Source organism: Dendrobates tinctorius, unplaced genomic scaffold (assembly GCF_039654945.1).
Source record: "Dendrobates tinctorius isolate UK_male_01 unplaced genomic scaffold, ASM3965494v1 ptg000395l, whole genome shotgun sequence".
NCBI lineage: Eukaryota > Metazoa > Chordata > Amphibia > Anura > Dendrobatidae > Dendrobates > Dendrobates tinctorius.
This window is the reverse complement of record NW_027362061.1, coordinates 31488-103576: the sequence shown is the minus strand read 5'-3', so window position 1 is coordinate 103576 and position 72089 is coordinate 31488. Positions and strand designations below refer to the sequence as shown.

The following is a 72089-nucleotide window of genomic DNA, read 5'->3' as shown; positions in this document are numbered from 1 at the left end:
AAATCACCCAGATAAGTCATTCTCTGAAAGACAGGCAGATCAGAAATAAAACCCATTGAAATATGGGTCCATGGCCTCCTGGGCAAAGGCATCAACAACCCACTAAAGCGAGAGCAAGGTTTAGACCGGAAGCAAGTCCCACAGGACTGCACAAAATTCCTGACATCACGAGATAAGGCGGGCCACCAAAAAGATCGACTCACCAAATCTCTAGTACCAAAAATACCTGGATGACCAGCCAATGCGGTGCAATGAACTTCAGACATTACTCTCTTCCTCCACTGGTCAGGAACATACAATTTTCCAATGGGACAACGCTCAGGTTTGTCCTCCTGAAACTCTTCCAGAGCACGTCTCAAATCGGGCGAGATGGCAGAAAGAACTACCCCCTCACCTAAGATGGTAGCAGACTTGGTCTCAATAGGAGAATCAGTAAAGAAACTCCTAGAGAGGGCGTCTGCCTTGACATTCTTAGTGCCCGGAAGAAAAGAGACCACAAAATCAAAACGTGTGAAAAACAAGGCCCACCTAGCCTGTCTAGGATTCAAGCGTTTGGCCGACTCAAGGTAAATCAAATTCTTGTGGTCAGTGAGGACCACGACTTGATGTCTAGCTCCCTCCAACCAATGTCTCCACTCCTCAAATGCCCATTTCATGGCTAACAGTTCCCGAATACACACATCATAGTTGCGTTCAGATGGGGAGAACTTTTGGGAAAAGAAAGCACAGGGATTCATTTTAGATGTTACCGGATCTTTTTGGGACAAAACAGCTCCTGCACCAATCTCTGAAGCGTCCACCTCTACCTGAAACGGGAGTGAGACATTAGGTTGCCGCAAAACTGGAGCAGAAGTGAACCTCCGCTTCAGCTCCTGAAAAGAAGAAACAGCCTCTGGAGACCAATTCAGCACATCAGCACCCTTCTTAGTCAAATCAGTCAATGGTTTGGCAATACCAGAAAAATTAGCTATAAATTTATGATAAAAATTAGCAAAACCCAAAAACTTCTAGACAGCCTTCAAAGAAGTGGGCTGAACCCAATCATAAATGGCCTGTACCTTGGCCGGGTCCATTTCAATAGTTGACGGAGACAAAATAAATCCCAAAAATGAAATCCTCTGTACACCAAAAAGGCATTTCGATCCCTTGACATACAGGGAATTCTCCCTCAAAATCCGGAACACAGTCCGAACATGTTCCACATGAGAGTCCCAATCCTTGGAAAAGATCAAAATATCATCCAGATAGATGATCAAAAATTTATCCACAAAGTCTCGGAAAATATAATTCATGAAGCACTGGAAGACAGAAGGGGCATTAGTGAGCCCAAAAGGCATCACCAGGTACTCAAAATATCCCTCCGGAGTATTAAACGCCGTCTTCCATTCATCCCCATGCTTAATGCGAATAAGATTATACGCCCCCCTGAGGTCAAGCTTGGTAAACCAGCAAGCACCTTTAACTCTGGAGAATAGATCAGAAATCAGGGGTAACGGATACTGATATTTAACAGTAATTTTGTTGAGGGAACGATAGTCAATACAAGGCCTTAATGAACCATCTTTCTTGGCCACGAAAAAAAAACCAGCACCAAAGGGAGAAGAGGATGGTCTAATATGACCCTTCTCCAACGACTCCTTAATATAAGATCGCATATCCTCATGCTCGGGTACAGATAAATTGAAAAGTCGACCCTTGTGAAATTTACACCCAGGGCTCAGCTCAATTGCACAGTCATAACTCCTATGAGGAGGCAAAGACGCAGACTTATTCTCACTAAATACATCATAAAAATCAGCCAAATAGTCAGGAACATCATGCGACTGTGGAGAGGTGGAGAAAACAGGAGTGTCACTAAGAGCACACTGACAACCCCAACTCACCACAGACACAGATTTCCAATCCACAACTGGATTATGGATTTGCAAACAGGGAAACCCCAGAACAATGGTATCATGCAAATTATGCCACACCAAAAATCTGCAATTTTCTTGATGGTCTTGGGCGACCCGCATTACCACCTGGGTCCAAAACTGAGGTTTTTCTTCGCCAAAGGAGTAGCATCAATACTCCTCAAAGGGATAGGAGTCCGCAGAGGTGCCATAGGAAACCCACAAAGTTTAGCAAAATCCAAGTCCATCAGGTTCAGAGCCGCTCCTGAATCCACAAAAGTCTTAGCGGAAAATGTGGACAGGGAGCAGATCAGAGTAATTGCCAGAAGAAACTTAGTTGTGCACACCCACAGCAAATGTGTGTGCAAAATGTTTCTCTCGTTTAAGGCAGACAGAAATATTATGAGAGGCATCTCCACAGAAAAAACACAGTTTATTATGCCTTCTGAACTCCTGACGTTGCGCCCTAGACAAAACTCTATCACACTGCATAGGTTCAGACATTTGTTCAACAGGTGGCAACATTTCTCGTGTAATTTTACGTTCACGTAAACGCCGATCAACCTGAATGGCTAATGACATAGAATCATCAAGACCGGAGGGAACAGGAAATCCCACCATAGTATCTTTTACGGTTTCTGACAAACCCTTCCGAAAGAGAGCTGCCAAGGCACCATCATTCCAGGTAGTAAGGACCGCCCACTTTCAGAATTTTTGACAGTACAACTCTGCAGAATCCTGACCCTGGCTCAATGCCAACAGGGCTTTTTCAGCTCGATCAATAGCATTAAGTTCATCATACAACAACCCCAAGGCTTGAAAATATGCGTCCACATTAGTTAGAATAGGATCATCAGGTGTCAAAGAAAACGGGGATCGCCGTGCAGCAAAGAGATGACAATTTTAACCTGCTGCGCAGAGCTCCCCAATGAGCTAGGTTTCAAGACAAGAAATAATTTACAATTATTCTTAAAATTCAAAAATTTAGACCGATCCCCAAAAAACACATCAGGAGTAGGGATCTTTGGTTCAGCAAAACGTGAATGAGCAAGATAGGCAGAAATTCCCCACACTTCAGCAGCGAGCTGCTCCACACGATCAGAAAAAATTCCTCCTACGGCCCCAGAGAAAAAGAGGAAAAAAATATACATTAAAAAAAAAAAAAATTCTGACACTTTTTTTTTTTACAATTCTTTCCTGCTATTGAGTACCCTAGAATCTGCGGTATGGCTGGTGATTCTGTTATGAATGAGTCACCGGAGGAGGAAAAAACAAAAATGCAAGCTAAGTCCAGAAAACAGGAGAGGTTGGTAGCTAGCGGATTGCAGACCCCTGATCCTATTCACAACAACTAACAGTAGCCATGGAGCATTCCTACGGTGGTCCTAGATGGCTCTTCACAGCCGGAGAACTAAATAAGCCTAAAGAAAGAAAGGGGAAATCTAAACTGCCCCAGAGCAGACACCAAAGCAATAGACAGCCCCCAACATGTATTGTCGGTGAAAACAGATGAAAACACAAACGTAGACAGAAAGACTGGCAGAGCAAACGATGGGGCCCAACTAACTAGATAGGAAGGACAGAAAAGATGCTGGCTGCAATCCGCAAAAACCCTACCAAAAATGTCCCAACACGTCTGATAGGAAAAAACGGCCCTGAAGTCACTAGACTTCAAAATCCCTATATCAGCACTCAGGTATATTCTGAAAACAGAGCAAAGAGATTTAACCAATCAGGGACAAAAATGGAAATTCAGCAGAGCCCCAGCCGGGGCTGGCAGAACACAAAACTAAGCAAATCAGACAAAATCTCATGGAACAATAACAGAGCAAAACTTAGCTTTAGAAGACAGGAACTGAACTGGAGGCCAGAGCTCAGAGCAGAGAAATCACCAGCAAACCTACAGGGCGTCGGTTGCCTTATATCCACTCAGAGATTCCGGATTTCCAATCGCAATCCCCCTGTTCAGGTGACAGGTTTCTCCCATCCAAATCAGTTTCACCACCTCCTTTCACCAGCAGAGGGAGTTAATCGGACATCAAAGGTGAACGAGAAAATGAGCTCACAACAACCAGGGTTACTAGTGGGGTACCACAGGGTTCTGTATTGGGCCCCCTACTATTTAATATATTTATTAATGATCTAGTGGATGGCTTACACAGTAAAATATCAGTATTTGCAGATGATACAAAACTATGTAAGGTAGTTAACACAAAGGACAGTTTGCAACTACAGACAGATTTGAGTAAATTGGAGAATTGGGCTGAAAAATGGCAAATGAGGTTTAACACAGATAAGTGTAAGGTTATGCACATGGGAAGGAGAAACAGATGCTATAATTACTTACTAAATGGGAAACTGCTGGGGAAATCAGGCATGGAAAAAGACTTAGGCATCTTAGTCAATAAGAAGCTAAATTGGAGTGCCCAGTGTCAGGCAGCTGCCACCAAAGCAAATAGGGTCATGGTATGCATTAGAAGAGGTCTGGGGACACGAGATGAAAACATAATTCTCCCTCTGTACAAATCACTCGTCAGACCACACTAGGAGTATTGTGTGTAATTTTGGACGCCGATGCTCAAGAAAGACATTACTGAACTTGAAAGGGTTCAAAGGCGGGCTACTAAAATGATAAATGGAGTTGGTTCACTACAATACCCAGAAAGGTTATCAAAATTAGGTCTATTTACTCTAGAAAAGAGAAGACTTAGGGGAGAACTAATAAATATGTTCAAGTATATCAGAGGGCAATACAGAGATCTCTCCAATGAACTGTTTGTACCAAGGACTGTGACAAGAACAAGGGGGCATTCTCTTCGTTTGGAGGAAAGACAATTTCTGCACCAGCATAGAAGAGGGTTCTTCACGGTAAGAGCAGTGAGGCTCTGGAGTTCTCTTCCTGAGGAAGTGGTGATGGCCAACTCACTGAATGAATTTAAGAAAGGAATGGATGCTTTTCTTGTGAGTAACAGTATAGAAGGTTACGAATAACAGAATATTATAGGTAGATGGTTGACCCAGCTTAGGGGAAGGAATTTTTTTCCCTATGGAGAAAATTGGCTTCTACTCTGTGGGTTTTTTGCCTTCCCCAGGATCAACAATGCAGAACAGCTGCACTAAAAATAGGCTGAACTAGATGGACATAAGGTCTTCCTTCAGCCTTCAAAACTATGTTACTATGTTACTATGACTAAGAAGAGATGATTTCCTCACAAAACATTTCCCACATTCTGAAGAGGAGAAAGGATTCTCCCCCGTGTGAGTTCTTTGATGCTTAAACAAATCTGATTTCCAGTTAAAATACTTCTCACATTCTGAACAGGAAAAAGGCTTCTCCCCTGTGTGTGTTCTTTGGTGCTTAATCAAATTTGATTTCTGGGTAAAACATTTCCCGCATTCTGAACAGGAAAAAGGCTTCTCGCCTGTGTGGGTTCTATGGTGACTAACCAAATCTGATTTCTGGTTAAAACATTTCCCACATTCTGAACAGGAAAAAGGTTTCTCGCCTGTGTGAGTTTTATGGTGAGTAACAAAATGTGATTTATGTGCAAAACATTTCCCTCATTCTGAACAGGAAAAAGGCTTCTCCCCTGTGTGAGTTCTTTGGTGCTTAAACAAATCTGATTTCTGGATAAAACATTTCCCACATTCTGAGCAGGAAAAAGGCTTCTCCCCTGTGTGAGTTCTTTGGTGCTTAAACAAATCTGATTTCTGGATAAAACATTTCCCACATTCTGAGCAGGAAAAAGGCTTCTCCCCTGTGTGAGTTCTTTGGTGCTTAAACAAATCTGATTTCTGGCTAAAACATTTCCAACATTCTGAACAGGAAAAAAGCTTCTCCCCTGTGTGAGTTTTCTGGTGTGTAACAAAATTAGATTTCTTGTTAAAACATTTCCCACATTCTGAACATGAAAAAGGCTTCTCCCCTGTGTGAGTTATTTGGTGTGTAACAAGATTCCCTTTATGGTTAAAACATTTCCCACATTCTGAACATGAAAAAGGCTTCTCTCCTGTGTGAGTTTTCTGGTGTGTAACAAAATTAGATTTCTGGTTAAAACATTTCCCACATTCTGAACATGAAAAAGGCTTCTCCCCTGTGTGAGTTTTTTGGTGACTAAGAAGAGATGATTTCCTCACAAAACATTTCCCACATTCTAAACAGGAAAAAGGCTTCTCCCCTGTGTGAGTTCTTTGGTGCCTAACCAAATCTGATTTCTGGTTAAAAAATTTCCCACATTCTGAACAGCAAAAAGGTTTCTCCCTTGTGTGAGTTCTTTGGTGCTTATCCAAATGTGATTTCTTTGTACAGCATTTCCCACATTGTGAACAGGAAAATCTATTGTCTGTTATGTGAATTTTTTCATGTGTAAGACAAGTCTTTTCAAGAAAACTATTTCCATATTCTGAATATGAAAATAGCTCCTTTCCTTTAGAATCAATTAATTTTTTAATGCTTATATCGTGACTTTGATTTTTCTTAGTAGTTGGTAATGAACCAAAAGATGGGACCTGTTTCAAAGTATTAGATGACAGATCTTGGCTATGAAGGGATGATGGTATATCTGGAGTAATGGCATTAACTTCAATTGGGTCCTGTGATATCTCAAGATCATCAGATTTAAAAATTGAAGATGTCAGCGTTCCCTCTGATCTCCTGGTACAGTCATCTGCTAAAAATAAAACCAATTAATAATTTTGAATAAAATATCTTCACATTTTATACTTTTGAACATTTCTACTTAAGCTGTCCATAAAAAATACAAGCTTTTTAAAAATACTGAATTATTCTCCAAGACAATGACAGTTCACAGTCTAATCGAAAGCCTCATAGCATGAACCAGCGCATCATGGTGTTCAATGGTTTGTTCATTCTGCTTCCCAAACATGGAATAAAAAGCCAACAAACAATGTTATATAGGTAAAAATTATACCAATAACATATCTACTCATCTCACGGAAACACAAGACACCACTAAGGTCCATCATCTGTCAGAGGAAAACCAAAAGGTTTCCACAATATTTGTGGCTCAAAAGCTCTTGAAAAGCAACATGGCTTCCATAAACCAATCCAGCAATATCCGCTCTCTAAAGTCAAATATCCACTCTCTTCTGAGCCTTGTAGTGCACCCAAACCATATTTCGCATCCATATATTTGGCATTACTATAGTGAGAAGAACCCACTTAATTTACGGTGTGTGTTTCCTGGAGCACAATCTGGGCATTATGTGTTGGATAATAAAATGGCAAATGTGCAATTTTCATGTTGCAACATCCAGTGCGAGCTAATTTCCGTAAAGTGTCACTACTCCCATAGAATAATTCACTGAGGGTTATAATTTCCATAATGGAGTCACTTTATGGGGATTTCTACTGCTTTAGTTTCCTGTAATTTTGTTATATTAGGGCATCTGCAGATGGTGTGTCCCCTCTCCACTGGAATCTGCTCCTGCGATGTTTGGTTCCATCACCAAGCAGCGCCTTATTTATTGTGCAGGCGTTGCTGGTAATAGAAGAGACGTCGAAACCAGAAGCTCTGGGTGGCGCTGGCTCTGTCCAGCCACTAAGATTAGGGTGCCTGAGACCAGTAGTTTCATCCAGCCTGGCAGTATGGGTTTATGTGCTGTCCAGCAATCTGGTAGCAATCTACTACCCGCTTAAGCCAATTAGAAAGCACCAAACCCTCCTAAAGCTTGAAGCATATTCCCGGAATCTGCCAGATACAGCCTTGTTCTCCTCTGGTTCAGTCCTCTGTGCTCAGCTGGTGTATTTGTTTCCTGGTGTAATCCCAGCCCGCTTACTGACTACACTTGTGTCTTCTGATTTTGTATTTTCTCTGCCCTCCTGGTTATGGCCAACTACCTGACTATTCTTCTTGCCATCTCACTCCACAGAATAGCAGGTAACACCTTGGCCCAAGCCTAGGGGTCTCTGTGTAAGTCCAGATCCATGAAGAGGGGTTAAAGGATGATGAGCAAGGCAATCACTGGGATCTAGGAAAATAGAGTAGATAGAGCCAAGCCTTCTCGTGGTGGCCATCTTTTCATCTGCCAGGTGATCACTAACAGTGCTCCCAATACAATGTGTCTGCAAAGTATTCCATCAAGATCTGGGTACGAATAGCTAAATGGCGCTCCTTCCTTTCTTACCCTACCATGTGCCCAGAGAGTAGTGTACAAACATATATAGGGGATTGTTGGATTCAAGAGACATTGGGAAATCATTTGTAAGGTCCATTTGTTTCCTATTATCCTGGTGAACACTCTCTGGGTAATTAGAGTATGGGGCTCAGTGGCTCTTGGCAATCTAAACCATCGTAAGGGCCAATATTTTCTGTCAGATGAGTTTCAAGAAATATTAGACATTTACGGATAACTTCTTATAATAGTGCAGAGCTGATGTGTCTTAAATTTAGATCTCAGGCATTTGGCAGAGGTAATGGAGACCTTATTTTAAAGGCTACCAGGTAGTTGCAGACTCACATAAGTGAGGCAGGCCGATCCCACCATCATCAGACTACCATACAAAATGAACCTGTACAAAAAGAACTAGAATAAAAAAACATGTTACCGTATTTTTTGGATTATAAGACGCTCCGAATTATAAGACACACCCCAAATTGTGAGGAGAAAAATAGGAAAAATTATTTTTAATAACACGGTGGTGCTTCTTATAATCCATGCGTCTTATTGCTGTGGTGAAGTGGGGTCCCATAGTTGCTGCTGGAGGAGGCAGGAGTGGGGTGATGCTGCAGGCCACAGGGTGGGATGAGGGGGTGTCCGATGAGTAGTGCGCCACTGAGAGAGTTTGGTGCTGCTGGAGTGCCTGGCACTGCTGCCCAGGGTGTCCGCTGCTGCTGCCTGGTGTGTCCGCCGCTGCTGGGGGCTCTGCTGACATTTTGTGAAAGGCCAGAGCCCCCCGCATATCCGTGGTTTCCTCCTGTGCGGAAGACTCCGTGAACATGGCAGCCTGGGGGCGACGCATGCGCAGATGGAGATCTCGGTATCAAGATCTCGGGAGATGAGATTTCAGCTCTGAAATTAGATCTTGGGATTCTAGGAAGACAACAGCATCATTACCCTCCGCTTTCTCTTAGAGGCCCATCATAATATTTTTCTTCAAGTGATTTTCTATCTTGTCAGCACATTCTACGTACGCTGTCATTTGGCTTTATAGTTACAGAACTGGGCAGGTAACGGTCAGCATTTTGAGGTGGATGGATCCTCCAGGTTCTAAGTTCTATAGAAAAGGGCTTTCAATGCCCAAAGTCATTTGAACAGTTTTGGGTGGAGGAGAATGTTGTGGTCTAGAGGCAAAATGGTGACCATGGTAATACGGCCGGACTACACCACCGATAAAACAGCCACAGCCGGTGACTGAGAGGAATCTGTGACTTCTCTGCATTCAGTGGTTACTACTCACCTGGGTAGTCATATGTGGGAATCTCCTCTTTACACCGCTCATCACCCCTCACATATGTCTCTGTAGTATTAATATGGGTCAGATCTTCACCCTGAAACAAATATTGTAAAAGTCACCGACAGATGGAGAAGTCCCATCTATGATCAGCTCTAATCCTACCATCTCCACCGTTCTCATTACACAAGTTGTTGAAATATGTTTAGTGCAACAACTCCATTCCTGTCAATGAGTGTTTTGTTTCTAGATTTGTATGCTGTCTATAAAGTTTAAAAAAAAACCTCCCAGAGGCTCACACGGGAAGAGCATGTGACTGTATTTCCTGTTTACCTGCTGGATGTAGAAGGACATAGATCTGGGGATTTATTCTGACGGAATATAGGCTGAACTGGATGGACACATGGCTTTTTTCGGCCTTGCTAACTATGTTATTATGTTTAAGAGCACCTTGTTTGTAAAATGCAAAAATCTCTCTATGGACTTAAGCAGTCGGCAAGAGCTTGGAACTCGAAAATGAACAAGGATTTGAGGGATGAAGGATTTAAGAGATCTCAAGCTGATCCATGTTTGTACACGAAAAATGTAGCGGCGAAGGAGTGGATGTATGTTCTCCTATATGTAGACGATGTAATCATGTCTCATCAAGATGAAAAAGAAATTGCAAAGCTAGGAGAAATTCTCAACCAGCACTTTTGAGACTAAGGACCTTAGAAATATGACGTATTATTTGGGAATCCAAATCCATAGAGATGAAGATGGGAGTTTTCTTCTTGACCAAAGTTCTAAAATTTCCGCAATCCTAAACCAGTTTGGAATGTCAGAAAGCAAAGGTGCGTCAACACCAATGGATCCATCCTACTTAAAGTTAGAAGGAGATCTGCTACCCAGCAATGAGAGATAAAGACAAGCAGTGGGGGCGCTTCTGTACATAGCAACCGCAACTCGTTCGGATATCACAACCACAGACTGTCGTCGTGTAAGCAAGCCACGCCAAAGAGAGTGGAATGCAATTAGGAGAATTCTTTGAGAAACTCTAAGGCTAAATCTTAGGATTTCTGCATCAGGAGATCTCACTCTCAGAGGTTATGTGGATGCAGATTGGGCTGGAGATTCAAGCGATCGGAAATCAACAAGTGGTTACTTGTTCTAATTAGGAGAAAATTTAATTTCTTGGTCCAACAGAAAACAAGTGCCAGTCGCATTATCTTCTACAGAAGCAGAATATATGTCTGCTGCTTATGCAAGTCAAGAAATAATTTGGTTGAAACAACTTTTGGAAGATTTTGGCAAGCCATTAGCTCAACCAACAGTTACCTTGCCAGCAGTAAGATTAGTGCAAGGACTAAGCACATTGATGTAAAACATCACCACTTACGTGACTTAGTAGAACGTGGTTTACTCGAGTTTGTTTATTGCGAGTCTGACAAGATGATAGCTGATGGTATGACAAAGCCATTATCAAGAGCCAAGTTTGTGGACTTCAGAACCGCAATGGGACTAACAGGGTAAGTCGTTGTTGAGTGGGGTGTATGAGTGTTTAGTTGACAGTTTTGTATGATGTTTTAAAAGTTAAAAAAAACCTCCCAGAGGCTCACACAGGGAAAGCATGTGATTGTATTTCTTGTTTTCCTGTCTGTGTATGAGAGAAGCAACCTTCTGTAGATGCTGCATAGATAGAGACACAGAAATGATTTATTCCTGATCTATTAAGCTGATCATATATTGTTCCTGATTGTTCTCGAATAAACAAGTTCTGTTGTCACACGCTTGGAGAGAATCATGAGTAATCCGCTGCCAACATAAGTTCTGTGACGTATTTAGAGAAGTATAGAGTCTAAATCACGTCAAATAATTATTCTCGTCTACTCCTTCTTGGTCAGATCTCTTCTGAAACACTGTGTCCAGTTCTGGGCACCACATTTTAAAAAAGCATTGAAAAGCGAGATCAAGTTCAGAGAAGAGCTACCAGGATGGTGAGATAAAACAAGACTGAGCACAAGACCTTCACAGCCGTCTACACATCATAGGGGGGGATCTCCTGACACCTTATCTCCACCTACCTGATGATCCTGAGGGACATTGGGATCTTCTTGGTTACAGTCCTGTGGAAGAAGAGGACGGGGACATCTCTCTGGTGTTGTCCTCTTACTGGATAGATCTGGAGGAAACACATACAGGGACTGAATTCATTCTCTACATACAGATAACTATAGGCCGTGTGTATTTAGGCTGAGTTCACATGTGGCTTTTTTTCGCGTTTCCGCAGCGGTTTTAACCGCGCGATTTTGCCGCGAAAAATAAGCATCCCATGCATTCCGCAATGCTGTGGTTTTCACCGCGGCGGAATCGCTTCACGGTAAAAAACGCAGCATGCTCATTAATTTCGCGGAATCGCGGCGATCCCGCACCCATAGGGATGCATTGTTCTGCTTACTTTCTGCATGTGGCTGTGCACACCATGCGAAATGAACATTTGCGGATGGTACCCACGGTCCGGAGGAGAGGAGACTGTCCTCCGGGCTTTGGGCACCACATCACTGTAAAAAATAGAATTTAAAATAAAAAATATTGTTATTCTCACCTTCCGACATCCCGCACAGCCTTCCCGCCTCTCTCCACGCTCCCGGTCCCAGTAAGCCTTTGCGAGCGATGATGTCCGTTCTCGCGGGATCGCGAAGTCTCGCGGTCATTCGCGTGACGTCATCGCAAAGGACCGCGAGATGTCGCGATCCCACGAGAACAGACGTCATCGCGGTAATTGTCGCAAAGGATTACTGGGACCGGGAGCGTGGAGAGAGGCGAGAAGGCTGCGCGGGACATCGGAAGGTGAGAATAACAATATTTTTTTTTTTATTACTATTTTTTACATTCCATCTTTTACTATTGATGCCGCATAGGTGGCCTCAATAGTAAAAAGTTGGTCACACTCGTCAAACTCTATGTTTGATGTGTGTGACCAACCTGTCAATCAGTTCTCCAAGCGATGCTCCAGATCACTTGGATAACGCTAGCAATTCTGCAAGCTAATTACGCTTGCAAAATGCTAGTTTTTCCGTGGGAAAATCGCGAGAATTTAAAATGCAATTTTCCCGCGGAATGGAATTCCGAAATTTTCGCGGGAATTTCCGCGAGAGTTCCGCTACGTGTGAACCCAGTCTTAGTCCTATTACCTGGAGATGTGAGGGGCTGGGGAACCTCCATTATGACATTCTTGTACAGATCTCTGTGTCCTTCTAAATACTCCCACTGCTCCATGGAGAAATAGACAGCGACATCCTGACACCTTATAGGAACCTGACACATACAATGATACCATCATCCCCCCGATCTCTTCATAGCGTTACTGTATAATGTCCCAGCATTCCCAGCAGTGTCACCTCTCCAGTCAGCAGCTCAATCATCTTGTGGATGAGTTCTAAGACCTTCTGGTCATTCATGTCCTCATGGATCAGGGGGTGAGGTGGAGGCCCCGTGATTGGGCTCAGGGGTCTTCCCCATCCCTCAGACACAGGGTCCTGACAGCGATCACTAGAGGTCTTCTTCACCACGGTGTAATCCTGGTTATGGAGAGACACATTAATAAATCTCACTACAGACATTTCCAGAGTCCTCACCTCTCCAGTTCTGTCCATCTGTTATTCCCATAGATAAGAATGATGTAATGTGACGTCATCAGAATCTCTCACCTCTCCAGTGAGATGGAAGAGGATCTCTAGGGTGAGGTGTAACATCCTCTCCGCCATCTTGTCTCTGTCCATATCCATCCTTGATGGGTAAATTAGGAAAACTCTCTTTTGTAGAAGATCTTCACTGAGAGGATCCAATATTGTAGAGACCTGAATGAGAAGATGATCCGATGTAACATCATAAGAATCCTGTGTAATAATACAATTACTGGAGATAATGAGGGAAACATAGGAGGAGATTTATTATCTTACAGGGCTTAGTTTTCTCCCCTGACATCTACTAATAAAACCTATATATTTAGGCCCCAGACAACAAGCAGTTTCCTCCTCGGAGTCGGCAGCTGAACACGTTCCTCATAGACTCATCTTCCATAACGCTAATTCTCCTCTCATTACCGACACTGGAATCGGAATTAGCAATACTGCAGGAGATATTCATTACACGCGACATGAGAAATAACTCCTTCATGATGGTGACGACATCTTCATCTTCTACTGCGGCTCTAGAGACAGATGTGGCCAGAGTCCCCACCGGCCGTCTATATGAAGGTTTCCCGTCTTCCCCGCACTGGAATCTTCTCTCACGTTAGATCTCAGCTCTGAGTCACACACAGAAGTTTGAGGCTTTTCTGGAAGAACAGGACAGGAGAGATCTGAGGCCGATGTCTCCATGTACAGGGTTTCCCCTCGGGATAAGAGGCTTTTCTATCCCTTTCCCCCAATTAGAGGGGACACCTGTGGATATCGGGGTCTTTACCGGCTGCAGTCCTGGGGGGATTTCCTCGGTAACGTGGACGTTGGACAATCGTCACCATCAATTCCCATCAGAGTGAAGGAACATCGCTCCTCTATTCAGCTCTATGGATCCAGGATGAAATCCACTGCGGCCCCTGCAAGAAAAGAGCGAAGTCTGGTGAGACCCCCGAGGCCGGAGATTTCTACAGCTGCTCTGTGCGCACAGGACCTGTGATGAGGTCACAGGAGGGGAGGAGTCAGGAGTCACATGATCAGGGGCCTCAGTGTGTGCAGGACTCTGCTGTGCTGGTTGTCATGGTGCTGGATGAGGGGAAGTTTCTGTGTGGAGTCAGGAGAGGTTTATAGGGTGGATGTAGCAGAGGCGCGTGTGTACGAGGTGTACGGAGCGGAGCCGTGTATGTACGAGGTGTACGGAGCGGAGCCGTGTGTGTGAGGTGTACGGAGCGGAGCCATGTGTGTACGGGGTATACGGAGCGGGGCCGTGTGTGTACGAGGTGTACGGAGCAGAGCCGCGTGTGTACAAGGTGTACGGAGCGGAGCCGTGTGTGTACAAGGTGTACGGAGCGGAGCCGTGTGTGTACGAGGTGTACGGAGCGGGGCCACATGTGTATGGAGCAGAGCCGCATGTGTACGAGGTGTACGGGGTGTACAGAGCGGGGCCGTGTGTTTACAAGGTGTACAGAGCGGAGCCGTGTGTGTACGAGGTGTACGGAGCGGAGCCGTGTGTGTACGAGGTGTACGGAGCGGAGCCGTGTGTGTATGAGGTGTACGGAACGGAGCCGTGTGTGTACAAGGTGTACAGAGCGGAGCCACGTGTACGAGGTGTACGGAGTGGGGCCACGTGTACGGAGCAGAGCCGCATGTGTACGAGGTGTACGGAGTGGAGCCGCGTGTGTACGAGGTGTACGGAGCGGAGCCGTGTTTGTACGAGGTGTACGGAGCAGAGCTGTGTGTGTACGAGGTGTACGGAGCGGAGCCCTGTGTTTACGAGGTGTACGGAGCAGAGCCACATGTGTACGAGGTGTACGGAGTGGAGAAGTGTGTGTACGAGGTGTACGGAGCAGAGCCCTGTGTGTACGAGGTGTACGGAGCGGAGCTGTGTGTGTACGAGGTGTACGGAGTGGAGCCCTGTGTTTACGAGGTGTACAGAGCAGAATCGCTTGTGTACGAGGTGTACGGAGCAGAACAGTGTGTATGAGGTGTACGGAGTGGAGAAGTGTGTGTGCGAGGTGTACAGAGCGGAGCTGCGTGTGTACGAGGTATACGGAGCGGAGCCCTGTGTGTATGAGGTGTACAGAGCAGAATCGCTTGTGTACGAGGTGTACGGAGCAGAACCGTGTGTATGAGGTGTGCGGAGCAGGGCCGTGCGTACAAGGTGTATGGAGCGGAGCCGTGTGTACGAGGTGTACAGAGTGGAGTCCTGTTTATACAGGGTATATGGAGCAGACCCGTGTGTACGAGGTGTACGGAGCGGAGCCGCGTGTGTAGGAGGTGTACGGTGCGGAGCCGCATGTGTGTGAGATGTACAGAGCGGAGCCTCATCTGTACGAAGTGTACGGAGCGGAGCCCTGTGTACAGGGTGTTTGGAGCGGAGCCGCATTTGTGCCGACCCATCTGTGTACTCTGTATACCCCATCTTCAGTCACAGACCCATCTGTGTATGCTGTATACACCCGTATACCCCAAGCTTTGGTCACAGACCCCTCTGTGTATGCTGTATACACCCAAATACCCCAGCTTTGGTTGAGGACCCCCCTGTGTACGCTGTATACACCCGTATATCCCCAGCTTCAGTTGGAGACCCTTCTGTGTATGCTGTATACACCTGTATTCCCCCAGCTTCAGTTGCAGACCCCTCTGTGTACTCTGTATACACCCACATACCCCCAGGTTCGGTTCCAGACCCCTGTGTGTAAGCTGTTGTGAATTCGCTTTCTGGCCTACCTCTGGTTACTACTGAACATAGTGGAGCTGGTCAAATTGACAGAGGGGTTGTGAGTTCTCTTTCTGGGCTCCCTCTGGTGGTTACTGGAGGTAATGGAGCTGATCTGATTAACAGAGGCTTGCCACCTGATAATGAGGACGACGATTGGAGATCTGGGGTTTCAGACTGAATTTAAGACAGCCAACTCCCTCTATCCCTGCTGGTGATTTTTTCCTGCCTCCTGAGGTCTTAGTTTCCAGCTCAGTCCCTGCATGTTCAGCTAAGTGTTCTTTTGCTATTCTGTTCACATTTGATCTGGTTTTGTCTATTTCAGTCTTGTGCGGGTCAGCCAGCTCCGGCTGGGGCTGTGCTGAATCTCCATCCATATGTTACTGCTTGTGCCAGTTTGTTTTCATCCCTTATTAGATTGGCCTCTTTTTGCTCTGCTTTCAGAATATACCAGAGTGCTGATATAGTGGGTGAAGTCATGCAACTTCAGTATTTTTTGCATCAGACGTGTTGGACTTTTTGGCAGGGTTTTTTGCGTGATTGCAGACAGTGTCTTTCCTTTCCTCTCCTGTCTAGTTAGTGTGGGCCCCATCATTTGGTCAGTCTATTTTCCTGCCTATGTTTGCGTTTTCATCTTGTCTCACTGACAATATGTTTGGGGGCTATCTTCCTTTGGGGTCTACTTCGGGGCAGTTTAGATTTCCCCTTTCTTCCTTTAGGCTTAGTTAGCTCTCCGGCTGTGCCAAGGCGTCTAGGATCATCGCAGGCACCCTCCACGGCTACTGATAGTTGTGTGGATAGGATCAGAGGTCTGCAATCTGTCTAGTTACCAACTTCTCTGGTTTTCTGTGGCTTAGCTTGGGCTTGCTCTCCTCCTCGGTGACCCAATCATAACAGTATGCTGTATACAACCATATACCCCCAGGTTTGGTTGCAGACCCCTGTGTGTATGCTGTATACATCTGTATGCCCCCAGCTTCGGTCGCAGACCCCTGTGTACACTGTATACACACGTATACCCACAGCTTCTGTCGCAGACCCCTGTGTACACTGTATACACCCATATACCCCCAGCTTCGGTCACAGACCCCTGTGTGTAGGCTGTACACACCCGTATATCCCCAGCTTCAGTCGCAGACTCCTGTGTACACTGTATACACATGTAGACCCCTAGCTTTGGTTGCAAACCCCGGTGTACACTGTATACACCTGTAAACCCCCAGCTTCGGTCATAGACCCCTCTGTGTATGCTGTATACACCTGTATACCCCCAGCTTTGGACGCAGACACCTGTGTACGCTGTATACACCCGTATACCCCCAGCTTCGGTAGCAGACCCCACAGTGTACACTGTTTACACCTGTATATCCCCAGCTTCGGTCACAGACCCTGCATCTCTCACACTGTAGAACTGAACCCGGACACACACGGTAAAACTGCGGTCGTTGGTCTCTCGCACTTATCCCGATAACATAAGATGGAGTCAGACGAACCCTCCTACAAAACTTGAGAACAAAGTCATTACTACAGGACTGTGTGAGAAAGGGATTTATTCTACAAGAAATGCTGGGGCCACAAATGAGAGAATCCGGGCCCCGTGGCTGGATACTCCGGGCCCCCAGCGTGTTAGGACCAGACGGGGTCTTTGTCTCTGGAGCTTCTCTACTAGGGATAATGAGACTCTGATCTTGGTCATCCATATGGATAATGGAATTACAAAGCTTCTCATATAATTTCCGTGTTAAACACGAATGGCACATCTACAGCACACGGACGGCTCATGTACAGCACACGTACGGCACATGTACAGCACACGGACGACACATGTACAGCACACAGACGGCACGTTTACACGGACTCATAGACTTGTATTGGCCCTTTGTCATCTGTGCTGCTGGGAAAACATGGACATGAGAGCAGCACCATAGGTCAAATAGGGGACACGTGGCATCTGTGAAAAACATGACAGGTCGTGTGAAGGTGCCGTACAATCACATAATAGAAAACATTAGCAGAATTACCATCTTTTTGTACATCCTACCTCACAAACAGCAGAATAAAAAGTGATAAATAACAAGTCCTACATGTCCCCCAAACTACTCTGCTAAATCCCCTCTGGCTCTGTGGATGATGGTTGGAAAAATAAGAATTGAGGGTGAAAAGATCATTTTTGAGGAAAAAATTTCATTTTTTAATTGTACGACTGTACGTTATAAACTTCTGTGAAGCCCATGGGGGTTCAAAGTTCTCACCACACATCTACAGTTGTGGCCAAAAATATTGACACCCCTGCAATTCTGTCAGATAATACTCAGTTTCTTCCTGAAAATGATTGCAAACACAAATTCTTTGGTATTATCTTCATTTAATTTGTCTTAAATGAAAAAACACAAAAGAGAATGAAGCAAAAAGCAAAACATTGATCATTTCACACAAAACTCCAAAAATGGGCCAGACAAAAGTATTGGCACCCTCAGCCTAATACTTGGTTGCACAACCTTTAGCCAAAATAACTGCGACCAACCGCTTCTGGTAACCATCAATGAGTTTCTTACAATGCTCTGCTGGAATTTTAGACCATTCTTCTTTGGCAAACTACTCCAGGTCCCTGATATTTGAAGGGTGCCTTCTCCAAACTGCCATTTTTAGATCTCTCCACAGGTGTTCTATGGGATTCAGGTCTGGACTCATTGCTGGCCACCTTAGAAGTCTCCAGTGCTTTCTCTCAAACCATTTTCTAGTGCTTTTTGAAGTGTGTTTTGGGTCATTGTCCTGCTGGAAGACCCATGACCTCTGAGGGAGACCCAGCTTTCTCACACTGGGCCCTACATTATGCTGCAAAATTTGTTGGTAGTCTTCTGACTTCATAATGCCATGCACACGGTCAAGCAGTCCAGTGCCAGAGGCAGCAAAGCAACCCCAAAGCATCAGGGAACCTCTGCCATGTTTGACTGTAGGGACCGTGTTCTTTTCTTTGAATGCCTTTTTTTTCTCCTGTAAAGTCTATGTTGATGCCTTTGCCCAAAAAGCTCTACTTTTGACTCATCTGACCAGAGAACATTCTTCCAAAACGTTTTAGGCTTTTTCAGGTAAGTTTTTGCAAACTCCAGCCTGGCTTTTTTATGTCTCGGGGTAAGAAGTGGGGTCTTCCTGGGTCTCCTACCATACAGTAACTTTTCATTCAGACACCGATGGATAGTACGGGTTGACACTGTTGTACCCTCGGACTGCAGGGCAGCTTGAACTTGTTTGGATGTTAGTCGAGGTTCTTTATCCAACATCCGCACAATCTTGCGTTGAAATCTCTTGTCAATTTTTCTTTTCCGTCCACATCTAGGGAGGTTAGCCACAGTGCCATGGGCTTTAAACTTCTTGATGACACTGTGCACGGTAGACACAGGAACATTCAGGTCTTTGGAGATGGACTTGTAGCCTTGAGATTGCTCATGCTTCCTCACAATTTGGTTTCTCAAGTCCTCAGACAGTTCTTTGGTCTTTTTTTTCTCCATGCTCAATGTGGTACACACAAGGACACAGGACAGAGGTTGAGTCAACTTTAATCCATGCCAACTGGCTGCAAGTGTGATTTAGTTATTGCCAACACCTGTTAGGTGCCACAGGTAAGTTACAGGTGCTGTTAATTACACAAATTAGAGAAGCATCACATGATTTTTCAAACAGTGCCAATACTTTTGTCCACCCTCTTTTTTATGTTTGGTGTGGAATTATATCCAATTTGGCTTTAGGACAATTCTTTTTGTGTTTTTTCATTTAAGACAAATTAAATGAAGATAATAATACCAAAGAATTTGTGTTTGCAATCATTTTTAGGAAGAAACGGAGTATTATCTGACAGAATTGCAGGGGTGTCAATACTTTTGGCCACAAGTTCCTTGGGGGGTCTAGTTTCCAAAATGAGGTCACTTGTAGGGGGTTTCCACTGTTTAGGTACATCAGGGGCTCTCCAAACGTGACATGGCATCCAATCTGAATTCCAGCCAATTTTGCATTGAAATAGTCAAACGGCACTTCTTCCCTTCTGAGCTCTGCCATGAGTCGAAACAGTGGTTCCCCCCACATATCAGGTATCAGCGTACTCAGGACAAATAGCACAATAACTTTTGCAGTCTAATTTCTCCTTTCACACTTGGTAAAATAAAAAAAATTGAACCTGAAGGTTTTTTTTGTGAAAAAGTTAAATGTTCATTTTTTTTAAATATTCAAAAAGTTCCTGTGAAGCACCTGAAGGGTTAATAAACTTATTGAATGTGGTTTTGAGCACCTTAATGGGTGCAGTTTTTAGAATGGAATCATAGAATCGTAGAGTTGGAAGGGACCTCCTGGGCCATCTGGTCCAACCCCCTGCTCAAAGCAGGATTCGCTAAATCATCCCAGTCAGATGTCTGTCCAGCCTCTGTTTGAAGACTTCCATTGAAGGAGAACTCACCACTTCTCGTGGCAGCCTGTTCCACTCATTGATCACTCTAACTGTCAAAAAGTTTTTTCTAATATCTAATCTGTGTCTCCTCCGCTTCAGTTTCATCCCATTGCTTCTAGTCTTTCCTTGTGCAAATGAGAATAAAGTTGATCCTTCTACAATGTGACAGCTCTTTAGATATGGTGTCACTTTTGGGTATTTTCTATCATATAGACCCCTCAAAGTGACTTCAAATGTGATGTGGTCCGTAAAAATAAAATGGTGTAAAAATAAGAAATCGCTGGTCAACTTTTAACCCTTATAACTTCCTAACAAAAAAAAATTTGGTTCCAAAATTGTGCTGATGTAAACATGTGGGAAATGTTACTTATTAAGTTTTTTGTGTGACATATCTGTGATTTAAGGGCATAAAAATTCAAAGTTGGAAAATTGCGAAATTTTCAAAATTTTCGCCAAATTTCCATTTTTTTCACAAATAAACGCAAGTTATATGAATGAAATTTTAACACTAGCATGAAGTACAATATGTCACGAGAAAACAGTGTCAGAATCACCGGGATCCATGGAAGCGTTTCAGAGTTATTACCTCATAAAGGGACAGTGGTCAGAATTGTAAAAATTGGCCCGGGCATGAACGACGTACAAACCGCCTTTGGGGGTTAAGGGGTTAAAACATTTGCTTTTCCCACATCGCGCTCTATGATTTCACCCTCATTGTTCTTTAAAGGGCCGACACCATCAATTTTAATCTTTTTACTGTTTATATAATTAAAGAATAGTTTGGGGTTTGTTTTACTTTCCTTAGCAATGAGTCTCTCAGTTTCCACTTTTGCTAAATGTATTTGTTTTTTACACATTTTATTTTTCTCTATAACTTTTTAATGCTTCTTCATTGCCTTCTTGTTTTAGCTTCCTAAATGCCTTGTTCTTGTTATTTATTGCCCTTTTTACATCCTTATTTAGCCACATTAGTGTTCTCCTGTTCCTAGCCCTTTTATTTCTGTACGGTATGGCTAGCTCGCAGTGGGGGTGTAAAACTGATTTAAATATTTCCCATTTATTTTCTGTGCTCCTATTTTTGAGGACATTGTCCCAATCAATTCGGCGAAGGTCCTCTCTAAGCTGATCAAACTTTGCTTTCCTGAAATTCAGCGTTTTGGTAACCCCCTTCCAGGGCACCTTACTGAAGGACAAGTGGAATTGTGTTATATTGTGGTCACTGTTCCCTCGGTGCCATCGACTCGGACTTCTGTTATTCTATTTGGCCTGTTGCTTAACATTAAGTCCAGAAGGGCTGTCCCTCTAGTTGGGCCCTGCACAAGTTATGACAGAGAATTATCCTTGGTCACTGACAGAAATTGGTTTCCTTTCTGAGATCCGCAGGTTTCACTTTCCCAGTCTATGTCGGGGTAGTTGAAGTCTCCCATAATAATCACCTCATTGGGATTTGCTGCTTTGTCTCTTTGTTTCAATAATACATTCTCAGTGGTTTCTGTTATATTTGGTGGCTTATAATAAACCCCTATGAGGATTTTATAACTTTTCTCTCCTTGTATCTCCACCCATAGAGACTCCACCTCTTCATTTCCCTCTTGTATATCTTCTCTTAGTGTGGGCTTTAAAGTGGACTTTATATATAGACAGACTCCGCCCCCTTTCCTTTTTTACGATCCCTCCTAAACAAATCAAATCCTTGCAAGTTAGCCGCCCAGTCATAGCTGTCGTCTAACCATGTCTCAGTTATTCCTACTATGTCGTATTTTTCCTCATACATTACCAACTCCCGATCTTCAATCTTATTGGTCAGGCTTCTTGCGTTGGTCAGCATGCAGGAAACAAGTTTTCCTTCCTTTTTCTTAGCTTCCTTCTGAGTACCCTGTCTTGGGTCCTCGGTACCACATCTAGTATCCTTGATTAGTTTGTCTATATTCAAGCGGGACTAGACGAAGAAAACCCTAAAATCATGAATCATGTTATCCGAAACAGTCAGAAAACTAGCCACATATTGGGCGACCCCAGACCTCAGACTATATACTGTGTAAGTTTATAAGCCCCTCCAGTGTCAGGAATAGATAGTATGTGAGAATACAGTATATACCACTCAGGGAACACTTACCTTTCAGAGATAATTTCCATATTCATACTAAATAATGGCACAGATCTCCCAGACATTATGACTGCACATATCCCTAGTCTGTATAACGATATTGCACTCATTCCCTGACAGACTGCAGCATGGCCATTAGTTAGAAGCTGCTAATGATCTTTGGAGCAGGTAAGTTTTCCCTGAGTGGTACATATTGGGCCGTCTGAAGACTGAGTTTAGTCTGGACAATTTGTCTGCACTACTAATTAACAGCAGTTACATTACCAAACTAGGGCAGTCCCTATAGGAGAAAACACAAGAATTATACTGTATTGTCACATACTATCTATTCCTGACACTGGAGGGGCTTATAAACTTACACAGTATATAGTCTGAGGTCTGGGATCTGCCAATATGTGGCTAGTTCTCTGACTGTTTCGGATAACATGATACATGATTTTAGGTTTATTTGTCTAGTCTCGCTTGAATATAGGTCAATATTAAATAGTCTCCTGAAGACGCCTTTGGTGAGGACGATGAAGCCTGCAGAAATAAGAGGCTTGGACAGTGACTGTCTATACGTCACCTCACACTATATACTGAACTGTGGGGCACATGTTTTTTCTATTAGTCACCTATTGACTAACCTTCAAGGGGTGAATTATGGGTATAGTTTTACATTTGGAATTAATAAAGTTTAGTTTTATCTTTTTGTCAGCAAACATGAGGAATGACAAGAGTCAACCCATTTAAAAAGATTCAGTTTTGGTTAAAACTATTCCAACACTATGAACATAAAAAGGCTTCCCACTATGTGACATCGCTGATGTTTATTAACAGTTGATTTCCAAGTAAAATATTTCCCACATTAAGAAAATGAAAACGGCTTCTCTCCTGTGTGAGTTCTTTGGTGTCTAACAAGAAGCGCTTTCCGGTTAAAACATTTCCCACATTCTGAACATGAAAAAGGCTTCTCCCCTGTGTGAGTTCTTTGGTGAGTTACAAAATTCCCTTTATGGTTAAAACATTTCCCACATTCTGAACAGGAAAAAAGCTTCCCTGTGTGGGTTATTTGATGGTGATCAAGATCTATTTTCCATTTAAAACATTTCCCACATTTTGAACATGAATATGGCCTCTCTCCTGGGTGAATTCTCTCATGTCTAACAAGATGTGAATTCTGAGTAAAACATTTGCCACATTCTGAACATGAAAAAGGCTTCTCCCCTGTGTGAGTTCTATGATGTTCATTAAGACACCCTTTCTGGTTAAAACATTTCCCACATTCTGAACAGGAAAAAGGCTTCTCTCCTGTGTGAGTTCTCTGGTGTGTTACAAAATGTGATTTCTTGTTAAAACATTTCCCACATTCTGAACATGAAAATGACTTCTTTCCTGTGTGAGTTCTTTGGTGTATATCAAGATGTGAATTCTGAGTAAAACATTTGCCACATTCTGAACATGAAAAAGGCTTCACTCCTGTGTGAGTTCTTTGGTGTATATCAAGATTACATTTCTGTTTAAAACATTTCCCACATTCTGAACAGGAAAATGACTTCTTTGCTTTAGGAGCAGTTTGTTTTATAATGCCTCTTTTGTGACTTTGATTTTTCTTAGTAGTCAGTAATGAATCAGAAGGTGGGACCTGTTTCATATAATCAGATGACAGATCTTTGCTGTGAATGGATGATGATATATCTGGAGTAATGGCAATCACTTCTGTTGTATCTTGTAGGATCTCAAGATCATCAGATTTAAAAATTGAAGATGTCAGCTGTCCCTCTGATCTCCTGTTACGGTCATCTGCTAAGATAAAAAACAATTATTTATTAATAAAATATCCTTGAGTTTTATATTTTTGAACATTTCTACTTAAACTGTCCATAAAAATGGCAAGTTATGTAAAAAACTTTATTTACCAAAACAATGACAGTTCACAGTCTAATAGAAAACCTTGTTGGATGAGCCAGTAGTGTGTGGTGTTCAACTGTTTGTTCATTCTGCCTCCCAAATATCGAATAAAAAGAAACCAATCAATGTTATGTAGGCGAAAATAATACCAATTCTCATCTCACAAAAAACAAGTCCCCACTCAGGTCCATCATCTGTCAATGGAAAAACAGATAAGGCAGGTTACAGTTAATGCTATAGTTAGGGTTAGTGTTAGGCTAAAGAATTAGGCTTTTCTCAATTGTCTCCCCAATAATTGGGTCCCGTCAGTCACGTCAGAGTTTTCTTTTTCCGAAAAAAAAACAAAAAACGAATAAAATGGCCCTTAAGTTTTATAGTACAGAGGAGGCTTATGCGCTTTTATGTTCTGACAGTGAAGAAAGTGCAGTGTCAGATGGCGATGAGGATTTCGAGGGCTTTAGTAGCAGCGACAGTGATAGCTCAGAAATGAGCAGTGATTCCGGTCCATCCTCACACACAAGGACCAGTACAACAAGAAGGACAAATAGCGCTTCTGGAGAAATGTCTCCAACTCAGGGAACAATGCCCAGTACTAGCGCTGTCCCTAGTGCTCGGGAATTGGCGCACACCAATGTCCAAGGGGCTTTGCCTCTTGATGTAGCATTTCCCAGATGGGAGGCTTCGGATTCGGCTACTCCATTCATCCCTAATTTTAATGCCATTCCTGGTATAAATGTGGAGGTGGAACATTTTGCACCAATTAATTTTTTTAATTTGTTTCTGACAGATAGCTTGCTAGAGCATATTGTCCTACAAATTTATATGTGTCCCAATTCATCAGCCAGAATCCACGATCCTATTATGCTAGGTCAAATTTATCAACACCAACTAATGTCCTAGAAATGAAAACATTTTTAGGACTTACATTCATTATGAGGCTTGTTAAAAAAAATGAGCATTTGGTCTTATTGGTCCAACCGCCTGTTCAAGCCACCACTATGATTTCTGCCGTTCTTCCTAGCACCTGTTATGAGATGCTCATGAGATTTTGGCATTTTAACGACAATAGTCAATGCCTGCCCAGAAATGTCCCAGAACATGACAGACTATTCAAAATCAGACCCATCATCGAAGACTTGACAGAAAAGTTCTTAAAGCTTTACACCCCAACAGAAAACATTTCCATTGATGAGCCCCTTGTAAAATTCAAAGGAAGACTGCACCTCAAGCCATTTATTCCTTCTAAGAGGGCAAGGTTCGGAATAAAGCTCTACAAAATGTGCGAGCGTTCAATCAGATACACATCAGCTTTACACATTTATGAGGGGAAAGACAACAAACTAAACCCACCAGGATGCCCTACTTATCTGGGGACATCTGGAAAAGTCGTTTGGGAGCCGATAACTCCATTTTTACAAAAAGGCTGCAATCTGTATGTTGACAACTACTACACCAGCATCCCTCTATTTAAAAGTCTGTTTGAACATTAGGGGCTTCTGGGACCATTCGAAAAAAACATCAGGGGTTTCCAGAATCATTGGTCAGCAAAAAGTTCCGAAAGGGGCAGTCAGGGGCTTTACGCAATGGAGAGCTGCTTGTCCTTAAGTATAAGGATAAAAAAGATATTTTTATCCTGAGCTCAATCCACCCAGATGCCACAAGGGCCACTGCAGACCAACAGGGATCCACTACTCCAAAACCTGTTTTTAGTCATTGACTACAACAAATATATGGGGGTGTGGACCTTGCAGATCAGGTTCTACAGCCATACCAGGTATCAAGAAAATCATATATCTGGTATAAAAAGTTAGTCATGTATTTGTTTCAGGTGGCCACATATAATTCTTTTGTGTTATACAAAAAAGCCGGAAATGCAGATACTTTCCTTGATTATCAGGAAAAGGTCACTGAAAATCTTGTTTTTGAAAATTTTGTCCCCACCAATCCTTTATAATGTGAAGATGTTAGAAGACTCACTGAGCGACATTTTATTGCACTCATCCCAGTAACTGAAACAAGAAAGAACCCCCAGAGAAGATGTCGTATATGCTCCTAGAGAGGAATGAGGCATGATCCCCACTATTATTACCCACAATGCCCATCACTGCCAGCCTTATGCCTCCATGACGGCTTTACAATCTTCCATACAGAACCACGTTTTTGAACTGTTTTGACATTCAAGCATTTGGTTTATTTAGTGACAGACACATTTGAGTAGAGCTGACTTAACAATTTCCGGGGGTAGGTGGGGGGAGGTCTCCAGAGACACAAGCTGGACACAATATATTGGACATTACAATGACATTTTTGCAATTTTTGCTCTAAAACTTCCACTACGTGTTTCTGGAAATCATCCATGCAGTGAAAATGGTCACTATACCCATAGATGAATTCCCAGAGGGGTGTCATTTCCAAAATGGGGTCACTTCAGGGGGGATTCTGTAGTTCTGGCACTTAGCGGCTCTCCAAAGTGCCACAACAGCAGAATCCCCCCCTGAAGTGACCCCATTTTGGAAATGACACCCCTCTGAGAATTCATCTATGGGTGTAGGGACCATTTACCTATCTACCTATTTTCCAATGTAAATGTAAAATCTGGGGATAAAACAACATTTTAGTGGTAAAAATGTAATTATTTCTTCTTCACTGCCCAATGGTATAATTTTCTATGGAACAGCTGTGGGGTCAGTATGCTCACTGCACCACTGGAAGAATTCATTCAGGGAAGTATTTGGTAAAATGCAGTCACTTTTGGAGCTCATGCAGTTCTAGCACCTCAGGGGCTCTGACAACGTGACATGTCACCCACAAACAATTCCAGCAAAATCTGCTCTCCAATACGACACTCCTTCCCTTTGGAGCTCTGCCATGCGCCCAAACAGTCGATTACCCCCACATATGGGGTGTCAGAATACTCAGGACAAATTGCAAAACAACTTTTGGGGTCCAATTTCTCCTGTTAGCCGTTGGAAAAAACAATTGAGGGCGAAAAGTTCATTTTTTTGTGGAAAAAATGTTTTTTTATTTTCACGGCTCTATGTAATTAGCTTCTGTGAAGCACTTGGGGGTTCAAAGTGCCCACCTCATGTCTAGATAAGTTCCTTGGGGAGGGGTTTAGTTTCCAAAATGGGGTCGGATTTCCACTGTTTAGACACGTCAGTGTCTCTGACAATGTGACATGTCAGCCACAAACAATTCCAGCAAAATCTGCTCTCCAATATGGCGCTCCTTCCCCTCTAAGCTCTGCCATGCGCCCAAACAGTAGTATTCTCCCACATATGGGGTATCGGCGAGCTCAGGAGAAATTGCATGGAGCAATCTCTCCTGTTACCCTTATGAAAATGCAAAATATGGAGCTAAAAAGATTTGTGAAAAATTGTATTTTTTTTTATTTCCACGGCTCTACATTATAAACTTCTGTGAAACATCTGTGGGTTCAAGGTGCTCAATACACATCTGGATAAGTTCCCTAAGGGGTCTAGTTTCCAAAATGGTGTCACTTGTTGGTGGTTTACACTGTTTAGGCAGATGAGGGGCTCTCGAAACGTGACATGGCAACCGCTAATTATTCCAGCATATTTTACATTCAAAAAGTCAAATGGCGCTCCTTCCCTTCCGAACCCTGCTGTGTGCCCAAACAGTAGATTTCCCCCACATATGGGGTATCGGCATGCTCAGGAGAAATTGCAAAACAAAATGTATAGTCCATTTTCTCCTATTACCCTTGCGAAAGTAAAAAAAAATTAGGTCTAAAGGAAAATTTTTGTGATGGTGGGATCTGACACTGATGTTCCTTGAGCTTGAAGTTCCCCTTTTGTTTAGAAGTTTTTCTGGGCTCTTTTGTTACCATTCGTATTATCCATCTCTTTGATTTGCCATGAATTTTCCTCCTGTGGCCACGTCCAGGGAGGTTGGCTACAGTCTTATGGATCTTACATTCCTGAATAATATGTGCAACTGTAGTCACAGGAACATCAAGCTGCTTGGAGATGGTCTTATAACTTTTACCTGTAACATGTTTGTCTATAATTTTCTTTCTAATCTCCTGGGACATCTCTCTTCTTCGCTTCCTCTGGTCCTTGTTGAGTGTGATTCACACTATGTCACCAAACAGTACAGTGAGGATCTGTAGCCTCTATACAGGCCACTCACTGATTCCAGGATTGTAGACACCTGTGATGATAATTAGTGGACACATCGCGATTTAACATGTCCCTTTTGTTACATTATTTTCAGGGGTTCCATCATTTCTGTCCAGGCCTATTTCATGAGTTTTATTTATTTTTTAATTCTGTGGAAGCATGGTTGGAAAGCAATGTCTGACTTTCATTGTTCATTTTCACAGATTTATTATTTATTATTACTTTTGTCAGATTCAAGTTATTTCTGTGACCATTGTGGGTTTTTCTGTCATTAAACGAGGGGTAGCAACAATTTTGACCCCGTGTGTATAGATTATAACCCTCAGTGAATTAATTTATAACATGGAATCACTTTATGGGGATTTCTACTATTCTGGTTTTCTGTCATTTAGTTATGTTAGGGCTTCAGCAAATGGTGTGTCCAATCTCATCTGGGATCTGTTCCTGCTGTCCAGCTGGAGTAATCTGCTCCCTACTTCAACCAATTGGAAAGTACCACACCCTACTAAAGCGCAAAGCACATGGCCGGAATCTGCCAGATACAGTGCTGTTCTCCTCTGGTTCAGACCTCTGTGCTCAGCTTGCGGCTTGTGTATTTGTTTCCTGCTGTGACCGTGGCCCGTTTACTGACTACTCTTGTGTCTTCTGATTCTGTATTCTGTTCTTCTGGTTCTGACCCAGCTACCTGACTATTCTTCTTACCATCTAACACCACAGAATAGCAGGTAACACCATGGTCCAAGCCTTGGGGACCGTGTATAAGTCCAGATTCCATGTGAGGGTGTTATAGGGCGATGAGCAAGGCAATCCTTGGGATATGGAAAGCAGAGAAGATAGTGCCAATCAGCAAAATGTCACCGGTGATGGCGGCGCCTGCGCAGTAGCATCTATAAGTAAGAGACAGAGGCTACTGGACAGGCGCCGCTGGTGTCATTTTGCTGGATGTAATTTTTTTTCTAAGCCTCACAATAGCCACAATATTATAGGCATTATCAACAATAATATCAATGTTATTATATGCATTATGTAATAATGGGGGCAGGTCAGTGAGGGATCAGCGACCTGTCATAAGCCAATACAGATGAATATGTAATCAGCGCAACACATAAAGCCCCGCCCACAGCCATGCCTCAGAGCACGAGAATCTCATTACTGAAAACTACAAATACAGATTACACAACAGTAAACCAGAGTTGCCCTCATTTATGGTGGACCATTGGAGCTACTATGAATCCTGAGCAGAAGATTAGAGAAAATAATATTGCTCCCCATTTCAGGAGAGATTGTGCAGTAATCTGAATTCCTTAGGATCAGAAACAATGTAATTTATGATGTGGAGTGAATCCATGACACCAGAACTGGAGCCAACACATCTCCTGCAGGCAGGAATAAATGTACACTCACTGGCCACTTTATTAGGTACACCATGCTAGTAACGGGTTGGACCCCCTTTTGCCTTCAGAACTGCCTCAATTCTTCGTGGCAGAGATTCAACAAGGTGCTGGAAGCATTCCTCAGAGATTTTGGACCATATTGACATGATGGCATCACACAGTTGGCGCAGATTTGTCGGCTGCACATCCCTGATGCGAATCTCCCGTTCCACCACATCCCAAAGATGCTCTATTGGATTGAGATCTGGTGACTGAGGAGGCCATTTGAGTACAGTAAACTCATTGTCATGTTCAAGAAACCAATCTGAGATGATTCGAGCTTTATGACATGGCGCATTATCCTGCTGAAAGTAGCCATCAGATGTTGGGTACATTGTGGTCATAAAGGGATGGACATGGTCAGCAACAATACTCAGGTAGGCTGTGGCGTTGCAACGATGCTCAATTGGTACCAAGGGGCCCAAAGAGTGCCCAGAAAAAATTCCCCACACCATGACACCACCACCACCAGCCTGAACCGTTGATACAAGGCAGGATGGATCCATGCTTTCATGTTGTTTACGCCAAATTCTGACCCTACCATCCGAATGTCGCAGCAGAAATCGAGACTCATCAGACCAGGCAACGTTTTTCCAATCTTCTACTTTCCAATTTCGATGAGCTTGTGCAAATTGTAGCCTCAGTTTCCTGTTCTTAGCTGAGAGGAGTGGTACCCAGTGTGGCCTTCTGCTGTAGCCCATCTGCCTCAAAGTTCGACGCACTGTGCGTTCAGAGATGCTCTTCTGCCTACCTTGGTTGTAACGGGTGGCAATTTGAGTCACTGTTGCCTTTCTATCAGCTCGAACCAGTCTGCCCATTCTCCTCTGACCTCTGGCATCAACATGGCATTTCCGGCCACAGAACTGCCGCTCACTGGATTTTTTTTCTTTTTCGGACCATTCTCTGTAAACCCTAGAGATGGTTGTGCGTGAAAATCCCAGTAGATCAGCAGTTTCTGAAATACTCAGACCAGCCCTTCTGGCACCAACAATCATGCCACGTTCAAAGGCACTCAAATCACCTTTCTTCCCCATACTGATGCTCGGTTTGAACTGCAGGAGATTGTCTTGACCATGTCTACATGCCTAAATGCACTGAGTTGCCGCCATGTGATTGGCTGATTAGAAATTAAGTCTTAACACACAGTTGGACAGGTGTACCTAATAAAGTGGCCAGTGAGTGTATATTACAGCCATCAGCCACGCACAGCTTAGAGAGGAGAGTTGTGAAATACTCGCCAGGATTCGAGTACCGCATTACTCGCCGAGTATAATGAGTATACTCGCTCATCCCTAGGAACCATGAGACATTCAGCAGCACAGAAGGGAGAGAAGATTCATCCGATAAGATCTCAGGGATCTAGGAAGCCAACAGCATCATTACCCTCCGCTTTCTCTTACAGGTCCAGCATAAGATTTTTCATCTTGTCAGCACATTCTACGTACGCTGTCATTTGGCTTTATAGTTTAGAAGGCTCTGGCCATTACCTGTCTAATTCCTGTCTCTTTGTCTGGAGAATAAACTTTAGGATTTCTATGCAGCCGCAGCTCCAATCTCGATGAGCGGCAGCAGTGACGGGTGTTGATGCGAGAGACTCGTGCAAGTTTCTTGCATCACAACAGTAGTGTGATCCCGGCCTAACTTTGCGTTCAGTGTGACCCTTTAAGCGCGCACTCGGCCTTTATTGGGTCAGGTACAAGCAATCATATAGATCTCGCTTTAAGGGATCACCCTCACACTAATCCCAGGGGGTAGGTGGATCCTCCAGGTTGTAAGTTCTATAGAAAAGGGCTTTCAATGCCCAAAGAAATTTGAAGAGTTTTGGGTGGAGGAGAATGTTGTGGTCTAGAGGGAAAATGGTGAACATGGTAATACGGCCGGACTACACCACCGATAAAGCAGCCACAGCCGGTGACTGAGAGGAATCTGTGACTTCTCTGCATTCAGTGGTTACTACTCACCTGGGTAGTCATATGTGGGAATCTCCTCTTTACACCACTCATCATCTCTCACATATGTCTCTGTAGTATTAATATGGGTCAGATCTTCACCCTGAAACAAATATTGTAAAAGTCACTGACAGATGGAGAAGTCCCATCTATGACCAGCTCTAATCCTGCCATCTCCACCGTTCTCATTACACAAGTATAAAACATATAATACTGGTGGATAAAACAAGACTGAGCACAAGACTTTCACAGCCGTCTACACATCATAGGGGAGATCTCCTGACACCTTCTCTCCATCTACCTGATGATCCTGAGGAGCACTGGGATCTTCTTGGTTACAGTCCTGTGGAAGAAGAGGACAGGGACATCTCTCTGGTGTTGTCCTCTTACTGGATAGATCTGGAGGAAACACATACAGGGACTGAATTCATTCTCTACTTACAGATAACTATAGGCCGTGTGTATTTAGTCCTGTCTATTACCTGGAGATGTGAGGGGCTGGGGAACCTCCATTATGACGTTCTTGTACAGATCTCTGTGTCCTTCTAAATACTCCCACTCCTCCATGGAGAAATAGACAGCGACATCCTGACACCTTATAGGAACCTGACACATACAATGATACCATCATCCCCCCCGATCCCTTCATAGCGTTACTGTATAATGTCCCAGCATTCCCAGCAGTGTCACCTCTCCAGTCAGCAGCTCAATCATCTTGTAGATGAGTTCTGGGATCTTCTGGTCATTGATGTCCTCATGGATCAGGGGGTGAGGTGGAGGCCCCGTGATTGGGCTCAGGGGTCTTCCCCATCCCTCAGACACAGGGTCCTGACAGCGATCACTAGAGGTCTTCTTCACCACTGTGTAATCCTGGTTATGGAGAGACACATTAATAAATCTCACTACAGACATTTCCAGAGTCCTCACCTCTCCAGTTCTGTCCATCTGTTATTCCCATAGATAAGAATGATGTAATGTGACGTCATCAGAATCTCTCACCTCTCCAGTGAGACGGAAGAGGATCTCTAGGGTGAGGTGTAACATCCTCTCCGCCATCTTGTCTCTGTCCATATCCATCCTTGATGGGTAAATCAGGAAAATTCTCTTTTGTAGAAGATCTTCACTGAGAGGATCCGATATTGTAGAGACCTGAATGAGAAGAAGATGATCCGATGTAACATCATAAGAATCCTGTGTAATAATACACTTACTGGAGATAATAAGGGAAACATATGAGGAGATTTATTATCTTACAGGGTTTAGTTTTCTCCCCTGACATCTACTAATAAAACCTATATATTTAGGCCACAGACAACAAGCAGTTTCCTCCTCGGAGTCGGCAGCTGAACACGTTCCTCATAGACTCATCAACGTCACCATCAATTCCCATCAGAGTGAAGGAACATCGCTCCTCTATTCAGCTCTATGGATCCAGGATGAAATCCACTGCGGCCTCTGCAAGAAAAGAGCGAAATCTGGTGAGACCCCCGAGGCCGGAGATTTCTACAGCTGCTCTGTGCGCACAGGACCTGTGATGAGGTCACAGGAGGGGAGGAGTCAGGGGTCACATGATCAGGGGCCTCAGTGTGCACAGGACTCTGCTGTACTGGTTGTCATGGTGCTGGATGAGGGGAAGTTTCTGTGTGGGGTCAGGAGGGGTTTACAGGGTGGATGTAGCAGAGCCGTGTGTCTACGAGGTGTACGGAGCGGAGCCGTGTGTGTACAAGGTGTACGGAGCGGAGCCGTGTGTGTATGAGGTGTACGGAGAGGAGCCGTGTGTGTACGAGGTGTACGGAGCGGAGCCGCGTGTGTACGAGGTGTACGGAGCGGAGCCGCGTGTGTACGAGGTGTACGGAGCGGAGCCGTGTGTGTACGAGGTGTACGGAGCGGAGCCGTGTGTGTACGAGGTGTACGGAGCGGAGCCGTGTGTGTATGAGGTGTACGGAGCGGAGCCGCGTGTGTACGAGGTGTACGGAGCGGAGCCGTGTGTGTACGAGGTGTACGGAGAGGAGCCGTGTGTATACGAGGTGTACGGAGCGGAGCCCTGTGTGTACGAGGTGTACGGAGCGGAGCCGCGTGGGTACGAGCTGTACGGAGCTGAGCCGTGTGTGTACGAGGTGTACGGAGTGGAGCCGTGTGTGTACGAGGTGTACGGAGAGGAGCCGTGTGTGTACGAGGTGTACGGAGAGGAGCCGTGTGTGTGCGAGGTGTACAGAGCGGAGCCGTGTGTGTACGAGGTGTACGGAGCGGAGCCGTGTGTGTACGAGGTGTACGGAGAGGAGCCGTGTGTGTACGAGGTGTACGGAGCGGAGCCGTGTGTGTACGAGGTGTACGGAGAGGAGCCGTGTGTGTACGAGGTGTACGGAGCGGAGCCGTGTGTGTACGGAGCGGAGCCGTGTGTGTACGAGGTGTTCGGAGAGGAGCCGTGTGTGTACGAGGTGTACGGAGCGGAGCCGCGTGTGTACGAGGTGTACGGAGCGGAGCCGTGTGTGTATGAGGTGTACGGAGAGGAGCCGTGTGTGTACGAGGTGTACGGAGCGGAGCCGTGTGTGTACGGAGCGGAGCCGTGTGTGTACGAGGTGTTCGGAGAGGAGCCGTGTGTGTACGAGGTGTACGGAGCGGAGCCGCGTGTGTACGAGATGTACGGAGCGGAGCCGCGTGTGTGCGAGGTGTACGGAGAGGAGCCGTGTGTGTGCGAGGTGTACGGAGCGGAGCCGTGTGTGTACGAGGTGTACGGAGTGGAGCCATGTGTGTACGAGGTGTACGGAGAGGAGCCGTGTGTGTACGAGGTGTACGGAGAGGAGCTGTGTGTGTACGAGGTGTACGGAGCGGAGCCGCGTGTGTACGAGGTGTACGGAGCGGAGCCCTGTGTGTACGAGGTGTACGGAGCGGAGCCGTCTGTGTACGAGGTGTACGGAGCGGAGCCCTGTGTGTACGAGGTGTATGGAGCGGAGCCGTGTGTGTACGAGGTGTACGGAGCTGAGCCGTGTGTGTACGAGGTGTACGGAGTGGAGCCGTGTGTGTACGAGGTGTACGGAGAGGAGCCGTGTGTGTACGGAGCGGAGCCGCGTGTGTACGAGGTGTTCGGAGAGGAGCCGTGTGTGTACGAGGTGTACGGAGCGGAGCCCTGTGTGTACGAGGTGTATGGAGCGGAGCCGTGTGTGTACGAGGTGTACTGAGCTGAGCCGTGTGTGTACGAGGTGTACGGAGCGGAGCCGTGTGTGTACGAGGTGTTCGGAGAGGAGCCGTGTGTGTGCGAGGTGTTCGGAGCAGAGCCGCGTGTGTACGAGATGTACGGAGCGGAGCCGCATGTGTGAGGTGTACGGAGAGGAGCCGTGTGTGTGCGAGGTGTACGGAGCGGAGCCGTGTGTGTACGAGGTGTACGGAGCGGAGCCGTGTGTGTACGAGGTGTACGGAGAGGAGCCGTGTGTGTACGGAGAGGAGCCGTGTGTGTACGAGGTGTACGGAGCGGAGCCGCGTGTGTACGAGGTGTACGGAGCGGAGCCCTGTGTGTACGAGGTTGACGGAGCGGAGCCGTGTGTGTACGAGGTGTACGGAGCGGAGCCCTGTGTGTAAGAGGTGTACGGAGAGGAGCCGTGTGTGTACGAGGTGTACGGAGCGGAGCCGCGTGTGTACGAGATGTACGGAGCGGAGCCGCGTGTGTGCGAGGTGTACGGAGCGGAGCCCTGTGTGTACGAGGTGTACGGAGCGGAGCCGTGTGTGTACGGAGCGGAGCCCTGTGTGTACGAGGTGTATGGAGCGGAGCCCTGTGTGTACGAGGTGTATGGAGCGGAGCCCTGTGTGTACGAGGTGTACGGAGCAGAGCCGTGTGTGTATGAGGTGTACGGAGCGGAGCTGTGTGTGTACGAGGTGTACGGAGCGGAGCCCTGTGTGTACGAGGTGTACGGAGCGGAGCCGTGTGTGTACGAGGTGTACGGAGCGGAGCCCTGTGTGTACGAGGTGTACGGAGCGGAGTCGTGTGTGTACGAGGTGTGCGGAGCGGAGCCGTGTGTGTACGAGGTGTACGGAGCGGAGCTGTGTTTGTGTGGACCCCTCTGTGTACACTGTATACCCCCAGCTTTGGTCGCAGACCCCTGTGCACACTGTATACACCTATATACCCCCAGCTTCAGTCTCAGAACCCTGTGTTTTTGCTGTATACAGTCATGTTAAAGTTTGGGCACCCCTGTTAATGTTAACCTTTTTTCTTTATAACAACTTTGGTTTTTGCAACAGCTATTTCAGTTTCATATATCTAATACCTGATGGACTCAGTTATATTTCTGGATTCAAATGAGGTTTATTGTACTAACAGAAAATATGCAATCTGCATTTAAACAAAATTTGACTGGTGCAAAAGTATGGGCACCTCAACATAAAAGTGACATTAATATTTCGTAGATCCTCCTTTTGCAAAAATAACAGCCTCTAGTCGCTTCCTGTATCTATTAATGAGTTCCTGGATGAAGGTATTTGTGACCATTCCTGTTTACAAAACAATTCCAGTTCAGCTAAGTTTGATGGTCGCCGAGTATGGACAGCCAGCTTCAAATCATCCCACAGATGTTCAATGATATTCAGGTCTGGGGACTGGGATGGCCATTCCAGAACATTGTAATTGTTCCTCTGCATGAATGCCTGAGTAGATTTGGAGCGGTGTTTTGGATCATTGTCTTGCTGAAATATCCATCCCCTGCGTAACTTCAACTTCGTCACTGATTCTTGCACATTATTGTCAAGAATCTGCTGATACTGAGTTGAATCCCTGCGACCCTCAACTTTAACAAGATTCCCGGTGCCAGCATTGGCCACACAGCCCCAAAGCATGATGGAACCTCCACCAAATTTTACTGTGGATAGCAAGTGTTTTTCTTGGAATGCTGTGTTTTTAGCCTCCATGCATAACGCCTTTTTGTATGACCACACATCTCAATCTTTGTTTCATCAGTCCACAGGACCTTCTTCCAAAATGTAACTGGCTTGTCCCAATGTGCTTTAGCAGACCTCAGGCGACTCTGTTTGTGACGTGCTGGCAGAAACGGCTTCCTTCGCATCACTCTCCCATACAGCTTCTCTGTTGTGAGTTCATTTTCCCCTTCGTCACTGAGGTCTGGTGAACTCCCTATTCTGGTGAAGGAAGGTAGTGAGCCTGATTATCAGGCACCTGAGTCTAATGATGATGACTGGCTGAGTGGAGTCACGGACTGGATATAAGGCTGCCGGCGCCCTTCTGCCCTGCGGGTGATTTCTCTGTGGACTTCTAGGAAACCAGTCTGATTCCTGCTCCTCTAAAGCTAAGTTTTCTGCTTTGCCTTTTAGCATTTGTGTTTTGTTTTTGTTTGCCTTGCTTTTCTGGATTCTGCCATTCCTGCTGGAGTGAGCTGAATCTCCTTTTGCCGGTTGCTCTGTCTTCAGAATATTCCTGAGTACTGACATAGCTTTTTGAAGCCTAGCGTCTTCAGGGCCTTTTTCACTGTCAGTCTGTTGGCTCTTATTTTCATAGGGTTTTTCACGGATTGCAGACAGCAGCCTTCCTGTCCTTTCCTATCTAGTTAGCTTGGGCCCCGTCTTTGCTCAGTCTATCTTTCTGTCTGTGTTGTGTTCTTTCTTCTTGCTTCACCGTCATTATTTGTGGGGGGCTGCGTTTTGCTTTGGCGTCTGCTCTGGGGCAGTTTAGATTTCCTTTTCTGTCTTTAGGCTATTTATCTCTCCGGCTGTGATCGAGGGGTCTAGGGCTCCGTAGGAACCCCCCACGGCTACTGCTAGTTGTGTTGATAGGTTCAGGGGTCTGCAATCTGATAGTTGCCAACTTCTCTGGTTTTCTGGACATAGCTTCTATTTTTGTGTCTGCCTCCTACGGTGACTCTATCATAACAGAATCACCCGCCATACCGCAGATCCTAGGGTACTCAATAGCAGGAAAGAATTGTAAAAAAAAAAAAAAAAAAGGGTGTATATTTTTTCCTCTATATCTCTGAGGCCGTAGGGGGAATTTTTTTTTTCTCTCAATGGAGATAAAGCAATTGTCTGATCGTGTGGAGCAGCTCGCTGCGGAAGTGCGGGGAATTTCCGCCTACCTTGCTCATTCACATGCTGCTGAACCAAAGATTCCTACACCTGATGTATTTTTTGGGATCGGTCTAAATTTTTGAATTTCAAAAATAATTGTAAATTATTTTTTGCCTTGAAGCCTAACTCGTCAGGGTGCTCCGCGCAGCAGGTTAAAATTGTCATCTCTTTGCTGCGTGGCAATCCCCAGGATTGGGCGTTTTCTTTGAAACCAGATGATCCTATTCTGACTAATGTGAACGCATTCTTTCAAGCCTTGGGGTTGTTGTATGATGAACCTAATGCTATTGATCAGGCTGAAAAGACCCTGTTGGCATTGAACCAGGGTCGAGATTCTGCAGAGTTGTACTGTCAAAAGTTCCGAAAGTGGGCGGTCCTTACTACCTGGGATGATAATGCCTTGGCTGCTCTTTTTCGGAAGGGCTTGTCAGAAGCCGTAAAAGATACTATGGTGAGATTTCCTGTTCCCTCTGGTCTGGACGATTCTATGTCATTAGCCATTCAGGTTGATCGGCGTTTACGTGAACGCAGGATTGCACGAGAGGTGTTGCCACCGGTAGAACAGACGTCTGAACCTATGCAATGTGATAGTTTTGTCTAAGGCGCAACGTCAGGAGTTCAGAAGGCGTAATAAGCTGTGTTTTTTCTGTGGAGATGCCTCGCATATTATTTCTGTTTGTCCTAAACGAGAGAAACGCTTTGCACACACGTTTTCTGTTGGTGGTGTTCAACCTAAGTTTCTTCTGGCAATTACTCTGATCTGCTCCCTGTCCACATTTTCCCCCAAGGCTTTTGTGGATTCGGGAGCAGCGCTAAACCTAATGGACTTGGATTTTGCTAAACGTTGTGGATTTCCGATGACACCTCTGCAGATGCCTATCCCTTTGAGGGGGATTGATGCTACTCCTTTGGCGAAAAATAAACCTCAGTTTTGGACCCAGGTGGTCATGTGGGTCGCCCCAGACCATCAAGAAAATTGCAGATTTTTGGTGTTACATGGTCTGCATGATGCCGTTGTTCTGGGGTTTCCCTGGTTGCAAATTCATAATCCAGTCTTGGATTGTAAATCTGTGTCTGTGGTGAGTTGGGGTTGTCGGTGTGCCTGTAGTGAGGCTCCGGTTTTTTCCACCTCTCCTCAGTCGCATGATGTTCCTGACTATTTGGCGGACTTTTATGATGTATTTAGTGAGAATGAGTCTGCGTCCTTGCCTCCTCATAGGAGTTATGACTGTGCAATTGAACTGAGCCCGGGGTGTAAATTTCCCAAGGGTCGGCTCTTCAATTTATCTGTACCCGAGCACGAGGCTATGCGGTCCTATATTAAGGAGGCGTTGGGTTGGAGAAGGGTCATATTAGACCATCCTCTTCACCCTTAGGTGCCGGGTTTTTTTTTGTAGCCAAAAAGGATGGTTCTTTAAGGCCTTGTGTTGATTATCGTGCCCTCAACAAAATTACTATTAAATATCAGTATCCGTTACCCCTGATTTTGGATCTATTCTCTAGAGTTAGAGGTGTTTGCTGGTTTACCAAGCTTGACCTCAGGGGGGCTTATAATCTTATCCGCATTAAGCAGGGGGATGAATGGAAGACGGCGTTTAATACTCCGGAGGGACATTTTGAGTACCTAGTGATGCCTTTTGGGCTCACTAATGCCCCTTCTGTCTTCCAGTGCTTCATGAACGATATTTTCCGAGACTTTGTCGATAAATTTTTGATTATCTATCTGGATGATATTTTGATCTTCTCCAAGGATTGGGATTCTCATGTGGAACATATTCGGACTGTGTTCCAGATCTTGAGGGAGAAGTCCCTGTATGTCAAAGGATCGAAATGCCATTTTGGAGTACAGAGGATTTCATTTTTGGGATTTATTTTGTCTCCATTAACTATTGAAATGGACCCGGCCAAGGTACAGGCCATTTATGATTGGGTTCAGCCCACTTCTTTGAAGGCCCTCCAGAAGTTTTTGGGTTTTGCTAATTTTTATCGGAAATTTATAGCAAAATTTTCTAGTATTGCCAAGCCATTGACTGATCTGACTAAGAAGGGTGCTGATGTGTTGAATTGGTCTCCGGAGGCTGTTGCTTCCTTTCAGGAGCTGAAGCGAAGATTTACCTCCGCCCCGGTTTTGCGGCAACCTGATGTCTCACTCCTGTTCCAGGTAGAGGTGGATGCTTCTGAGATTGGTGCAGGAGCTTTTGTCCCAAAAGGATCCTGTAACATCTAAAATGAATCCCTGTGCTTTCTTTTCCCGAAAGTTCTCTCCATCTGAACGTAACTATGATGTGGGGAATCGGGAACTGTTGGCAATGAAATGGGCATTTGAGGAGTGGAGACATTGGTTGGAGGGAGCTAAACATCAAGTTGTGGTCCTCACTGACCACAAGAATTTGATTTACCTAGAGTCGGCTAAACGCTTGAACCCTAGACAGGCTAGGTGGGCCTTGTTTTTTACACGTTTTGATTTTGTGGTCTCTTTTCTTCCTGGAACTAAGAATGTCAAGGCAGACGCCCTCTCTAGGAGCTTCTTTGCTGATTCTCCTGTGGTGACCAAGCCTGCTACCATCTTAGGCGAAGGGGTAGTTCTTTCTGCCATCTCGTCTGATTTGAGACTTGCTCTGCAAGAGTTCCAGGAGGACAAACCTGAGCGTTGTCCCAGTGGAAAGTTGTATGTTCCTGACGAGTGGAAGAAGAACTGGCCAAGTTCTCCAAAAAAAAAAAATGGCCAAGTTCTCCAAAAAATATGACATAGTTGTCATGGGAGATTTCAACTATCCAGACATTTGTTGGGAATTTCTCTCAGGCAAAACTAACAGGTCAAGGAAATTCTTATCCTCTCTTGCTGACAACTTTATCTTCCAAAAGGTAAGGGAGAAAACAAGGGGAACTGCTACCTTGGATCTAATCCTTATAAACAGGGAGGAAATGGTTGAGGAGGTAAAAGTGGCTGGGACCCTAGGAGGTAGCGACCATGCTATTTTAGAATTTTGGATAACTAGAGGCGGAAGACCTGTGAAGACTCAGACGTCAAGGTTAGATTTCAGAAAGGCAGATTTTAAGGGATTCAGAAAGAGAATTGGAGGGATCCAATGGCTGGATATCCTTAAAGACAAAAATGTCCAGGAAGGATGGGAAATCTTGAAAAATGAAATTCTCAAAGCACAGTTGTTAACAATTCCGTAAAGAGGGAAGAATAGGAAGCATTTAAGGAAACCAGGATGGATGAACACAGAACTTAAGCACATGCTAAAAAGGAAGAAAAAAATGTTTATAAAATGGAAAGAGAGAGGCATATCTAAAGAAGAATATAATGCTGTCTGCAGAACCTGCAGGGCACAAATCAGATTAACTAAAGCTGAAAATGAATTGAGGCTTGCAAGAGATGTCAAAAGCAATAATAAAGGATTTTGGGGATATGTCAAAAGTAAAAGAAAAGTCAAAGATGCTATAGGATTTTTACAGGATGAAAATGATGAAATGGTAAGACAGGATGTTGAGAAGGCTGAACTTTTAAATTCCTATTTTGCATCTGTTTTCTCTCAGAAAGGAAATGTAACATCAACTGTTATTCACTGTCCTATTAGGGAATAGAAGAATCCAGGATATCTATAAACAGAAAGATAGTGAGGAAACACTTAGCTAACCTAAATGAATTCAAGTCTCCAGGTCCAGATGAATTACACCCCAGAGTACTTAAGGAGATAGCAGAAGAAATTTTTGAACCCCTCTCCATAATCTTTGAAAATTCTTGGAGAACAGGAGAAGTGCCAGAAGACTGGAGAAGAGCAAATGTTGTTCCTATCTTCAAAAAGGGGAAGAAGGTGGACCCAGGCAACTATAGGCCGGTGAGTCTGACTTCTATACCAGGAAAGATCTTTGAACAAATTATTAAACAACATGTATGTCAATACCTGGATAAGAATGAAGTGATTAAACAGAGTCAGCATGGGTTTGTAACTAATAAGTCATGTCAGACTAACTTAATTTCCTTCTATGACGGTATCACTGATTGGGTGGATCAAGGAAATGCTGTAGATATAGTATATCTTGACTTCAGCAAAGCATTTGACAAAGTCTCTCATACAATCCTTATTGAAAAAATGACTAAGTATGGAATGGACAAGGCAACTGTTAGGTGGATTCATAACTGGCTTAGTGATCGGACCCAAAGAGTGGTCGTAAATGGCTGCACATCCAGTTGGAAGAATGTCTCAAGTGGGGTACCACAGGGCTCTGTCCTGGGCCCTGTATTATTCAACATCTTTATCAATGATTTAGATGAAGGAATTGAGGGTAAACTGATTAAATTTGCTGATAACATAAAGCTAGGAGGGTTAGCTAATACTAGAGAAGAGAGAGAGAGGATTCAAAAAGATTTAAATAAACTGGAGAAGTGGGCAGCAACTAACAGAATGGTTTTTAACAGGGAGAAATGCAAAGTACTATATCTGGGCAATAAAAAGTGAAAAAAGCATATATAGAATGGGAGGAATAGGGCTAAGTGACAGCACATGTGAAAAAGACTTGGGTGTTATGATTGAGTCACCGTAGGAGGCAGACACAAAAATAGAAGCTACGTCCAGAAAACCAGAGAAGTTGGTAACTATCAGATTGCAGACCCCTGAACCTATCAACACAACTAGCTCCCACGATGCCCCAGACCCCTCGATCACAGCCGGAGCGCTAAATAGCCCAAAGACAGAAAAGGAAATCTAAACTGCCCCAGAGCAGACCCCAAAGCAAAAGGCAGCCCCCACCATATAATGACGGTGAAGCAAGATGAAAAAACACTCACACAGATAGAAAGATAGGCTGAGCAAACGATGGGGCCCAAGCTAGCTAAACAGTACAGGAAAGGAAGGTTGCTGTCTGCAATCTGCCAAAACCCTATCAAAGACATAAGCCAACAAGCTGATATGAAAAAGACCCTGAAGCAGCTAGGCTTCAAAAACTAAATCAGCACTCAGGTATTTTCAGAAGACAGAGCTAAAGGAATTCAGCACACCCCAGCAGGGAATGGCAGAAATCCAGAAAAACAAAGCAAAACAAAGTCTAAGCACAAATGCAAAAAGCCGAGCAGAAAACTTAGCTTTAGAGGAGCAGGAATTCAGATTGGTCTCCAAGGATCCCACAGAGAAATCACCCGCAGGGCAGAAGGGCGTCGGCAGCCTTATATCCAGTCAGTGACTCCACTCAGCCAGTCATCATCATCAGACTCAGGTGTTTGATAATCAGGCTCACTACCTTTATTTACCAGAAGAGGGAGTTCCTCGGGCCTCAGTAGTGAAGGGGAAAATGAACTCACAACACTTGGGTATACTAATAGATCACAGACTGAATATGAGTCAACAGTGTGATGCAGCAGCAAAAAGGCAAATGCAATTCTAGGATGTATTAACAGAAGCATACAGTCTAGATCACGTGAAGTCATTATTTCCCTCTACTCCTCTTTGGTCAGACCTCATCTGGAATATTGTCTCCAGTTTTGGGCACCACATTTTAAAAAAGACATCAACAAACTGGAGCAAGTTCAGAAAAGAGCGACCAGAATGGTGACCGGTCTGCAAACCCTGTCTTATGAGGAAAGGTTGCAGGATTTGGGAATGTTTAGTTTGCAAAAGAGAAGACTGAGAGGAGACTTAATAGCTGTCTACAAATATCTAAAGGGCTGTCACATTGTAGAAGGATCAACTTTATTCTCATTTGCACAAGGAAAGACTAGAAGCAATGGGATGAAACTGAATGGGAGGAGACACAGATTAGATATTAGAAAAAACTTTTTGACAGTTAGAGTGATCAATGAGTGGAACAGGCTGCCACGAGAAGTGGTGAGTTCTCCTTCAATGGAAGTCTTCAAACAGAGGCTGGACAGACATCTGACTGGGATGATTTAGCGAATCCTGCTTTGAGCAGGGGGTTGGACCAGATGGCCCAGTAGGTCCCTTCCAACTCTACGATTCTATGATTCTAAGAGAGTGATGTCTGAAGTTCATTGCTCTGCATTGGCTGGTCATCCAGGTATTTTTGGTACTAGAGATCTGGTGAGTCGATCTTTTTGGTGGCCCACCTTGTCTCATGATGTCAGGAATTTTGTGCAGTCCTGTGGGACTTGCTCCTGGTCTAAATCTTGTTCTCGCTCTAGTGGGTTGTTGATGCCTTTGCCGGTCCCCAAGAGGCCATGGACCCATATTTCAATGGATTTCATCTCTGATATGCCGGTCTCTCAAAGAATATCTGTTATTTGGGTGATTTGTGATAGGTTCTCTAAGATGGTTCATCTTGTACCACTCCCTAAGTTGCCGTCTTCCTCTGAGTTGGTGCCCCTGTTTTTGCAACAGGTGGTTCGCTTGCACGGGATTCCTGAGAACATTGTATCTGACAGAGGAGTTCAGTTTGTGTCTAGATTTTGGAGGACTTTCTGTTCCAAACTGGGAATTCAGTTGTCCTTCTCCTCTGCTTTTCACCCTCAGACCAATGGGCAGACAGAGAGAACAAACCAGACCTTGGAGTCGTATTTGAGATGTTTTATTTCTGCTGATCAGGATGATTGGGTTTCATTTTTGCCCTTGGCCGAATTTTCTTTAAATAATAGAGCTAGTTCTGCCACTTTGATGTCACCTTTTTTTTTGTTACTTTGGGTTTCATCCTCGATTTTCTTCAGGGCAGGTGGAGCCTTCTGCCTGCCCAAGTGTTGACACTGTGGTGGAGAGAATGCACCAAATCTGGGACCAAGTGGTGGATAAGTTATCTCTCTCCCAGGAAAAGGCCCAGCGGTTTTCCAATCGACATAGGACCATTGGTCCCCAGTTTAAGATTGGTGATATGGTGTGGTTATCATCAAAAAATATTGCTATGAAGGTGGCTTCTCCTAAGTTTAAGCCTAGATTTATTGGACCCTACAAGATTTTGGAGATTATTAATCCGGTCTCTTTTCGTTTGGCTCTCCCTGTCACATTTAAAATCCATAATGTGTTCCATAAGTCCTTGTTGAAGAGGTTTGTTGAACCAGTTGTTCCTGGGGTGGCACCTCCGGACCCTGTATTGGTTGAAGGTAACATGGAATATGAGGTAGAGAAAATACTGGATTCCCGTCTGGCTAGACGGAGACTCCAGTTTTTGGTTAAGTGGAAGGGTTATGGTCAGGAGGATAATTCCTGGGTCTCTGCCTCTGATATTCATGCCAAAAGATTGGTGCGTGCCTTTCATCGGGCTCACCCTGATCGCCCTGGTGGCGTGGTTGGGGGTTCGGTGACCCCTCCTCAAGGGGGAGGTACTGTTGTGAGTTCATTTTCCCCTTCGTCACTGAGGTCTGGTGAACTCCCTATTCTGGTGAAGGAAGGTAGTGAGCCTGATTATCAGGCACCTGAGTCTAATGATGATGACTGGCTGAGTGGAGTCACGGACTGGATATAAGGCTTCCGACGCCCTTCTGCCCTGCGGGTGATTTTTCTGTGGACTTCTAGGAAACCAGTCTGATTCCTGCTCCTCTAAAGCTAAGTTTTCTGCTTTGCCTTTTAGCATTTGTGTTTTCTTTTTGTTTGCCTTGCTTTTCTGGATTCTGCCACTCCCTGCTGGGGTGAGCTGAATCTCCTTTTGCCGGTTTCTCTGTCTTCAGAATATTCCTGAGTACTGACATAGCTTTTTGAAGCCTAGAGTCTTCAGGGCCTTTTTCACTGTCAGTCTGTTGGCTCTTATTTTCATAGGGTTTTTCACGGATTGCAGACAGCAGCCTTCCTGTCCTTTCCTATCTAGTTAGCTTGGGCCCCGTCTTTGCTCAGTCTATCTTTCTGTCTGTGTTGTGTTCTTTCTTCTTGCTTCACCGTCATTATTTGTGGGGGGCTGCGTTTTGCTTTGGGGTCTGCTCTGGGGCAGTTTAGATTTCCTTTTCTGTCTTTAGGCTATTTATCTCTCCGGCTGTGATCGAGGGGTCTAGGGATCCGTAGGAACCCCCCACGGCTACTGCTAGTTGTGTTGATAGGTTCAGGGGTCTGCAATCTGATAGTTGCCAACTTCTCTGGTTTTCTGGACGTAGCTTCTATTTTTGTGTCTGCCTCCTACGGTGACTCTATCATAACACTTCTCCTTGTGCAAAGTGCACTGTATTGTTGACCGATGCACAGTGACACCATCTGCAGCAAGATGATGCTGCAGGTCTTTGGAGGTGGTCTGTGGATTGTCCTTGACTGTTCTCACCATTCTTCTTCTCGGCCTTTCTGATATTTTTCTTGGCCTGCCACTTCTAGGCTTAACAAGAACTGTACCTGTACCTTCCATTTCCTTACTATGTTCCTCACAGTGGAAACTGACAGGTTAAATCTCTGAGACAACTTTTTGTATCCTTCTCCTGAAAAGCTATGTTGAATAATCTTTGTTTTCAGATCATTTGAGAGTTGTTTTGAGGAGCCCATGATGCCACTCTTCATAGGAGAATCAAATAGGAGAACTACTTGCAAGTGGCCACCTTAAATAACTTTTCTCATGATTGGATACACCTGGCTATGAAGTTCAAAGCTCAATGAGGTTACAAAACCAATTTAGTGCTTCAGGAAGTCAGTAAAAATTAGTTAGGAGTGTTCAAATCAAGAAAATGATAAGGGTGCCCATACTTTTGCACTGGTCAAATTTTGTTTAAATGCAGATTGCACATTTTCTGTTAGTACAATAAACCTCATTTGAATCCAGAAATATAACTGAGTCCATCAGTTATTAGATATATGAAACTGAAATAGCTGTTGCAAAAACCAAAATTGTTATAAAGAAAAAAGGTTAACATTAATAGGGGTGCCCAAACTTTAACATATGACTGTACACCAGTATATCCCCAGCTTCGATCACAGACCCCTCTCTTTACGCTGTATACACCCGTATACCCCCAGCTTCGGTCGCAGACTGCTCTGTGTACGCTGTGTACACCCGTATACCCCCAGCTTCGGTCACAGACCTCTGTGTTCACTGTTTACACCTGTTTATCCCCAGTTTTGGTCGCAGACCCCTGTGTACACTCTATACATCCATATACACCCAACTTCAGTCGCAGACCCCTGTGTATACTGTATTCACCTGTATACCCCCAGCTTCAGTCACAGACCCCGCGTCTCTCACACTGTATACACCTGTATACCCCCAGCTTCAGTCTCAGAACCCTGTGTGTATGCTGTATACACCCGTATACCCCCAGCCTCAGTCACAGACCCTTCTGTGTATGCTGTATACACCCGTATACCCCCAGCTTCGATCGCAGACCACTCTGTGTATGCTGTACACACCCGTATACCCCCAGCTTCGGTCACAGACCCCTCTGTGTACGCTGTACACACCCGTATACCCCCAGCTTCGGTCGCAGACCCCTCTGTGTACGCTGTATACACCGTATACCCCCAGATTTGGTCACAGCCCCCTGTGTTCACTATACACCCATATATCCCCAGTTTTGGTCGCAGACCCCTGTGTACGCTGTATACATCTGTATACCCCCAGCTTTTTTTTGCTATTCGTATTTCACATATTTCATATTTGGTGTGCTACCATTTTCTAATTTAATATGTAAGTTGCCTTTTGGTATGCACCTATTCAGACTAGTTCTAGATGTGCCGTCAGTTTGTTCTATTACCCCCAGCTTTGGTCACGGACCCCCCTGTGTACGCTGTATACACCCGTATATCCCAAGCTTCGATAACAGACCCCTGTGTACACTGTATACACCCGTATACCCCCAGGTTCGGTCGCAGATCCCTGTGTACTCTGTCTACACCCGTATACCCCCAGCTTTGGATGCAGAGCCCTGTGTATGCTGTATACACCTGTATACCCCCAGCTTCGGTCACAGACCCCTCTGTGTATGCTGTATACACCCGTATACCCCCAGCCTCGGTCACAGACCCTGCATCTCTCACACTGTAGAACTGACGCCGGACACACACGGTAAAACTGCGGTCGTCGGTCTCTCATCTCTCGCACTTATACTAATAACATAAGATGGAGTCAGACGAACCCTCCTACAAAACGTGAGAACAAAGTCATTACTACAGGACTGTGTGAGAAAGGGATTTATTCTACAAGAAACGCTGGGGCCACAAATGAGAATAACATAATGTCGCTCATCTTCTCTTTCACCATAGATATTGACAGTGAGGGCGACTTCCACTTTGCCGTAATGTGGATTTTAGTGGCCATACATAAGTAGTTTACTAGCTTCTGAAAGCTTTCTGGAAGCCGGGAAGGCCTGGTTCCCAGTAAAAGAGTAGAAGGTTCCAGATCAACCGGTCCACCATACATCTGTGCTATCAGACGCTTCACCTTCTCCCAAAGCCCAGAAACCACCGTACAAGACCACCAAATATGTCTCATGTCACCAGATATTCCACAGCCCCTAAAACAGTCTCCCGAGATTTTAGGAAAAATACTGTGAATTTTTTCCGGTACATAATAGACTCTGTGCAATAGTTTTAAGGAGGTCTCCACAAGGGAAGTCTGGTGACTACCTCATGATAGGGTGTCACAGCTACGATACCATTCATCAATTGACTGTTCAAACCCCAGATCCTCCTCCCATTGTAACATACTTTATACTTCAATTTTTTATCATCTTGTGGAGAATGTATAGCATAGTAGATCAATGAGATCGTTCCCCTGCCCAAAGGGTCATTTAGACATTAATTTTCAAAACTGGTTGCCCTGAGAGTAGTACCGCTCGGGAGGATCTGCTTTGCAAAGTGGAAGATCTGGTTCAAGCGCATTACCTCCCTAACTGGAGGTTCAAATTTTTGAACAAATTCCTGTCTGTCAAGTAAGATATTAAATGGGGAACACAAATGTTTAAGTATATGAATACCTTTCAGCTTCCACCAAGAAAAAAATTGTGGCTCAAAGCCTGGCGGGAACATGGGGTTTTGTAATATAGCTGTCAGGGGAGAAGGGCTTGATTGTAAGTTATATTTAAACCGGACTTTACTCCAAAGAAGCAACGAGTGGACTGTAAAAGGAGCCACATTCATTAACCCCCGTGGAAGTCGGTCTGTGGTCCACATTAGGCCTGATAAAGAGAATGGTTGGGAGAGAAATGATTCCAGAATAACCCATCTCGGACTATTGGGATATGAACACGCACTTATTAATCGAGCAATCTGTGCTGACTTGTAATAAAGTGTAAAATTAGGGAGGGATAAACCCCCTTCTTTTCTGTGATGGAACATCAGTTTTTGCACAATTCTGGGTTGTTTTCCGAGCCAAAGAAACTTAGACATCATAGAGTGTAAAGGGCTTGTCACACTAAGAGATATCGCTAGCAATATCGCTATAACTAGTGACGTTATAGCGATATTGCTAGCGATATCTCTGTGTCTGATACTTACCTACGACCCGCTCCCCCGCTGATTATCGCTGATCGCGCGAGAACATTCAGGACTGTTTCTCGTCATCAGCTTCCTGTGGCGATTCCTGCTGTGAGGACGAGCAACGCGTGGAGCCGGGCGGGAGGACGCAGGATCGCCTGGTGTGACAGGTAAGTAGCGATCCCCGTCCCCAGCGATGTCGCTAGTGAGATCTGCCTGTGTGGCAGCTCACTAGCGACCACTTAGCGATGTACCAGCGATCCTGACCGCGTCATATCGCTGGTCGGGATCGCTGGTACATCGCTAAGTGTGACAGTACCTTAACTGAGTGAACGTTCTGGCTGGCCATAATTGGGAGGGACCTAAATAGATGTAAGAAGCGAGGCAGTGACACCATTTTAAATGCATGTATTCTGCCGAGCCAGGGTAACTTTGAGGAAGCCCATCTATCCAGGTCCCTCTGGAAGTTTTGGATCAGTGGAGAGTAATTCCACCTAAACAGAGGTGACCTGTTGGCTGTTAAGTTGATACCCAGATATGTTAGATAATGTTCTTTGTCTGTAAACCCAAAATGGGAGGCTATATTAGTTTGCTCTGTCTTAGGAAAATTTACAAATAATGCTTCGGGTTTATCAATGTTAATTTTTAACCCTGAGATCTTCTCAAAATCGTGAAGGAGGGAAAACAAGTGAGGGAGTGTAGTGTTATTATTATTATTATTATTTATTGTTATAGCGCCATTTATTCCATGGCGCTTTACATGTAAGGAGGGGTATACATAAAAACAAGTACAATAATCTTAAACAATTCAAATCATAACTGGTACAGGAGGAGAGAGGACCCTGCCCGCGAGGGCTCACAATCTACAAGGGATGGGTGATAATACAGTAGGCGAGGGTAGAGCAGGTCGTGCAGCGGTTTGGTCGATCAGTGGTTACTGCAGGTTGTAGGCTTGTCGGAAGAGGTGGGTCTTCAGGCTCTTTTTGAAGGTTTCGATGGTAGGTGAGAGTCTGATATGTTATGGTAGAGAGTTCCAGAGTAGGGGTGATGCGCGAGAGAAATCTTGTATGCGATTGTGGGAAGAGGAGATAAGAGGGGAGTAGAGAAGGAGATCTTGTGAAGATCAGAGGTTGCGTGCAGGAAAGTACCGGGAGACGAGGTCACAGATGTATGGAGGAGACAGGTTGTGGATGGCTTTGTATGTCATGGTTAGGGTTTTGTAATGGAGTCTCTGGGCAATTGGGAGCCAGTGAAGGGATTGACAGAGGGGAGATGCTGGGGAATAGCGGGGGGACAGGTAGATTAGTCAGGCAGCAGAGTTTAGAATAGATTGGAGGGGTGCGAGAGTGTTTGAGGGGAGGCCACAGAGCAGGAGGTTGCAGTAGTCAAGGCGAGAGATGATGAGGGCATGGACTAGGGTTTTTGCAGATTCTTGGGTGAGGAATGAACGGATTCGTGAAATATTTTTGAGTTGAAGTCGGCAGGAAGTGGAAAGGGCTTGGATATGTGGTTTGAAGGAGAGATTAGCATCAAGGATTACTCCGAGGCAGCAAGCTTGTGGGACTGGGGAGAGTGGGCAGTCATTTACTGTAATTGATAGGTTCGTAGGGGGGGTCACGTGAGATGGTGGAAAGATGATGAATTCTGTTTTGTCCATGTTGAGTTTCAGAAATCTAGCGGAGAAGAAGGATGAAATAGTGGACAGACATTGAGGGATTCTGGTTAGTAGGGAGGTGATATCTGGTCCAGAGATGTAGATCTGTGTGTCATCAGTGTAGAGATGATACTGAAAGCCATGAGATTCTATGAGCTGTCCCAGGCCAAAGGTGTAAATAGAGAACAGCAGGGGCCCAAGGACTGAACCTTGTGGGACTCCGACAGATAGGGGGCGAGGTGAGGAGGTGGTGTGTGAGTGGGAGACGCTGAATGTCCGGTCTGTTAGGTATGATGAGATCCAGGATAGGGCCAAGTCTGTGATGCCGAGGGATGAGAGGGTCTGTAATAATAGGGAATGGTCCACTGTGTCAAAGGCAGCCGACAGGTCCAGGAGGAGGAGGACAGAGTAGTGTCGCTTGCTCTTGGCGGTTAAGAGGTCATTGGTGACCTTAGTAAGGGCAGTTTCAGTAGAGTGGTGTGACCGGAAGCCAGATTGTAAGCGGTCGAAGAGGGAGCAAGAAGAGAGATGGGAGGACAGTTCAAGGTAGACGTGTTGTTCCAGTAGCTTGAAGGCGTAGGGGAGAAGTGATATAGGGCGATAGCTAGATACAGAGGATGGGTCAAGAGAGGGCTTTTTGAGGATAGGTGTGATGGAGGCATGTTTAAAGCTTGAGGGGAAAACACCAGTTGTTAGTGATAGGTTGAAGAGATGGGTTAGGGTTGGGATGAAGACTGTGGTGAGGTTTGGTATGAAGTGGGATGGGATCGGGTCGAGTGCACAGGTGGTGAGATGTGATCTTGAGAGTAGAGTGGAGAGTCGATCTTCTGTAATGGTGAAGAAGTTGGTTTTGAAGGTGGAGGGCTGGGAAGTCGGGAGGAAGGGTTCTGGGGGTTGTTGACCAAAACTTTCTCTGATGTTATCAATCTTCTGCTTGAAAAATGAGGCAAAGTCTTCAGCTGAGATGAGTGGGGAGGGAGGAGGTGCTGGGGGGCGGAGGAGAGAATTGAAGGTGTTGAATAACTGTTTAGGGTTGGGAGACAGGGAGGATATGAGAGATGAGAAGTAGGTTTGTTTAGCTGTGGCGAGTATGGTCTTGAAAGTAGTGAGGGACTGTTTGAATGCGATGAAGTGCTCGTTGGAGTGGGATCTTTTCCATCTGCGCTCAGCAGCCCTGGAAGCTCGCCTCAGCTCTTTGGTCAGGCTGGTGTGCCAGGGCTGTCTGTTGATTTTGCGAGCTTTGGTATGTGTAAGTGGGGCAGCGGATTCCAAAGCTACAGCTATTGTGGTGTTATATAGAGCGGCAGCGTCATCCGCATTGTGTAAGGAACTTATATCTGTGAGAGGGAGAAGGGATTCAGAGAATGAGTGTAGGTCAAGGTGTTTAAGATTTCTGCGAGGGTGTGAGAGTTTGTGGGGTGGGGATTGTAGACATGGAGTGAAGAGGGAAGAGAATGTGAGAAGGTTGTGGTCAGAGAGAGGAAGAGGTGAGTTAGAGAGGTTAGATAGGGAGCAGAGGCAGGTGAAGATGAGGTCCAGTGTGTGGCCATCTTTGTGGGTGGCTGTAGAAGACCATTGAGTGAGGCCGAAGGAGGAAGTGAGAGATAGGAGTTTAGTGGCAGCTGAGAGGGAAGTGTCAATGGGGATGTTGAAGTCGCCCATGATGATAGTAGGGATGTCCGTGGAAAGGAAATGAAGTAACCAGGTGGTGAAGTGGTTAAAGAAGGTGGTGGCTGGCCCTGGGGGGCGGTAGATGACAGCCAGTTGGAGGTTGGATGGGGAGTAGATGCGCACAGAGTGCACCTCAAAGGAAGGGAGGGTAACAGAGGGTGGCAGTGGGATTGGGGTGAAGGAGCAGGTATCTGACAGGAGAAAACCAACTCCTCCACCATGTTTGCTGCTGGGGCGGGGGGTGTGAGAAAGGTGGAAGCCACCATATGAAAGTGCAGCAGGAGAGGCTGTGTCAGAAGGGGTGAGCCAGGTTTCGGTGATGGCGAGGAAGGAAAGTTTGGTAGTAACAAAAAGATCATGGATGTAGGAAAGCTTGTTGCAGACAGAGCGAGCGTTCCACAGAGCTCCTGTTAGTGGGACTGGGGAAGCAGGGGCTGGGTGAATGGGTATAAGGTTGGAGGGGTTACGGAAGGTTGTGATAGAGCGTGGATGGGAGGTAGAAATGACTGTGGGAATGTGGTGAGGAGGACCAGGATTTGGGGAGATATCACAAGCAGTGAGAAGGAGCAGAGAAAGTGTTAGCAGGTGGGAGCAGGAGAGGGCATGAGGGGGCTGTCTGTGTTTGGAGACAGAGGATTGTATGTTAAGGAACAGTTTTGAGGCGGAGGTGAGGTGGATGGGGAGGATTGAAGAAGAGATGAACAGTTCCTTACTAGGAGTAGGGATTAGGGGAATTAGCAGAAAGTGAAGGATTATAGGGGTGAAAACAAGCAGAAACATTGTTTACAGTGACTGTGTACAGTTACCTTCAGTTCCCTTCTGGTTCAATTCTGGTTTTAATTCTTAAATTAATCTTCACACTTCTAGAACACACTTATAGAAATCACACTGCAGACTGAAGTCTTTATGCAGACTTGTGCTCTGCAATATATGTACAACTAAGTGCAGTCAGGTGTGAAGCAGAGAGGAGTGGTCTCTACTCTTCTTGGTCAGAGAATTAAGAGTGGACCAGATGCATATGATCAAGCCAGAGCAAACAAGGTCATAAATAACACTGGGGTATGCTGGGGTTAGCTGAAAGGCATACCATGTGAATGCTAGGTGCAGAGGCAAGTCTATGTGCAAAGCTGGGTGATGCACTGTGTGCCCTTCATAGACAGACAGCAGGAGAGCAGGAGAGCTGGGTGGATGGACATACCATGTGAATGCTAGGTGCAGAGGCAAGTCTATGTGCAAAGCTGGGTGATGCACTGTGTGTCCTTCATAGACAGACAGCATGAGAGCAGGAGATCATCCGCAAAGAGGCTGACTTTATATTGGTCTCCCATATTCTCAGGGCCCAGGATATTCTGATCTCTCCTTATTGCTTCCACAATGGGTTCCATTGCAAGTGCAAAAAGATCCGGAGATAGAGGACAGCCCTGCCTGGTACCCTCTGAATATTAATTGGAGGGGGATGTGGTGACGGGAGTTTTACATAAGCGATAGGGCTATCATATAACAATTGGAGGCACTTTATAAGTTTAGGGGATAATCCGACTTCAGATAGAACCGTAAAGAGATATGTCCAGGACGCCGAATCGAAAGCCCTCTCAGTATCTAATGCAAGCAGGAGAAGTCGCTTTCGCTGTAGGTTAGTTGTATGAATAATATTTAACGCTCTCCTAATATTATCTGGGGCCTGTCGCGCTGGTATAAAACCAACCTGACCCCGATGGATGAGGTGAGGGAGGATTTTATTGATCCTGTTAGTCACAATGGATGTAAAGATTTTGAAGTCAATGTATAAGAGGGATATAGGTCTATAATTTGTTGTGAGATGATCTTTCTTAGGATTAGGGATTACGGTTACATGCGCCACGTAGAGCTCAGGGGGCAGCTGTGAGCCATTTAGTAGTGAATTACAGAGGTTTTTATATGTGGTGTCAGCACATCGCTGCATTTTTTATAATATATTGCTGTAAGACCATCCGGCCCCGGGGCCTTTCCTCTTTTTAGTTTTTTGACTGGTGAAACTATTTCCTCCTCAGAGATGTGTAAATGGAGTTGTTGTGCCGCGGACTCAGTCAGGTTAGGTAGATGTAGTGTGTGAAGGAATGACTCCAGTAGTGAGGGGGGGTGATTGTGGGGGCGAATACAAACTCTGGGAGTATTCATTATAAGTGCTATACATGACATCGGGGTGGGCTGAGATCTGACCCTTAGGGTCTTTTATAGAGGAGATTATATGCAGTGACTCTCTCATTCTGAGCTTACGAGCGGCATCTTATTAGGCTTATTGGCATGGTGATAAAACGCGGCTTTACTCCAAGTTAGCGCCTCTCCGTTCTGGTGGTGAGAATGGCGTCTAATTGTCATTTCCTATCTTGTATTTGTGTAGATAAGTATAGGGGTGAAGAGCGCTGATTGGCCAATTCTAACTCCTGCAGTTTCTCCTCCAGTCTGGGCTGTAATTCAGACCTTTCTTCTTCCTGTCGGCCGATAACTTATCACAGAACCGGGAATAGATTTTCTGTGCGCGAGTCACATTGCTCCAAGTGAGGCCTCCTCCGCTGTGTGAGTTTAGGGGAAATTTGTTATATCTTCTCTTATAGCGGTTACATTAGAGATTTGGGCATTTTAGCTCCTGGTGTGGAGTCGATAGCACAATCATATGCCGCCATATAGTAGACGGCCGGTAACTAGGGATAATTCCCTCATGTGTGGGGTCTATTTCCCTCCAGAGAAATCACACGTTACATTCCACACATAACACTGTGTAGAGAAGGCGGCACGGGGTAATTGTGCCAGTAGTGAGGGGCAAATAATGGCGGGAATGTCACTGACTGAGGAGAAGGCTCCATGGAGGTCTGCACTCCGGAGATCATTTGACCCCTGACTCCTCCCCTCCTGTGACATCATCACAGGTCCTGTGCACAGAGCAGCCATATATGTGGAGTGCGGCTCTGCAGGTTAGTGATGGGCAGTCCGGCTCTTCTGGCTCCTTTTCCCACTTTTCTCCCTCCTGTCCCTTCACTATAAAGCCTGGGCCTCATTATACAGCTGTACAGGGGTCTAGTGAAGGCTTTTTAGCCCTTTCCTCAGACTGTAGCTCCTGGGCACAGGCCCTCACTCCTGTACCTTCACTATAAAGCCTGAGTCTCATTATACAGCTGTACAGGGGTCTAGTGAAGGCTTTTTAGCCCTTTCCTCAGACTGTAGCTCCTGGGCACAGGCCCTCACTCCTGTCCCTTCACTATAAAGCCTGGACCTCATTATACAACTGTACAGGGGACTAGTGAAGGCTTTTTAGCCCTTTCCTCAGACTGTAGCTCCTAGGCACAGACCCTCACTCCTGTCCCTTCACTATAAAGCCTGGGCCTCATTATACAGCTGTACAGGGGTCTAGTGAAGGCTTTTTAGCCCTTTCCTCAGACTGTAGCTCCTGGGCACAGGCCCTCACTCCTGTCCCTTCACTATAAAGCCTGGGCCTCATTATACAGCTGTACAGGGGTCTAGTGAAGGCTTTTTAGTCCTTTCCTCAGACTGTAGTTCCGGGGAACAGGCCCTCACTCCTGTCTCTTCACTGTAAAGCCTTGGCCTCATTATACAGCTGTACAGGGGTCTAGTGAAGGCTTTTTAGCCCTTTCCTCAGTCTGTAGCTCCTGGGAACAGACCCTCACTCCTGTCCCTTCACTATAAAGCCTGGGCCTCATTATACAGCTGTACAGGGGTCTAGTGAAGGCTCTTTACTCCTTTCCTCAGACTGTAGCTCCTGGGATCAGGCCCTCACTCCTGTCCCTTCACTATAAAGCCTGGGCCTCATTATACAGCTGTACAGGGGACTAGTAAAGGCTTTTTAGCCCTTTCCTGAGACTGTAGCTCCTGGGATCAGGCCCTCACTCCTGTCCCTTCACTATAAAGCCTGGGCCTCATTATACAGCTGTACAGGGGTCTAGTGAGGGCTTTTAAGCCCTTTCCTCAGACTGAAGCTCCTGGGATCAGGCCCTCACTCCTGTCCCTTCACTATAAAGCCTGAGCCTCATTACACAGCTGTACAGGGGTCTAGTGAAGGCTTTTTAGCCCTTTCCTCAGACTGTAGCTCCTGGGAACAGGCCCTCACTCCTGTCCCTTCACTATAAAGCCTGGGCCTCATTATACAGCTGTACAGGGGTCTAGTGAAGACTTTTTAGCTCTTTCCTCAGACTGTAGCTCCTGGGAACAGGCCCTCACTCCTGACCCTTCACTATAAAGCCTGGGCCTCAATATACAGCTGTACAGGGGACTAGTGAAGGCTTTTTAGCCCTTTCCTCAGACTGTAGCTCCTGGGAACAGGCCCTCACTCCTGTCCCTTCACTATAAAGCCTGGCCTCATTATACAGCTGTACAGGGGTCTAGTGAAGGCTTTTTAGTCCTTTACTCAGACTGTAGTTCCGGGGAACAGGCCCTCACTCCTGTCCCTTCACTATAAAGCCTGGGCCTCATTATACAGCTGTACAGGGGTCAAGTGAAGGCTTTTTAGCCCTTTCCTCAGATGTAGCTCCTGGGCACAGGCCATCACTCCAGTCCCTTCACTATAAAGCCTGGACCTCATTATACAGCTGTACAGGGGTCTAGAGAAGGCTTTTTAGCCCTTTCCTCAGTCTGTAGCTCCTGGTCACCATGTGATCTCACCATAACCCTAACAAGCTAATTAAGGTGTGAAACTTTGATCAAAATTATCTCAGTACACAAATCTCCAAGGGTGCCCAAAGTTTTGCATCGCCCCTTTTTCCTTTTTGCAATTATGAAATTGTAAAAAGTCCATATATATATATATATTTTTTTTTTTATTATTATTGTTGCCTAAAATACAAAGGCCATGTGTGATATTAGAGGTTCGGCCTTTTAGAGATCATTTCATCTTCATCTTACTACTGCTCACAATAACGGTCATTTTGACCCGGGGCGCCCACACTTTTACATGCCACTGTCAATGCTTCATCCCGCTGGTGCTCAATATTTAATAGGGTCTCACTATTAAACTTAATGAAAAGTTTGGTGAATTTCTTTGAGCTGTTATTACTAGAGATGAGCGAATATCGTCAGAGAGGTTGTTATTGGCTAATATCACTTACCGAATAGCTGCATCGGGACCCCGGATCCCTGGAGCGCTCCCGATAATCAGCTGCATGTGTCGCCCTCCATGCAGGTGCTGTGACTATCACACAGCGCGACACACGCAGCTGATTATCGGGAGCGCTCCAGTACACTGAGTCCTGTACTCACTGAGGCCCCTGATCATGTGACCCCTGACTCCTCCCCTCCTGTGACCTCATCACAGGTCCTGTGCGCACAGAGCAGTCATATATGTGGCGGACACTCCTGGATCTTCTGCTTTCTGGGCCGGTTCCTCCTGTGAGTCCTATTAACCCTTTCGCTCCCTGTTTTCTCCTTTCTGACAGGACAATATCTGAATTTGGATAGTGTGACAGGAATTTAAGCAATGTGGAAGGAAAAAATGACAATTTTACTTTATTTCCTCATGAAAATGTGACTTTACCCCAAAATTGGCAGCGTAACAAATCCTTATTTCCCCACTGTAGTTTGTAGACTCCATATACAGATCCCTTAAGTGTGAAAAGAGCTGAATTCCCCACTTAAGTTATTGCATTTTGGAAATTGCCCCCACTGGGAATTTATCTCCAGGTAAAGGCACAATTGTGTCTCCATGGGGGTTGTGCTCACAGCCCAACATCGTGCGGCCTCCAAAGAAATGCCACCCCACACCATTACTGACCACTGCCAAACCGGTCATGCTGAAGGATGTTGCAGGCAGCAGATCGCTCTCCACGGCGTCTCCAGACTCTGTCACGTCTGTCACATGTGCTCAGTGTGAATCTGCTTCCATCTGTGAAGAGCACAGGGCGCCAGTGGTGAATTTGCCAATCCTGGTGTTCTGTGACAAATGCCAAGCGTCCTGTACGGTGTTGGGCTGTGAGCGCAACCCCCATCTGTGGACGTCGGGCCCTCAGACCGTCCTCATGGAGTCAGTTTCTAACCGTTTGTGCAGACATGCACATTTGTGGCCTGCTTAAGATCATTTTGCAGGGCTCTGGCAGTGCTCTTCCTCCTGTTCCTCCTTGCACAAAGGTGTAGGTAGCGGTCCTGCTGCGGTGTTGTTGCCTCATACGGCCCCCTCCACATCTCCTGTTGTACAGGCCTGTCGCCTGGTAGCACCTCCAGCCCCTGGACACTACGCTGACAGACACAGTAAACCTTTTTGCCACAGCTCACATTGATGTGCCATCCTGGATGAGCTGCACTACCTGAGCCACTTGTGTGGGTTGTAGAGTCCGTCTCATGCTACCACGAGTGTGAAAGCACAACCAACATTCAAAAGTGACCAAAACATCAGCCAGAAAGCATTGTTATTGAGATGTGGTCTGTGGTCCCCACCTGCAGAACCACTCCTTTATTGAGGATGTCTTGATAATTGCCAATAATTTCCATCTGTTGTCTATTCCATTTGCACAACAGCATGTGAAATTGATTGTCAATCAGTGTTGCTTCCTAAGTGGACAGTTTGATTTCACAGAAGTTTGATTTACTTGGAGTTATATTCTGTTATTTAAGTGTTCCCTTTATTTTTTGAACAGTGTATATAGATAGATTTTTCTTTTCTTTACATTGGAGGGTCCAATTCCAGCTATTGCTGTGGGACCTGTGATTTCTATCTACTCCACTGTGTACAGGATAATAGAGTATAATAAAGTAGTTATGGACGTGACGTAACTAACATTGTGCAGTGGCTCTGCTTTCCATATAGTGATGGATATTTCTTGTTGCTGAAACTGTGATATTTTTCCCCTTTAAACCTTTTTTAAACCCCTCTGATCAGTGCGATCATACAACATTCAAGCCTCTGATGGCTCCGGTGATGCCCTGTACTACTGTAGTGCCGTGTATCATCACTGCCTGTCAGTGTAATACTAACGGCCCCATGCACATGAGATCAGAGTTGGCTGAGCGGACATTTGTCAGACGGCGATCTCTCCCGACTCCCCCATACACACAAATATTCCAGCTTTCCTGTGGTCTGTATGAGAGAGTCGCCTCCAGACTCCTCTAGAGGAGGATTTTCTACAGGAAGAACGGATTATCCTCTGAAATTCAGGATGCCGGATCCTTCTCTGCCCTGACATCATCTGTCGGGAGGCCCCCAAATAAATTATATGGTCGGCCAAACCCCCCGAAATCAGTGCTTTCATGGAACTTTATAAAGTCTAATGTGTATGGGGGTGTTAAAAGGTAACTTATTGGACGCTGCCTCTGGCCCGGCCTAATAGACCTTCATACATTGCAGCCCAGACCCCATTATTAGGCATGTAAGTATCGGAGTAACTAGGCCGCCCCATACTATCGAGTACTTGGAGGCGGGGGGGCATTCAGCCAAACTCTGTCACACCTTCTTAGATGCCATGTTTGCTTTTCAGGGTTTTTGTTGCAGCCTCCTCTGTGCCGTCCCTGCGGTGTACATCTATGTTCTGGGGCACAAAAAGATTAATTTCTTTTTAATAAATGTTTAACATGTTAACAATTATAAAATGTGTCTTCTGCATTTTTGCTTATTTTTTTCTTCTTACAAGAATTGTTGGAGACAATTTTTCTTTAGAAACATTTTAACCCCTTAACCCCCAAGGGTGGTTTGCACGTTCATGACCAGACCAATTTTTACAATTCTGACCACTGTACCTTTATGAGGTAATAACTCTGGAGCTTCCATGGATCCCGGTGATTCTGACACTGTTTTCTCGTGACATATTGTACTTCATGTTTGTGGTAAAATTTCATTCATATAACTTGTGTTTATTTGTGAAAAAAATGGAAATTTGGCGAAAATTTTGAAAATTTCGCAATTTTCCAACTTTGAATTTTTATGCCCTTAAATCACAGAAATACGGCACACAAAATACTTAATGAGTAACATTTCCCACATGTTTACTTTACATCAGCACTATTTGGGAATCAAAATTTTTTTTTGTTAGGAAGTTATAAGGGTTAAAAGCTGACCAGCCATTTCTCATTTTTACAACACCATTTTATTTTTACGGACCACATCACATTTGAAGTCACTTTGATAGGTCTATATGATAGAAAATACCCAAAAGTGACACCATTCTAAAAACTGCACCCCTCAAGGTGCTCAAAACCACATTCAAGATGTTTATTAACCCTTCAGATGCTTCACAGGAATTTATTGAATATTTTATAAAAAATTAACATTTAACTTTTTTTCACAAAAAAACTACTTCAGGTCCAATTTTTTTATTTTACCAATGGTAACAGGAGAAATTGGACTGCAAAAGTTATTGTGCAATTTGTCCTGAGCACACTGATACCTGATATGTGGGGAGGAACCACTGTTTCGGCGCATGGCAGACCTCAGAAAGGAAGGACCGCCGTTTGACTTTTTCAATGCAAAATTGGCTGGAATTCAGATCGGACGCCATGTCACGTTTGGATAGCCCCTGATGTACCTAAACAGTGGAAACCTCCCACAAGTGACCCCATTTTGGAAACTAGACTCCCCAAGGAACTTATCTAGATATGTGGTGAGCACTTTGAACCCCCAAGGGCTTCACAGATGTTTATAAAGTACAGCCGTACAATTAAAAAATCATTTTTCTCGTTCGCCTTATTGGGGGACACAGAGACTATGGGTGTATGCTGCTGCCACTAGGAGGCTGACACTATGCAAAAAAAGGTTAGCTCCTCCTCCGCAGTGTACACCCCACCGACCGGCAGGAATTTCCTCAGTTTAGCTTAGTGTCAGTAGGAGGTGGACACAGGTCCTTCATTGGACCCATATCTACCTCGATGTGCGTCGTTTCAGGTCTTAGGCGGGATACAGTGTGAACGGTCACAACTGTACTCCCACAAGAGACTATGAGTACGGCGTGTACTATCACCCCGTATCCTCATAGTTCTCCGGGCGGACCACGGGCTCAGCACAGGACGTGCCAGCGACGACGAATGGTCCTTGCCCCCTGCCTCCCACCCACTCGCCCACCAGAGCCTGTCGGTTGGACAAGGCGCGAAGACGGAATGGACAGACAGCGTGGGATATGGAAGGTACCTTTATTGGACCGGAAGAAGACACCACCGCTCCCAGAGTCTCCACAAGGACGCCAAAGTAGCGCCGCAGGTTATCAGCGGCCGGCGCTTCCCAGTCGCGGTGGGTGGCGTCTGGGAGCAGGGCTAGGGCGGCATTCTTCTTAGGGGCGGGCGCGGCTGCGCCGCAGTTCTTCCGCGCCGCCCAGTGCTGACAGGCGGCCGCCGTGTCTATTTTAGCCTCCGGCTTCAATTTGGGCCTTCGCGCCCGTCGCGGCCACGCCCCCATCCGCTCTCCTAGGCCGTTGCCTTCCTAAGCCCTCCCACCGCCTCTTCAGGCTTGTGGCTGGGAAGGGGGGGCGGGTTTTCCCTCTGGTGGAGGCGACTAGCTCCGCCCTTCTTCTTGCACAGAAACCGCGCTTTTACTTCCTCATGTCGGGCTGTCGCCATCTTTGCAGCCTGACAGCCGGAGACCAAAGCAGAGACCAGCGCTTCCTGTCGGTCCCTGGCCAGTTGCAGGAGCCTAATTCATCTCTTTCGGGGTCACCAGACCGTGAGTACTTCTGCATCTGCAGACTGACACCCTACTCTGCCTTTCTGTCCCCCAACCTTCCGGCAGTTCCGCAGGTTTTCATCTTCTCTTCCTTCACCATGTCTACTTCTAAGCCTGATCGTGGCCGTCCGCCAGTCCCCACGGGCACCCTAGTCCAGTTCTTCGCATGCTCCTCTTGCAATCGCAAACTTCCCTCAGGTCAGCCTACTCCCATCTGCCTGGACTGCAGCAATCCCGTTCAGCATGACCCCGTCCAGGAACCACCTATTGCGCCACGGGAAAGCGAACCACCCATTCCTGGCTGGGCCTCGTCTCTTTCACAATCTGTGGCCGACCTCACCAGGGTGTCTCAGTCCCTAGTGGCCGTTCTTGACAAGTTGCCCCTGGACACTTTTGCAGGGTCCAGCAGGTCACAAGACGCTCCATCTGAGCCAGCTAGCAGAAGCCGCAAAAGGCCCAGGCAGGATCTCCGGCCGGAATCCTCTCCTGGCCCATCATCTGCACCTAGTCCTTCGCAGCAGTCGCCCTCCCGTGCCTCCTCACCCGAGTCAGGTGAAGCGTTCTCGGATATGTCTTCTGAAGGGATTGTAGAGCTGGAATCTGGCTAGGACGCGGACATGAAAGTTACAGTACAGAACCTCATCGCGGCAATTAACCACACCTTCAAAATCTCTGACTCCCCTGCGAAATCTTCAGATCAGGAGGTTTCGTTCAGACTGGAGGAAACACCCTCCAGGGTATTTCCTTTTCATTCCGAGTTTGGAAAGATTTTTGCAAGAGAGAGGGAAGATCCGACCAGACGCTTTCAAAGAGGAAAGCGTCTCGGCGTACTGTACCCGTTTGCTAAAGAGCTCACGGATAACTGGTCTGCCTCTCCCTCGGTGGACCCGCCCGTGTCCAGACTGTCTAATAGCACGGTTCTCCCGCTTTCAGGTGTGACGTCTTTAAAGGATTCTAATGATAGAATTATAGAATCCCTGGCGAAGTCTGCCTTCGAAGCGGCTTCGACGCCGGTATGCCCAATCTTTGCTTCATCTTGGGCAGCAAAGGCCATAGCTACTTGGGCAGAGGATCTTCGTCAGGGCATCCTAGAGAAAGCACAACCAGATCGATTGGCCGATCCCGCCAATCAGATTTCCCATGCGGGGGATTATCTGCTTTCTGCTTCTTTGGATGCCGCATCCTGCACAGTTCAGGCTTCAAGCAACGTCGTGGCAATCCGACGTACAATTTGGCTCAAAGCTTGGCAGGCGGACTTGTCATCTAAAAAGTCTCTTACTAATCTGCCTTTTCAGGGAGTACGCCTCTTTGGATCCCAATTGGACCAGATTATTAAGGATGCCACCGGAGGCACGAGTTCCCTCCTCCCTCAGTCCAAGCCTCGCAGACCTCCACTAAGGCGTCAGTTTCGACCCTTTTGGGCTTTCCGCCGTTTCAATACGGCGGAGACATCCTCCAACCAACAAAGGCTGTGTAACAACCTTGCTGGCGTCACTGCATGGCCTCCCATCCCCCGCACACCAACTTACTTTCTGCTTCAAGCCATGCTGTGAAATCTGTCTGTTGCCAGCCCTGAGCTCCATGTGCTATGCCTCTTCTTCTTCTGCTTGCTCTCCATGTTTCCTGACTGTGTGTATAGGGGGGCGGCGCCTGAACTCTCTGGTTCTTATGCAGTCTGGGTGCACCTGGGTAATCTGTCCCTGACCAATCACCTGGAGCCCTTGACTATTTAGTTTCACCACTCCCACTGAAACATTGCCTGTGCAATGTCTAAACTCAGTTAGGTCCTTGCTGCTGAACTAGCCAGGCCCTGTTCTGTGTATCTCCTTCTCTGTAGGAATACTCTGTCTCGCTTTGTCCCTTGTCCGCCTGCCAGGAGCAGGAGGCACAATATCCTGGCCCTTGAGTCTTGTTCCCTGTACCTTGTCCGTGCTCTGTCTCAGAATATCCTGGTCCTTGTGTCTTTGCCCCTGTGTCTCTGTCTGAACTCAGTCTTACCTCTGTCTGTCAGTCTCCTTGTTTGTGGTTCCTTCTCTGCCGTGTCTTTCCTTGTGTCCTCCCTGTGTGTGCATCTGCACCCTCGCAGCTTTATCTGTGTTCCGCACTTCTGCGGCTCTGCCTGCTCCGCACTCCTGTGGCTCTGCCTGTTCCGCACTCCTGCGGCTCTGCCTGTTCCGCACGCCTGCGGCTCTGCCTGTTCCGCACGCCTGCGGCTCTGCCTGTTCCGCACTCCTGCGGCTCTGCCTGTTCCGCACTCCTGCGGCTCTGCCTTCTCCGCACTCCTGCGGCTCTGCCTGCTCCGCACTCCTGCGGCTCTGCCTGCTCTGCACTCCTGCGGCTCTGCCTACCTACATCTCCTGTGTGAACAGGTCCAAACCTGTTCTCTCATATACCACTCCTTCCTGCCTATATCCATACCTGCATCTCCTGTGTGAACAGGTCCAAACCTGTTCTCTCATATACCACACCTTCCTGCCTATATCCATACCTGCATCTCCTGTGTGAACAGGTCCAAACCTGTTCTCTCATATACCACACCTTCCTGCCTATATCCATACCTGCATCTCCTGTGTGAACAGGTCCAAACCTGTTCTCTCATATACCACTCCTGCTTGCCCTGTGTCTCCAAGCCGTGTCCGCTTGCCCAGTGTCTCCAAGCCGTGTCCAGTGTCTCCAAGCCGTGTCTGCTTGCCCAGTGTCTCCAAGCCGTGTCCGCTTGCCCAGTGTCTCCAAGCCGTGTCCAGTGTCTCCAAGCCGTGCCCGCTTGCCCAGTGTCTCCAAGCCGTGTCTCCAAGCCGTGTCTGCCTGCCAGTGTACCAAGCCGTGCCTGCTTGCCCAGTGTCTCAGCCTGCTTGTCACTCGCACCTGTCCAGGTGTCCTGTTCCCGAGTGGGATCAGCAGCCACAGCCAGACACCACCCTGGAGTGGCACCCGGCAGCTACCTGCCGCACAAGCCTGACCTCACCATCAGAGGCTCCAGTGAAGACCAAGGTAGATGTCGCAGTCACGCCCCTTCCAGGGTAGTCTGGTCTGTGGCACAGTGGGGCCACAACCCCCGGCTCGCGCCATTCAGCCAAGGCGCGAGCGTGACAGGCCGCAGGCACGCCAAGATAGGAAGAAAGTTTCATTCAGACCCACTCCCTCCTGGCGATCCCACTCTTCACAGGGCAGACCATCCAGATCCAGATCTGGATGGTCCACTTCAGCATGACTATCCTCTGACTCCCGAGGGTCCCTTCCAATTGGGAGGTCGACTCTTGTTCTTCAAGGACGTCTGGCTGGCCTCAGTAGAGGACACCTCGGTCAGGGAGGTCGTATCGTCAGGATACAAGATAGAGTTCGTCTCTCTTCCACGGGATCGTGTTTTCAAATCCCATCCTCCAAAAGATCCAGCCTTGATCCCGGGGTTCTTTACGGCCATCACCTCTCTCCTCAGTTCCGGGGTGATTGTGCCCGTTCCCGAATCGGAGCGGTTCACAGGGTTTTATTCAAACCTATTCGTGGTGCCAAAAAAAGACGGGACGGTTCGACCCATCTTGGATCTCAAGCGGCTCAACAAGAGAGTCCGTCTTCGCCGCTTCTGGATGGAGTCGGTTCGTTCGGTAATCGCTTCCATGGAGGAGCAGGAATTCATGTGTTCAATAGACATCCAAGATGCCTATCTACATGTTCCCATATTCTCCGGACATCAGAAGTTCCTGCATTTTGCGGTTCGCCAGGAACATTACCAGTTCGTTGCGCTGCCCTTCGGTCTCGCCACCGCTCCCAGAGTCTTCACGAAGATCATGGCTGCGTTGATGGCCTTTTTGAGGATCAGAGGTCTCGTTCTTTTTCCGTACCTTGACGATATTCTGATCAAAGCTCCATCTTTTCACCAGGCGCGCCTAAGTTTGAAGATCGTCCTAGACACTCTTTCCAATTTCGGGTGGATCGTCAACAGGAAAAAGTCCTGTCTGGTTCCTTCTCAACGCCTTGTGTTTCTGGGCCTACTGTTCGACACTCGTCGGTCAAGGGTCTTTCTCCCACGAGAGAAGATTCTCTCCCTGCAGCAGGATTATAGAATCATAGAATCATAGAATCGTAGAGTTGGAAGGGACCTCCTGGGCCATCTGGTCCAACCCCCTGCTCAAAGCAGGATTCGCTAAATCATCCCAGTCAGATGTCTGTCCAGCCTCTGTTTGAAGACTTCCAATGAAGGAGAACTCACTACTTCTCGTGTCAGCCTGTTCCACTCATTGATCACTCTAACTGTCAAAAAGTTTTTTCTAATATCTAATCTGTGTCTCCTCCCATTCAGTTTCATCCCATTGCTTCTAGTCTTTCCTTGTGCAAATGAGAATAAAGTTGATCCTTCTACAATGTGACAGCCCTTTAGATATTTGTAGACGGCTATTAAGTCTCCTCTCAGTCTTCTCTTTTGCAAACTAAACATTCCCAAATCCTGCAACCTTTCCTCATAAGACAGGGTTTGCAGACTGGTCACCATTCTGGTCGCTCTTTTCTGAACTTGCTCCAGTTTGTTGATGTCTTTTTTAAAATGTGGTGCCCAAAACTGGACACAATATTCCAGATGAGGTCTGACCAAAGAGGAGTAGAGGGAAATAATGACTTCACGTGATCTAGACTGTATGCTTCAGTTAATACATCCTAGAATTGCATTTGCTTTTTTTGCTGCTGCATCACACTGTTGACTCATATTCAGTCTGTGATCTATTAGTATACCCAAGTCTTTTTCACATGTGCTGTCACTTAGCCCTATTCCTCCCATTCTATATATGCGTTTTTCATTTTTATTGCCCAGATGTAGTACTTTGCATTTCTCCCTGTTAAAAACCATTCTGTTAGTTGCTGCCCACTTCTCCAGTTTATTTAAAACTTTTTGAATCCTCTCTCTCTCTTCTCTAGTATTAGCTATCCCTCCTAGCTTTGTGTTATCAGCAAATTTAATCAGTTTACCCTCAATTCCTTCATCTAAATCATTGATAAAGATGTTGAACAATACAGGGCCCAGGACAGAGCCCTGTGGTACCCCACTTGAGACATTCTTCCAACTGGATGTGCAGCCATTTACGACCACTCTTTGGGTCCGATCACTAAGCCAGTTATGAATCCACCTAACAGTTGCCTTGTCCATTCCATACTTAGTCATTTTTTCAATAAGGATTGTATGAGAGACTTTGTCAAATGCTTTGCTGAAGTCAAGATATACTATATCTACAGCATTTCCTTGATCCACCCAATCAGTGATTCCATCATAGAAGGAAATTAAATTAGTCTGACATGACTTATTAGCTACAAACCCATGCTGACTCTGTTTAATCACTTCATTCTTATCCAGGTATTGACATACATGTTGTTTAATAATTTGTTCAAAGATCTTTCCTGGTATAGAAGTCAGACTCACCGGCCTATAGTTGCCTGGGTCCACCTTCTTCCCCTTTTTGAAGATAGGAACAACATTTGCTCTTCTCCAGTCTTCTGGCACTTCTCCTGTTCTCCAAGAATTTTCAAAGATTATGGAGAGGGGTTCAAAAATTTCTTCTGCTATCTCCTTCAGTACTCTGGGGTGTAATTCATCTGGACCTGGAGACTTGAATTCATTTAGGTTAGCTAAGTGTTTCCTCACTATCTTTCTGTTTATAGATATCCTGGATTCTTCTATTCCCTTAATAGGACAGTGAATAACAGTTGATGTTACATTTCCTTTCTGAGAGAAAACAGATGCAAAATAGGAATTTAAAAGTTCAGCCTTCTCAACATCCTGTCTTACCATTTCATCATTTTCATCCTGTAAAAATCCTATAGCATCTTTGACTTTTCTTTTACTTTTGACATATCCCCAAAATCCTTTATTATTGCTTTTGACATCTCTTGCAAGCCTCAATTCATTTTCAGCTTTAGTTAATCTGATTTGTGCCCTGCAGGTTCTGCAGACAGCATTATATTCTTCTTTAGATATGCCTCCCTCTTTCCATTTTATAAACATTTTTTTCTTCCTTTTTAGCATGTGCTTAAGTTCTGTGTTCATCCATCCTGGTTTCCTTAAATGCTTCCTATTCTTCCCTCTTTTTGGAATTGTTAACAACTGTGCTTTGAGAATTTCATTTTTCAAGATTTCCCATCCTTCCTGGACATTTTTGTCTTTAAGGATATCCAGCCATTGGATCCCTCCAATTCTCTTTCTGAATCCCTTAAAATCTGCCTTTCTGAAATCTAACCTTGACGTCTGAGTCTTCACAGGTCTTCCGCCTCTAGTTATACAAAATTCTAAAATAGCATGGTCGCTACCTCCTAGGGTCCCAACCACTTTTACCTCCTCAACCATTTCCTCCCTGTTTATAAGAATTAGATCCAAGGTAGCAGTTCCCCTTGTTTTCTCCCTTACCTTTTGGAAGATAAAGTTGTCAGCAAGAGAGGATAAGAATTTCCTTGACCTGTTAGTTTTGCCTGCGTGAGATTCCCAACAAATGTCTGGATAGTTGAAATCTCCCATGACAACTATGTCATATTTTTTGGAGAACTTGGCCATTTGATGCATAAAGAGTTCATCCATATCTTCGGCTTGCACAGGCGGCCTGTAGTAAATGCCTACAATGGTGTCCTTTCCATTGTTCTGTCCTTGTATTCTTACCCAAACAGTTTCCACAGAACTCCCAGTCTCTGAAGCTTCAATCTCTGTGCAGATATACGCGTTTCTAACATACAATGTGACATCCCCTCCTCGTTTATCAAGTCTGTTTCTTGCAAATAAGTTGTATCCTTCTAGTCTTGTATTCCAATCATGTGTATCGTCCCACCAAGTTTCAGTGATTCCAATGACATCATATTTCTTTTCCTGTGTTAGTAGTTCCAATTCTCCTTGTTTGTTGCCCATGCTTTGTGCATTAGTATAGAAACATTTTAGTTTGTGATTGGTTTCTCTTTCTCCAATATTTTTATTAATTAGATTCTTTCGTCTTTGTTCTTCCTTTCCACTTCTAATAGCAGAGTTCTCAATAGCATTTGTCAGGTGTATGGCTTTTTCTGGTCTTTTGCTTCCCTTCCCATGTTGTTCTAGTTTAAAGCTCTCCTTACAAGTGTAGCAAGGCGACTTCCAAATACATGCTTTCCAGTCTTCGTAAGGTGCACCCCATCTCTAGCAAGTAGTCCATCGTATAAGTAGTTCACTCCGTGATCCAGAAATCCAAATCGTTGCTGACGGCACCATCGACGTAGCCAGTTGTTCACCTGCAGAATCTTATTCCACCTCCTTGTTCCATGGCCATCCACTGGGAGGATGGAAGAGAAGACCACCTGCGCTCCCAGTTCTTTCACTTTCTTGCCTAAGTCTTCAAAGTCTCTGCAGATGGTTTCCAGGTCGTTTCTTGCGGTGTCATTTGTCCCCACATGTAGTAGCAGGAATGGGTAGTCATCTGTAGGTCTGAAGAGTCCGGATATCCTGTCAGACACATCTTTAATTTTTGCACCTGGAAGACAGCACATTTCTCTTGAAGTTATATCCGGTCTGCAGATAGCGGCCTCTGTTCCTCTCAACAGGGAATCCCCCATGACCACCACTCTCTGTTTCTTCTTCACAACATTTTTCTTTCTCCATCCAGGAGGACTCTGAAGGCGTACAAGGTTGCTGTTTGTTGGCAAAGTCTTATCCTGATGTATTTCTTCATTGTTTTCCTGCGTGAGAGCCTAGTACTGGTTCCTGAGCAGTATGGGTGCTGACTGCCTCCTGATCCTCCTGCTTCTCTGGGTCACATGTCTCCATTCCTCTGTTTCTTCAGGTGCACTTCGAATTTCTTCTCTTTCTGTAACATGAAGAGATAATTCTGCTCTGTCCAAGAACTCTTCACCTTCCTTAATGATCTTCAACGTAGCTAACCTCTCTTCGAGATTTTGCAACTTTTCCTCCAACAGGGACACAAGCTTGCATTTGTGCCATGTGAAGTTTGGCTTTTCCACTGGTAAATCTGTGAACATGTAGCAAGAAATGCAGCTCACCAAATGGCTCCTGGCCTCTTCCATCTTGAGATTTCTTAAAAACGATGAAAGATGAGCCAAAATTCGGCGCGCGGTTTTTCCGATTTCCTCTTTTCAGCTGCAACGGCCAAAACCCAGTGATCGTTGAGTTTGCGGAGACTCTTCACTTATCCCAGAAGGCACTGGGAATATGCAAATGGTCTCCTCAAGACTCTTCCCCTGGTTTTCCGATTTCCTCTTTTCAGCTGCAACGGCCAAAACCCAGTGATCGTTGAGTTTGCGGAGACTCTTCACTTATCTCAGAAGGCACTGGGAATATGCAAATGGTCTCCTCAAGACTCTTCCCCTGGTTTTCCGATTTCCTCTTTTCAGCTGCAACGGCCAAAACCCAGTGATCGTTGAGTTTGCGGAGACTCTTCACTTATCCCAGAAGGCAATGGGAATATGCAAATGATCTCCTCAAGACTCTTCCCCTGGTTTCAATGAACAAATGAAAGTCAGACATTGCTTTTCAGCCATGCTGCCACAGAATGAAAAAAATTAAACTCATGAAATAGGCCTGGACAGAAATGATGGTACCCTTAACTTAACCGCTTCATGACTGCCAACGGTAGAAAAACGTCAGCACTAGCAGGGCTTTGTGCAGAGCCGACATTTGTTTATGGTCGGCGGTTTCATAGAATCATAGAATGGTAGAGTTGGAAGGGGCCTCCTGGGCCATCTGGTCCAACCCCCTGCTCAAAGCAGGATTCGCTAAATCATCCCAGTGAGATGTCTGTCCAGCCTCTGTTTGAAGACTTCTATTGAAGGAGAACTCACCACCTCTCATGGCAGCCTGTTCCACTCATTGATCACTCTAACCGTCTAATTAAAAAATACCAAAAATAATGTCACCCACAAGTGAATGTAAAAAAAGATGCAAGATAAATGGGTGATCCTCAGAGGATATTTGCAAGCACCCAAACGCATCACAAAAGGGATATAGAATGTAACTGATAAAACAGACAACAACCTATATAATGGATACAGCATGAATGAAAAGGTAGCACAATGCTATAGCCAATTGCACATGTATACACATGTATATTTTTTAAAGGCCAGACCACAGGTTCATAGCCTTTCATAAACGAGATTTCAAAAAAGGAACGAGATTTCAAAAAAGGAACAATCTCACCGGTTTATGCAGACGGTCAGGAGTCACCAGGGATACTCTGTATACCAACAGGAAGGTAGCGATGGGAAGACAATACCCTGTCAATTCCCTTACATGCTAACCATTAACTGATCCCCAGGCTCCTGCCCTTACAAGGGCAGTCCACAGCTAGCCCTATATTGCACATGCCCTGCACTTTCCCTATAAGGAGCGTCCCAACGCGTTTCATCCAAGTAACTCTTCAGGGGACTAACTTGTTTAAAGTGCCATAGTGCTATAGCTAAGAGAAATACATCCTCCCGCTCTCTATGCTATCTGCTGTCTGCAGAGAGTGGAAGGAAGAGGGTATATATATATATATATATATATATATATACAGTATATCTCATTGTGTTAATGCACACATATTGCCACAATTAGATAATTAACACATATATGTTTGATCATACCTCGCATACCAGTCATCCCCCATTGCAAGATTTAAAACTCCCAGGGCGCGCGCCATAACCAGCGCTAAAGACGCCCCACAATGACATCACTGGAAAGGAAAAACCCATGTCCAATGGGCGGATGAAGCCCCATTTCCGGTGCAATCGCAAAATGGTGGATGCCCCACTTCCGGTAACAAACCACATACACAAATTGCGTATTTCAAATTATCCATACACACTCATGTTTTGCGTGTCAGACATACCACATAAGACGACTCAGATAAGGAGCGCGCGTCATAATTCGCGCTAGACACCGCCTCAGTAGATTTCCCAGAACCGATGCCGCCCCACTTCCGGTGAGAGCAAGATGGTGGATGCCCCACTTCCGGTGGTGTCCATCAAACAAACGGCGCCACACTTCCGGTTAGCAGGGAAACTATCCTGCCACACTTCCGGTGTCATCCATCAAAACAAACGGCGCCACACTTCCGGTTAGCAGGGAACATATCCTGCCACACTCCTAAGAGTGCGGCGCCGCCCCC

At 45.6% G+C, this 72089-nt stretch overlaps 1 protein-coding gene and 1 pseudogene across 1 annotated transcript; one reads left to right on the top strand and one right to left on the bottom strand.

The window, feature by feature from the left end:
• The first annotated feature begins 10024 nt into the window (after positions 1 to 10024).
• Positions 10025 to 10669, top strand: LOC141076204 (uncharacterized; annotated as a pseudogene).
• A 12354-nt stretch (positions 10670 to 23023) lies between these two features.
• On the bottom strand, positions 23024 to 32788 carry LOC141076198 (oocyte zinc finger protein XlCOF8.4-like). The gene is made up of 6 exons (XM_073563557.1): positions 32643 to 32788; positions 32334 to 32513; positions 32126 to 32249; positions 31945 to 32042; positions 31656 to 31746; positions 23024 to 24011 (listed from the first exon to the last, which is right to left on the bottom strand). Exons 1-6 carry the CDS (start codon positions 32718 to 32720, stop codon positions 23077 to 23079), a joined length of 1506 nt encoding a protein of 501 aa, XP_073419658.1. The 5' UTR covers positions 32721 to 32788; the 3' UTR covers positions 23024 to 23076.
• Between the last annotated feature and the right edge of the window lie 39301 nt (positions 32789 to 72089).

Excerpts from the sequence above, each read along its gene's own strand:
- LOC141076198 (XM_073563557.1), bottom strand. The coding sequence starts at position 32,720 with ATGGATATGGACAGAGACAAGATGGCGGAGAGGATGTTACACCTCACC. Across the intron at positions 32,250-32,333 it reads TTGAGCTGCTGACTGGAGAG|GTTCCTATAAGGTGTCAGGA; the intron begins GTGACACTGCTG and ends TGTATGTGTCAG. Across the intron at positions 32,043-32,125 it reads CCAGCCCCTCACATCTCCAG|ATCTATCCAGTAAGAGGACA; the intron begins GTAATAGACAGG and ends TGTTTCCTCCAG.